The 64,695-nt window shown below is 64.3% G+C and overlaps 9 protein-coding genes across 11 annotated transcripts; 2 read left to right on the forward strand and 7 right to left on the reverse strand.

Moving 5' to 3' along the window:
• Positions 1-13,601: 13,601 nt before the first annotated feature.
• On the reverse strand, positions 13,602-17,180 carry JRK (Jrk helix-turn-helix protein). The gene is made up of 2 exons (XM_040988571.1): positions 16,773-17,180; positions 13,602-15,849 (listed from the first exon to the last, which is right to left on the reverse strand). Exon 2 carries the CDS (start codon positions 15,727-15,729, stop codon positions 14,104-14,106), a length of 1,626 nt encoding a protein of 541 aa, XP_040844505.1. The 5' UTR covers positions 15,730-15,849; positions 16,773-17,180; the 3' UTR covers positions 13,602-14,103.
• A 2,499-nt stretch (positions 17,181-19,679) lies between these two features.
• PSCA (prostate stem cell antigen) lies at positions 19,680-21,539 on the forward strand. The gene is made up of 3 exons (XM_040988539.1): positions 19,680-19,731; positions 20,634-20,741; positions 20,936-21,539. Exons 1-3 carry the CDS (start codon positions 19,680-19,682, stop codon positions 21,145-21,147), a joined length of 372 nt encoding a protein of 123 aa, XP_040844473.1. The 3' UTR covers positions 21,148-21,539.
• Positions 21,540-24,476: 2,937 nt separating this feature from the next.
• Positions 24,477-27,208, forward strand: THEM6 (thioesterase superfamily member 6). Of its 2 annotated transcripts, none has more exons than XM_040988540.1 (2): positions 24,477-25,070; positions 26,319-27,208. In XM_040988540.1, the coding sequence occupies exons 1-2, from the start codon at positions 24,561-24,563 to the stop codon at positions 26,430-26,432; spliced, it is 624 nt and encodes a 207-aa protein (XP_040844474.1). In that variant the 5' UTR covers positions 24,477-24,560; the 3' UTR covers positions 26,433-27,208. The 2 variants fall into 2 exon arrangements, with proteins under 2 accessions (XP_040844474.1, XP_040844475.1); XM_040988541.1 differs by having other exon boundaries at positions 24,477-24,909; positions 26,317-27,208.
• Positions 27,209-28,182: 974 nt separating this feature from the next.
• SLURP1 (secreted LY6/PLAUR domain containing 1) lies at positions 28,183-28,887 on the reverse strand. The gene is made up of 3 exons (XM_040988576.1): positions 28,830-28,887; positions 28,511-28,630; positions 28,183-28,382 (listed from the first exon to the last, which is right to left on the reverse strand). The coding sequence occupies exons 1-3, from the start codon at positions 28,885-28,887 to the stop codon at positions 28,183-28,185; spliced, it is 378 nt and encodes a 125-aa protein (XP_040844510.1).
• Positions 28,888-33,219: 4,332 nt separating this feature from the next.
• On the reverse strand, positions 33,220-37,365 carry LYPD2 (LY6/PLAUR domain containing 2). Its single transcript, XM_040988542.1, has 3 exons — positions 37,265-37,365; positions 33,752-33,871; positions 33,220-33,519 (listed from the first exon to the last, which is right to left on the reverse strand). Exons 1-3 carry the CDS (start codon positions 37,320-37,322, stop codon positions 33,308-33,310), a joined length of 390 nt encoding a protein of 129 aa, XP_040844476.1. The 5' UTR covers positions 37,323-37,365; the 3' UTR covers positions 33,220-33,307.
• Positions 37,366-40,906: 3,541 nt separating this feature from the next.
• LOC121161892 (secreted Ly-6/uPAR domain-containing protein 2-like) lies at positions 40,907-42,512 on the reverse strand. Of its 2 annotated transcripts, XM_040988544.1 has the most exons (3): positions 42,461-42,512; positions 41,260-41,364; positions 40,907-41,043 (listed from the first exon to the last, which is right to left on the reverse strand). In XM_040988544.1, exons 1-3 carry the CDS (start codon positions 42,510-42,512, stop codon positions 40,907-40,909), a joined length of 294 nt encoding a protein of 97 aa, XP_040844478.1. The 2 variants fall into 2 exon arrangements, with proteins under 2 accessions (XP_040844478.1, XP_040844477.1); XM_040988543.1 differs by lacking the exon at positions 42,461-42,512 and having other exon boundaries at positions 41,260-41,502.
• Positions 42,513-44,947: 2,435 nt separating this feature from the next.
• LYNX1 (Ly6/neurotoxin 1) lies at positions 44,948-45,850 on the reverse strand. The gene is made up of 3 exons (XM_040988577.1): positions 45,808-45,850; positions 45,553-45,654; positions 44,948-45,472 (listed from the first exon to the last, which is right to left on the reverse strand). Exons 1-3 carry the CDS (start codon positions 45,848-45,850, stop codon positions 45,276-45,278), a joined length of 342 nt encoding a protein of 113 aa, XP_040844511.1. The 3' UTR covers positions 44,948-45,275.
• A 4,605-nt stretch (positions 45,851-50,455) lies between these two features.
• Positions 50,456-51,333, reverse strand: LOC121161907 (lymphocyte antigen 6D-like). The gene is made up of 3 exons (XM_040988578.1): positions 51,285-51,333; positions 50,772-50,870; positions 50,456-50,691 (listed from the first exon to the last, which is right to left on the reverse strand). Exons 1-3 carry the CDS (start codon positions 51,331-51,333, stop codon positions 50,456-50,458), a joined length of 384 nt encoding a protein of 127 aa, XP_040844512.1.
• A 5,112-nt stretch (positions 51,334-56,445) lies between these two features.
• Positions 56,446-59,987, reverse strand: LOC121161908 (lymphocyte antigen 6D-like). The gene is made up of 3 exons (XM_040988579.1): positions 59,936-59,987; positions 58,277-58,375; positions 56,446-56,657 (listed from the first exon to the last, which is right to left on the reverse strand). Exons 1-3 carry the CDS (start codon positions 59,985-59,987, stop codon positions 56,446-56,448), a joined length of 363 nt encoding a protein of 120 aa, XP_040844513.1.
• Positions 59,988-64,695: the final 4,708 nt, after the last annotated feature.

Consider the following 64,695-nt stretch of genomic DNA (forward strand, 5'->3'; position numbering starts at 1 on the left):
TGGGGGGGCCAGGGTCCCCGCGGAGCTACAGGAACATTGTCTCCTGGGCCCCTCCTTCCTTCCTTCCTTCCTCTTCCCCCGTCTGGCAGGCTCAGAGCTGCTGTGTGTCCCGGGAACAGACAGCTCTGTTCCGGGGCCCCCACACACCAAGTTCTCTCTCCTCCCCTCCCTCCCTCCTCCTTCCTGCCTCAGCGCCTCCCGTCCAGCCACCAAGGGAAGTTTTGTTGTATTTTTCCAAGAATCCCAGCACCACTGTGCAGGGTCAGGAGGAGCCTGGGTTCTCAGGGAACAGAGTGGAATCGGGGGAGGGGGAGCCCTGGGCCTGTGTCTGTTCCCAGGAACCCAGACACAGCCACACCACCCGGTGAAGCCCCCTGGGCAGCAGGGGCTCCCTGAGAAAGGTGGCAGAGGGAGGAGCCCGCAGGACAGGACAGGCTGCGCTGCTCCCTGATCCCATGGACCTGCAGTTCTAGTGTGGGGACACAGACGGTCCACTGACCACCTGCCCTCCTGAGCTGCCCAGGCTGGGACTCAGCAGGAGGGGCTTGCCCGAGGGCTGTGGGCCCAGTTCTCAGCCAGGGTGAAGGCAGGGGCACCTCCCACCAGGGGCCAGGGAGCAGCCGTCCCCTCTCCCCCTCCCGCCCCAGCTTGGCATCGCGGTCGCACAGAAGGCAGCTGTGCTGCAACCGGCAGGCTGCACCAAATGGGCGCTTCTACAGGATGGCAGAGGAGCCACTGGGCCCTGGCCCCTCACTGGGTGGCAGGCCGGCGAAGCCCGGAGGTGAAGATGCCAAGTGTGGCTTGGCAGGCTACCCCGGTGCCCCCTGGGGCCTCCTGTGAGTGTGCAGAAAGGGGGTGCCCCACTCCCGAGGGCACTGAGGCCAGTGGAGATGAGGGAGGGACAGGGGCAGAGCTGAGTGGGTGGGGACTCGGCTAGCCGCCCCCTCCTCTCTGTCCCTTGCCCACGGCGGGGTGTGCGCCCCTGCTCTCTGCCCCTTGCCCACGGCGGGGTGTGCGCCCCTCAGCTGGGTTGGGGGATGCGGGCGCCTGCGGTTCCATTGCTACCGCGCCAGCATCACTTCCGGCTCCATAAAAGGAGCGAAGCTGAGAATAGCGGGCCGTGACGCGGCAGGAGCTCCCCCGCGCAGGAGGCCGGGCGCCAGCCGCCCACCCGCCCGCCCAGGGCCGCCCGCCGAGGGGACCCCTCCCCGGCCCCCCGGAAACGGATGCCCGGGGCCGCCGGCTGTGTGGGGCCACGGTGTCCTGCCCTGCTCCGCCATCCCCGCCCCCATCGCCCCAGCTGCCTTCCCGGCGCGGTCCTCCCCGGGTGTGCTCCCCGACCGGGGCTCAGCCTGGGGTGGCGGCAAGGGGGCTGGGGGAGCAGCCCCTGCTCCGACGCTGCGTGCGCCTGCCTGTGTGCTGAGACCAGAGCCCTGGATGGAGGGTCCTGGGTAAGCGCCCTACCCGCAGCCTCACCTGCCCTGCCCACCCTGCTCTGCCTCCTGGGCCGGCCACCTGCTGGCGATGCTCCCTGTCTCCCCCTCTGTGTCTCTTGCTGACTCCCTGTCGCCCTCTCCCTGCCTTCCCCTCAACCCCATGTCCAACTCTTTAGGGTTCCTTGGCTCTCGCTAAGCATCCCCGAGCTGCCGTCCCTGGTCTTGCCCGCACTGACTCTGGGGCTGGGCTGGCCTGGTCACGGGGCTCACCGCTGTCCATATCCCTGCATGGGCTGCCCCCCGCTCATGCAGGGACACCCAGAACCTAGACAGGAGGAGCAGGGGGGCAGCAGATGAGGGGCGTACATCCTGCGTTTGGGCCGGTGCTGGGCACTGGACGCTGAACGCCTCAGACGGTCCACCTGCAACCCCTCCCCTTGCCTTGCTGCCCTGCCCACTGAGGCTCTGCCGCCTGGACCAGCCTGTGCCAGCCTGCGTGCGAGGCTCTCCCAGTGTCCTCAGAGGGGCTGCCCAGAGGTCAGAGGCCCTCCCCTTCCCCCAGGCCCCCTGCCGTCCCACCACCCATGCCCCCACCCGAGACGCAGCATCTCAGATGAGAGGTGGGTGGAGCACAGCGTCGCCAAGCCACAGGGCCACCTCAGGCCAGCTGGAGGCTGCTCGGTCAGCACCTGTGCCCCCCCGCCACACAGGGTGGATAAGGCAGTGGGAGGTGAAGCCCTGAGCTGAGCTAGGGGGTGTCCTGAAGGAAGGCCACCAGGGTCACTGCCACTTCTGCCCACCCCATCCTCAGCACCGCCCCCAGCCCCCCTCCAGGGCTCCATCCTCCTGCCACCCCACAGGCCGTGCTAGGTGCCCAGCCCTGCCTGCACCTGCATTACCCACTCCAGGTTGCTCTCTCATGTCTCACAGGTGACAAACCGGGTCCCAGCTCCCCATGGCTGGGAGCCAGGACAGCAAGGGCTGAGCGTGAGGCCCTCTGGGGCTGCGGTCCTCACTGCGACCTGGGACGGAACTGAGCTGAGCTGGTGACCGACGCCCTGCTGCCATGTGCCTAAAACTGACCGGCAGCACTGGCCGCTGCTCTCTGCGAGCTGGTGAGGTGGGTGCTGTCACTGGGCTTGTTGTCCTGTGTCCTGTGTCTCAATGCCTGCCTGACGGGTGTCCCCTCCCAGCCCCCCAGGGGACAGCCTGGATCTGGCTGGGCAGAGTGGGTGTCTTCCTCGTCAGCCAGCACACAACCAGGCAGAGCAGCAGGCTGGTAGGGGGCACCGAGAGGCTCTTCCAGGGAGCTGCTCTGGTGCCGGGTGGCCCCTGGCCACAGGCAACACACCTGCTGGCAGCCGTTTGCTGTTGACCCGAGGCCCGTGGTGAGTGAGGGCATGTAGAACAGCCCCCGGAAGCCTCTCTGCTCTGAACAAGTGGGTGTTGACTGTGCTCCTGCCTCTGTCTGGCAGCTGACCAGTTCAGCCCAACCTCCTGGACAGGCAGCAGCATGGCCGCGTGAGCCCCAGGACCCTGCTCTGTGTCCCTAACAGGAGGGAATGAGTCAGAAGAAATACATTGCCAGGAGCGGCCGAGTGACAGCGCGTCCTGATGAGGGGTCAGCCAAGGATGCTGGTAACTCGTCCTGCCTGGCCCAAGGGGGCACCGGGGGCACCTGCCTCAGCTGTGGAGGCCCTCTGGGTCCCTGTCCCCCTGCAGTGGGCTGCCAAGGTCAAGGTGCCCAGATAGCCAGAGAAGGGGGTCTGCCGGCAGGAGGCCCCAGCTTGGGGTGTGGGCTGATCAGGTCCTCCCTTTGGCCTCAGTGGATGGCAGGGCCCCAGGGTCACCTGCCCCAACCCCCGGGAGATGGCCACAGGTGCCATGGAGGCCAAACAGGTGAGGAAATGGAGGCAGCATGGGTCTTGCTCGAGCCCCTGTCTCCTGGGCAGATGGCAGAGGCGGGAGCTGTGCCACAGGCCCTGAGGAAGACACTGGCCCCTCTTCAGGCCAGGGCTGAGGGGAGGAGAATTCACTCCATCGGCTCATGTCCTCATGCCTGTGGCCACTGTCACCACCCACATCACCACAGAGGACCCCGACTCGCCATCACCCTCAGCCTCCACCAAGGCCAGATGCTACCAGCACATACATCTTCATCACCACTGCCAGTCCTGTTACCTGAGACACCAGCACCAAAACTTTTATCACCATCACCATCATCACCACCATAATCATCACCATCACTATCACAACTGTCACCATCATCACCACCATCACCACCATCACTGTCACCATCACCACCATCACCATCATCACCACCACCACCGTCACCATCACCATCACCACCATCACCATCATCACCACCACCACCGTCACCACAACTGTCACCATCACCACCATAACCATCATCACCATCACCATGATCACCATCATCACCACCATCACCACCATCACCATCATCACCACCATCACCATCATCACATCACCATCACTGTCACCATAACCACCATCATCATCACCACCACAACTGTCACCATCACCATCATCACCACCATCACCATCATCACATCACCATCACTGTCACCACCACCACCATCACCATCATCATCACCACCATCACTGTCACCATCACCATCATCACCATCATCACCACCACCACCATCACCACAACTGTCACCATCACCACCATAACCACCATCACCATCATCATCATCACCACCATCACTGTCACCATCACCATCATCACCACCACCACCGTCACCACAACTGTCACCATCACCACCATAACCATCATCACCATCACCATGATCACCATCATCACCACCATCACCATCATCACCACCATCACCATCATCACATCACCATCACTGTCACCATCACCACCATCACCATCATCATCATTACCACAACTGTCACCATCACCATCATCACCACCATCACCACCATCACTGTCACCATCACTGTCACCATAACCACCATCATCATCATTACCACAACTGTCACCATCACCAACACCAACCTCACGTTGTCCCACTGCTTTTGATATCCTCTCCACATTGCACACTGAGCACTCACACACTGACAGCACCCCTCTCACCCTCACCGCTCCCACGACCACCCTCACCCTCTGCAGCCTGGTAGTCATCACTGGTGCCTCGACTTTCACCACTGCCTGCACACAGCAACTCCAGCATGGCTGCACTCGGCACGGCGCCGTTCCCCCTGCCTCTGTCCCCTTACCCGGGCTTCTCGCAGACCTTGCAGTTCCCCCACGAAGAGCCCTCTCCCAGGGCTGCTCTGGCACCCTTGGAGCAGGACGGCCACTGTCCCAGGTCAGGCTCCAGGTAGATTCCTGGGGGAAGGACTGGGCTAATTGGGATCCCCTAGGTTTGTGTCTGTGGTCCCTGTGCCTGGACCCCTTTGGGCAGCAGGCCGGCTGTGTACTTATGGCATTAGCGCTCCCCTTTGGCAGTCATGCCCATAGCAGCTCTTGGTGGACAGTGCATAGCCCATGGGGTGCCAAGGGGCAGCTCAGCCACCAGGCCCTGGACACACTCCCAGGCCACAGGGGTCAGCAGCCGGGAGGTACAGCTCAGGGTCTCTCTGAGAACCGTGTGCTTGGAAGCTGGTCCAGATGGGCAGGGCAGAAGGGTGGGGAGGCAGAAGGGGCAGGCAGTGGCCATGCCTGTCCCCGACACTGTGTCCTCCACTCTGAGTAGGCACCCAGCTCAACCCTGCTGAGTGCTGCCCCATCCTGAGGAGGACCCCTGGGAGTGGGACCCCCAAGCCAGCACAGAAAGCAGGGGCCACAGTACAGGGGGACCAGTAGTGTGCCACCGGTTGCCAGGCTCCTTGGGCTTCAGACCTTCTGCTGATGTGCTGCATGTAGGACATGGAACCTCTGAGCCCAGCTGTCTGGCTCAGCCAGGGCCCGGCCCCTCCTGGGCCTTGATCTCTCTGCATGGGGAGATGGGCAGGGAAGGCCTGGCACCACCATCCTGGTTCTATCGGGTTCCACATGGTGGGGGTTCGGCACCTCCTTTCCTGTATCCTTGCCACCATCCAGGTCAGGACCAGGTGCTGTGAGCTGTCTCTGGAAGAAGCTGGGGTGGGGTGCTGGGTCAGCCCAGGACAGCACCTGTGGGACTGGGACCAGGTCGTGCCTCTGTGTCACATGTGCTCACAGGTCCACATGAAACCCCCGTCCGTCTGACACGGCTCTGACACCTGCAGCCTGCCCCTCGCCCCTCAAACCAGGCGCAGGCTGCAAGCTGCGCTTGGCACCTTAGAGAGGGCAGCACTCAGGAGGAGGGGGTGCCCGGGCTGCATGTCCTGGAGGGGCAACAGCCTAACGTCATTTCCCTCAGCACCGTGACCGCAGGGCCACACCTGGCACCCACACCCAGGGCCGTCACCCACCACGTTTCAGCACAATCCCTGACCCGGCCCCACGGCAAGGAGGCCCTGGGAGGTGGCAGGGAGAAGCCAGAGCCCAGAGCTGGGAGTGAGGGCTGGGGCGCTCTGCTGGGGCCACCTGACAGGTGGGAGGAGTGAGCGTGCATGAGTCAGTCCCACAGCCCCACCACCTCCGGAGTGCTGACTAGCGCCTGCCTTGGGCTGGGGGCTTGCAGCATATGCAGCTGAGGCAGATAGAGGGTGGGTGGTCAGGGAGCACGCTGGCTGAGTCAGAAGCGGGAGGAAGGGTCCTGTCTCCTCTGGATTCAGAGTAGAACACATGAGGTCCCCAGGGAGCCAGAGGTCAGGGGCAGAGGCTGGGAACAGGAGAGCTCAGTGGGAGAGCAGGTGACAGCCCAGTGCACACCTGTGGTCAGGGTCAGCCAGGGACCAGGTGTCAGCCCAGCGCACACCTATGGTCATTGTGTCCGGGGATGGGTAATACTGGTGGCAGGCTGTGGGTGCTGTGGCCAATGTCAGTAGCTCCTGTCCGTGTGTTCTGCTGGTCTTTGGGTAACTGTGTCCTCTGTTGCTGTGGGACCTCAGGTGAGTGCCAGCTGCACTTTCTCAGGCGTCCAGCAGAGGGCACAGTGGGTTCCAGCAGAAGGACAGTTTGCTTTGGGTTGGGGTTTTATGCCACCCCACAGCACGAAGGTGCTCCTGGGCCCAGGAGTGACAGCCCCATGTGGGGAACGAGGCGACTCTAGTGACACCCCGACCCCAGCAGGCAGTGAGTGGCCACTCTCCCCTTGATGGCTGCGGCCCCCGCCTCCTGGCTGTCCTGGCAGCCTGGGTCAGTGCTGTGCGGGGAGTGGTCCAGGCTATTGATGGGGCTGCAGTGGTGCCACAGTGTGCCCAAGGCAGGAGGAAAGGAGCAGGGAGGAGGGGGTGCGGGAGAGAAGGAGGGAAGCTGGTTCCGGCCCTGCCTCCACTCCTTGGCACCTTCCACTGGTCCCCTCGCACCCCCTGCAGTGCTGTGACGCAGGCGCTCCTGTCTCCCCTCACTGGCTGACTCACCTCCCAGGTACCAGCCGCCCCCTCAGCAGAGCCCTGCACGTGAGCAGCTGCGTTTCTGACGCAGCGCCAGCGGGAGGTGCTTCCCAAGATCCCGGGGCCCTGCACCTGAGCCCCTGTGGCAGTCAGGCTGACCTGTGGGCCATGGGGCAGCAGACCCTGCCAGGCCATCTCTGAAAGACAGCGGGCCTGCTGGGACTGGACCCCATTAAGGCGGCAAAGAGCCAGTGCTAAGCTACGCACCAGAGGGGCAGGCAAAGGCCACAGTTCCAACCCGTGACAGTTGTGGCTCCCTCCACAGCTGGCCAGCCCTGAGTGCTAGGCCCACAGGGGATCCCTGCCCACAGCAGACCCAAAGGCCTGGACACCCAGGGAGGTGACCCCAGGGCAAGGGCAGTAAAGTGCAGGTCGAGCCAGTGGGTGTCCCGGGTTGTGCCATATCACGTGGGTGCTGACCAGAGATGCCAGGATCTACTCTGAACACACCCACAGTGGGCAGGCTGGTAGGAGCCTGGGCAGCAGCCGCAGAGGTGACCAGCAGGGTCCTCAGGCTGTAACCCTTGCATCTGCCAAAGGCTCAGAGTGGCTTCTGGCTCTGAGGCCAGCATAGTGGGACCAAGCTCCACTCCTGGGGCCACTCCCTGGGACATTCAGCAGGTCCCACCCACTCAGCCCCCAAGGATGTGTGTTCTTCTCCCTGGGTGGACAAGGTGGGCGTAGGCCTGGTGACGCCCGTCTTCACCTCACTCCTGCTGGGAACAGAAGCCCAAGACGACTGATCGGCAGCCTCTGTGGGGCATGGCATAGGCTGAGCATCGCTCTCTGCCCGCCCCACCCAAGAGCTGCCCCGCACAGGCACAGGCCAGCAGGGCTGGCTGGCGAGGGCAGAGGGTCAGGGGAGGGCAGACAGGAGGCCTGAGCCACACTGAGTGTAGTTAGCAGGAACATGCCGAGAGTGAACGCGGCCCCCATCACTGAGCCCACCCGTACCCTGGGGCCACATGGCACCGCGTCCCGGACCCAGGCCAGGCCTGACTCGCAGTGACTGCTGAATCCATGTCTGAGCGGCCTCGGGACAGAAGCACCTCGCAAAGGAGAGGTCAGAGCCCTGTGCAGCCATGGGGGCTGCGTCCAGCTCTGTGCTCTGCACTCAGCAGATGGCCGCTTGCCCAGGCCATGGGGGACCAGAGAGGCTGAGAGGCAGGCTGGCACAGAGCCCAGGGCAGTGGAGCAGCTGGCAACGACTTGTCCTTAACGTGAGTGATAGTCCCTAAGGGCCACCACTGCCATGTCCTCCAGCCTTGCCCCTGCAGGGTGCCTTGGGCCCACTCCCCCAGATGCACTTGAATGGAGTTTGGCTGGCATGGGTCCATCCCCAGCCCCAGGACTCTCATGCAACAGGCCACACCCCCTGTGCCCAAGCTGCCCCAGAGGTTGCTGCCAGGCAGGGACATGCTGCCGAATCCAGATGCCATGGTGGCCACAGCCCTGGGAAGCACAGACGGCTTGTCTGGAGCTGCCAGGTGGGAAAGCTGTGCCACCCACAGCAGAGTGGCCCTGGGGAGGAGAGTGGTCTGTGGCAGAGGCTGGACAGCATGGTCACCGGCGTGTCCCACGTCCTTTCCTCCACGACTCTCCAGGACGTGCCAGGAGCTCCCGGGAGGTGGACAGATGGCTGTGAGGAAGGATAGACGGGAGTCCCGGCAGGGGGTCAAGCAAGTGGGCGGATGGGAAGACAAGCAGATGTGCCATGCAGATGCTGCTGCTTAGGGGTTCTTGTCTGAGCTCGGACATGAGACAAGCCGAGGGTGCCAGAGGCCAGCTGCAGCCGAGTTCGGACCTGAAGGGTGCGTGCGTGGAGTAGGTGCAGAGAGAAAAGAAACGGACCACTACAATTTCAGGATCACAACGGACAATGCAAGGAAGCCGTCGGCTTCACTGATACACAAGCAGCCACAAGCTCTGGCTTTGACCTTTTCCATCAGGGTGCTGCATCCACCCGAACACAGTACAGTTACAAAGTTCTCTTTAGGGGCACTTTGACCCAGCTTCAAGGGGGGCACCATTTACAACCGGTGAGTGAGGAAGATCACGCAGTCCTTGCTTATCTCGGCCTGCTCTCAGGTCTGGGCTCTAACCTTGGCGCCACCTGTGACAACCAGACCCCGACTTTGAATTATCTATGGGTTAGTAAGGCTGGGGCCTTGGTTTATGGGGATTGAGGCCGCTAGTTGGCCATGAGGCCTATGAGATCACACAGTTTGTTAGCTAAGCAAGAAAAACAGAAGTTATAAAAGCAAAAAGAATTGCAGTAAGCAATGGACCATGTTTACTCCATTTTGATTTCAACTCCACAGTGGCCAAGCGGGTGTCTCCAAGGATAAGGCTGCCAATTGTTTCACCTTAAGGCAGGGCATTATCCATTGCAGCCAGGAATTCCTCAGTTGACAGCACATATTTTTAAATAAATTTGTTAATATTTATTTTTATTGCAAAATCAGATATGTAGAGAGGAGGAGAGACAGAAAGAAGATCTTCCGTCTGATGATTCACTCCCCAAGTGACCGCAACACCCGGTGCTGAGCTGATCCAAAGCCAGGAGCCTAGATCCTCTTCCAGGTCTCCCATACATGTGCAGGGTCCCAAGGCTTTGGGCCGTCCTCGGCTGCTTCCCCAGGCCACAAGCAGCGAGCTGGATGGGAAGTGGAGCTGCCAGGATTAGATCTGGCACCCATGTGGGATCCCAGCATGTTCAAGGTGAGGACTTTAACCACTAGGCCACTGTGCTGGACCCAGATAACACATACTAATCAGTAATTCACTCCTATTATAATTCTCATCCTACAACTTATCAGTTAGAGGAGAAAACATACTACAGAAGAAGAAACCTAAAGATTAAGGACAGAAAACCCTAAACATAGATTCCCAACTACGGACTCAGTCACCCTGAGTTAGTGCAGACATCCCCGGCTCTTCCAGCCAAAGGGCCGTAAGGGCACCGAGACAGCACACGCTGGTAAAGGCCGTTCACCCAGACGTCACCTGCAACACTCACTCCCACGCTCAGAGTGCTTGTCAAAGTCGTCTCGCAGGGGCAGACAGCTTCACCTCGGTAGAATTCTTAGCAGGGTGGCTGGGGTCCTTCACAGGGAGGTGGAACTGCGTTCAGGTGGTTGTGGAGACATCTGCCGGGTCCTGCCATGCAGCAGCAAGCTCCCCCAGGCCCCACCAAACAAGGGAGCTTCGCACCTCCGTGTCATCCCCACCCACTGCACGGAGCCCAGCAGGAGAGGCGAGGCTGCAAAGGGGAGACAGTGAGGCGGGCACAGCCGCCAGGCCCTCCGGCACCCGCTGAGCGCAGTCCACACTCGGTGCGGAGCTGGCTTGGACAGGAGTGCGGGTTTCCGCTTCTTTCCTTCTAGGAAACTGCGAGATGTGGAGCTCGCACACATCATCCCCGGATCTTATGGGACCTAACAGTCTCCTGGCGCAGGCCTGGGACGCTGGGCGCTGCCCCGAGGGAGAGCTGGGCCACCGGCAGGGCTGCTGAGCAGGAGCAGCGATGACATGTCACCACTGCTCTGGGCTCAGGGGTTTGTCCTGTAACCCAGTGCTCCCACGGGGCTGCCCCACGCCCTCTAATGCAAGGCCCACGCCATCACCCCTGCCGGCTGGCTTGGGGGCACCATGCTCCTGCACCCCAGCACTCCTATGGAGCTGCTCCCACCCCGAGCCCACAGACTGCGTGCCCAGAGCAATAGATGCCACGTGTGCCAAAGCCTTGCTGCTCGCCCGTCCTGTTCTTGTTTGCGTAGTGCCCCTGGAGCCTGCACCCAGTTGGTGCTCAGCGAAGGTGACAGAAGGGTCAAGGGTGAAGACCCAGCCTCTGCAGTGAGGACAGCACTGCCCAGCTGTGGTGGCCGGCCTGGGCCCATGGGGCATGTGAGGCTGGCCACATGAGCCGACAGCTTTCCAAGAGCCAGCCTGAAGCTGGAAAGCCGCTCTGAGCTAAGGACTTAGGGAGCTGCGGGAAAGCCCTTGGGAGATGGGGGACCCCTGAGTGCCAGAGCCAGGCAGCAAGGACAGGGAGGGGGCTGTGCTGGGAGTCTTGCTAAGCCACCCCACCAGCACTCATGCCTAAAGCTTGGTTCTAATGCCCAACCAATCCATGAGGACAACCAGGCCTGGACGCTCCAGGCAGAACCACAAACTCAGAACCCAGAGTGGAGCAGGCTGAGGCCCAGCAGGCTATGGCAGGAGTGCTGGGCCTGGGCTGGGCTCCAGGATCCAGGAGGCTGTCCAGGCCAGGCTGGCCTCTACCCACAGCTTCCCTTCAGTCCCCTTCACCAAGCACCAGACTGCCAGGTTTCCTGTAGCGCTGGAGCCAGCTGAGGTGTGAGAGGTCCTTTTGCTTCCACGACACAGAGCCCAACAGGACCTGGCTACCCACCATGTCAGGAACTGGTAACCAACCTTGAGCCACGGCTGGGCCTGGTGACAGAATGTCAAGGTGGCAAGTACCTGGGACTGGTGGGCCCATTGCCCAGCAGCTGCAGTGTCCACCATGGACAGGCCCAGGCTGTGGAGACCAGAGCAGCCGAGGGCACATCTGTGGGTCAGAGGACCCGGCTGTGGGAGGTGGTTCTGGATTCTAAGATTTGCTACATCATTTCAGTGAAGACAAAGACAAGGGTGGCTGGGGCACTCCCAGACCAGAGGAGACCAATGCTGGGATGCTGCGGGAACACAGTGAGGTGGTCGGAAAGCAGGGGAGGCTTACTCCTGAGGCTGGGGGCAGTGGGCCTTGTCCTCCAAGAGGCTTGGCACACACAGGGTGCATCACAGGGGGGGCCTCACACACACGGTGTGTCACATGTGGGCCTCATACACGGTGTGTCACACGGGGGGCTCACACAGGGTGCCTCACTTCACATCCACACAGGTACCCTATCACGCGTGTGCAACACACACTTGTGCACACATCCTGGCGCCCAGAGGCAGTTCTTCATGGACATGTGCGTGACCTCAGCCTGTGGCTTTCTCCTCAACCCACAGGCAAGGATGTCCTTGCTGGCCCATCCTCAAAGCAGAGGGGTCCCCCCACTTCTGCTGGTTGCAGGGTGGGGCCTGGCAGCATTTCCACCTGGCAGCCTCAGAATTGCCCCTTCTCTGTCTCCCCTTGGCCCTGGCCCTTACTGAGTTCTCTTGCTGGGGCACAGGGCCCTGCAGCTGAGCCTCCTACAGCCTCTGAACCCAGTTCTGCCCAACGAGCCCCCTCCACTTGGGCTCCTGGAGCCATCTTTGGGTCCCTTGACAGGGCAGGCGGCTCTGCGCTCAACTGCCCTGAATCCCACAGTGGAGTCTCTCGGCTGCACACAAGGCGAGTGTGTGTTGTTACATGCTGGTCCCGTTCTTGAACTGTGCATCTCTGCACTGAATTTGTCTCCAGGTGAAGACAAAAATCTGGGGTACATCCAATCGGGGCATCCCTCACATACACACTCACTCCCATGTCCACACTTATTCATGTCTTCTCTGGGACAGCTCCTCCCCCAACACCCATGCCTGGCGTCACATGCACGGCCCCTCCTGCTCCATGCCCTTCCTCTGCCCATCCGGACCGCCCCTGAATCCCCCACCTTCGGGAAGACCACAGAAGTCGCGTGGCAAGAGCTCTGAACAGGTTTCCAACCTCTGGCCACTCACCTGCCCAGGTGGTGTGAGAGCCACGGCAGGTGACAGCGGCTGAGACCTGCTGCTCCGGCAGGACCCAGGCCACCTGCCCACCCTGGCTGCCCCACCAGCATGCGTGTGAGTTAAGCTGCCCTCTGGCAGAAGCAGCGGTGCCTGTGCTGTGTCTCTGGGCAGAAAGGGACACCCTGCCCATGGCACTTCTTCCTGGCTCCGCCTCCCCCACAGACCAGCTCTCAGCAGCACGTGGGCCTCCCGGGGTGGGGTGCACATCAAACCCTCAGCCAGTGGCCATGACAGTTGGTGGCCTCCGCAGCCCAGGGCCAGTGGGCCGAGGCCACTCCTCCTGCACACACATGAGACAGGGCCAGTCTCGGTCTTCCATGAGGAAGGGCCCGCCCTGATACTGTCTGGTGGGCATGAAGGCCAGGGCCCTACCAGCACCCCAGACTCAGCACTGCTGGGGACAGCAACCGCAGGGACCCCTCAGCTCTGCAGGGGCCAGCTTGTCTGGGCAGTGGGGGTCAGTGCCACATCTCAAAGCCCAGCATCCAGGAATGGCAGAGCTATGCTCATTGGTGGAAACATGAGGGAGGCTGGAGGCCGTGTGGAAGGCACGGCACGGCACCCATACACCTGGTACACCAGGGCCCAGGGGGCTGGCAACCACCATGGCTGTATTCTCTGACCCTAAGGGCCAGTGGGCCTGGCAGCAGCTGAAGACATGATTGGCACCAGGGCCCAAGGCATCCCCAGGAGCCCAGCTCTGCCCGCCCTCTGTGACAGCCACCATGGCCACTGCTCGGGCGTGAAGGTTCTAAGGCCAACTCCTGCCCACTGCACTCGCAAGTGACTGAAGTGTGGAGAGCAAAGCATGCTGGGAGGACACAGGGGCACCAGGAGCCTGTGAGGCTGGACCAGGCAGCCCTCCCTGGGCAAACAGGAGGCCCAATCAGCCAGCACAGCAGAGGGTCCACGGACAGACAGGAGTCCAGCCAGTCTAATAGCATCCGTTTAATCATTGGCCACAACACTGCCACAGCCCGATGGGGACAAACCACGGCAAGGGACCTGGGAGCGCCAGCCAGGGGCTGTGTCCACCAGGGCTGCTCGCTGTGGGGAAGCATTTACTGCAGCCACAGGACCACATGAGCCCACTCCACCACAGAAACAGGGCAACAGGTGCCAGGCCCCCCAGTCAGCAACAGGCCTATAGGGACAGCCTGAACCCAGCACCTCACCTGTGCGTGAGTACCCCATCCTCTCCAGGAGGGAGCTGGTGGCCTTGGGGCAGGCGCCAGGGGCGGCCTGAGAGCTAGCATGACCTCCTGGCACAGGGCATCAGGGTGATGCTAAGCAGGGTCCCATTCCAGGTGAAGGCCGATTCCCGAGAGCTGCTGGGTGCGGGACCAGTCAGGTACAGCCCTACCAAGCAGCAGGACCTGCGAGTCCACGTGGGCCATGCAGGGCCAAGGGCTGACGGACGGAAGTTTGGCGGGCGCCCTCAGTTCTCCGGGGCTGCAGACGGGCAGGGCAAAGGGTAGTGGGCAGGGGCCTTGCAGGAGCCAGACTGCTCCTGCAGGGCCCCGACTTTGATCACGGCCCCAGGCTGCCGCCTCAGCTGCTGCTGCTTCTGGAACACTGCATGCAATGAACGCAGCTGCCCCACCTCGTGTGCAGAGAAGCAGGGCTGCCCCTCGGCAAAGCCCAGGAGCGTGGCGAAGGACGCAGCCGCCTGCTCCCAGGCCCCCTCGGTGTTCTTCCCAGCGTTCCCCTCGCCGGCTGGCTCCACCTTCTCAGCGGCCCACAAGGAATCCCCCTCCTCGGCCACCTCCTGCTCCGCTGAGCCCCAGCCCCGGGCCCCCCTGTCCTGAAGTCCGCTGCCTCTCGTGAGCTGGAGGATGTGGGCAAAGGTCTTGTGAGGCCTGGCTCTGCGCAGCTCCTCCTCCTCCTCGGAGCGCTCTGCCAAGGCAGCCGTAGGCCACAGCCTGCGCCAGGCACGCTGGAACACCTGGCTGGGCACAGCGTTCCAGGCGCAGGCCACATGCAGCATGGCCTCACTGACGCTGGGCGGGGCGGGCGGGCCCAGGAAGTGCCGCAGGAAAGCCCTGCGGATGCCCTGCTCCATGGGCTGCAGCAAGGAGGCCACGCTGGCCGGCAGGAGGATGCTGAAGATGTTCTCGGACACCAGCTCGGACTCCTGCGGGCGGGCCCGGGAGCGCTCCAGCAGGAGGACGGCCTTGCTGTCCGCAGGCAGGCCCAAGGCCCGGAAGTGCTCCCTCACTGAGGGCGCGAAGATGTGGTGGAACCAGTCTGCGAAGACCTCCCGGTCCACCCAGGCGTGGCCCTGGGCCTTGCAGGCGACCGGCAGCTGTTGGAGGCCCCGGGCCACCTGGGGGCTGCTGCATTTGCTGACCGCCAGGGGCTTGATCCTGTGGGAGCCGGTGGCGTTGGCACACACAAGGACGCTCAGCCGGTCCCGGCACGGCCTGGGGCTGGCCACAGCCACGCCCTCCGTCCCAGTGCTTGGCAGGCCGCGCCACAGAAGGCCGGTCTCGTTGGCACTGTACACCTGCTCTGGGGACAGCCCGTGCTCAGCCGCCAGGCTCCTGAAGAACCCACAGAACTGCTCAGTGGCACGGGGGTTGGCAGCCTGCCTCTCGCCGGCCACATCCAACTTCCTGATGCCGTGCCTGGCCTTGAAGCGCCACAGCCAGCCCCCGGAGAAGACGCAGGGCTCTGTGAGCTGCATCTGCGTGTACAGGTCCCTGGCCTTCTCAATGAGCATGGGGCCGGACACAGGCACGCCCTCGGCGCGCTGCCCCAGGAACCACTGGTACAGCACACGGTCCAGGTGCTCCAGCTTGGGGGTGTGCAGCGTGCGCCGCCGCTCCAGCGCCTGGCCACAGTCAGCGCTGGCGACGAAGCGCAGCAGCTGGGCCTTGTGCGCCCTGATGTCATACAGCGTGGACAGGCCCACGTTGTACTCCTGCGTCAGCGCCTTCCGGCTCTCTCCCCGCTCCAGGCGCGTGCAAATCTCCATCTTCTCCCTCAGCGTCAGCACCACGCGCTTCCGCTTGGCTCCCCGGCCCCGGGGAGCCGCCGGCGGGGCGGCCATGGGGGAGGCCATGGGGGAGGGGGTGGCCGGCCCCGCCTGGCTGGAACCTCGGACCTACCCAACCTGGAGACTTTACTGCCTGAGCCGAGGGGTCCAGCTCCAGGGTGTAAGCAGCTCTTACACACCACGCTCCTGGAAGGCACAAGGGAAAGTGAAGGGCAGTCAGCCAGGGCTCCGGACGCTCAAGCGCGCCTGCTTTCTGCCAGATGCCAGGAGCAGGCTGACCCAGGGGTACAGTCTCCTGCCCGAGTCAGCCCCAGATGCACAGAGGCCAGGGTGGGTGGTGTGAAGCAGGGGCTCCTTAAAGGGGACCCTCCCTGAAGGCCCTGCTGGACGCACACGGGGCACCCTCCCAGGGCGCAGGCAGGGCCACCCTCCCAGGGCGCAGGCAGGGCCACCAGGTCCCTCTCTGCTGGACGCACACGGGGCACCCTCCCAGGGCACAGGCAGGGCCTGGCCAGCCCCCACCGGGTCCCTCCCTGAAGTTTCTGTGGAGGCACCAAGGGGGCAGGGCTGGCAGTCTGCAGAACTTGTTTCTCGGAGTGTCCCGGGGCTGCTGATCTCACAGCCCCGTGCCCACAGGGAGGCCGGCTGTGTCCCTCACACATTCCCTCCATCCACCCCCTGTGGCTGTGGGCAACCAGCTACCCTCTTCCTGGTCTCCTGGCCCAGCTTTCCCGAGAGTGACCGGCCCGCAGCCCCAGCAGGTTCCGGGGCGCGCCCTGACCCTGGTCTGTGCTAGATGACAAATCCTCCAACGCCCAGGGCGGGTCCTGCAGGGAGCCCTCCTGGGGCACAGCGGCCGTCCCCACCTGAGGACCGGGTGGACTCTCCTCCGGTTTCCTGGGGGACCAGCGCGCTCTGGGAGGGCGTGACCTCAAGTCCCGGGACTCGGGAGAAGCCGGGACGGAGGCTGGGTGCGGAGTGCAGGATGCGGGGTGCGGGGTCAGCCCCAAAGGGTGGGCGCTGCGGCCCCCGCCCGCGCCCCGCGAACGCCGAGCGAGGCAGCCCGCCCGCCCGCCCCCACCCCCGATCGCCCCGTGGACCCCACTCACCCCGCAGACCCCGGAGCAGCCGCCACCGGCCGGAAGTGTCCTCCGCTCGGCGCTCCGCCGGTCCTCCCGTCGCGCTTCCCTGGAGTCCTTTCCGGGACGCTCTAGGCCAGCTGGAGGACTGCGTCTCGGTGGGGCCAGGCCGGGCGCGCTGCGCGGGTGCTGCGGGGTGGCCGGGTGGACACAGAGCGGGGCTGGGCCGGGCCTGGCCCAAGCGGAGGGGCCGGCTGTCTCCTCCCAAGGATGGGGAGCACCTCGCAGAGGAGGAGGCGCAGAAAGAAAAGGGGTGCCCCGAAGCCTCCAGGGCCTGCCAGGGACGCCCCCCTCCCGCAGCCAGGCCAGACTGGAGCTTAGCCGCAGCCTACCCCACCTCCTGCCCTTGAGTTGCAAATTGCCCACTCGGATTGCGCGAGCTGGCCTCTCCTGGGCCCGTGGCCACTGCCCCGGGTGTCTGCATGGTGACGGCCTGGCTGCACATAGGAGAGGCAGGGTGCTCCGGGGTCCCAGGAGGGGCCAGCGCAGCTCGGGGGAGAGGCCCAAGCCACCTGGGCCTGGTGGGACTGGGGGCTGTCAACATACACGGGCAGGTGTTGGGCAGGGCAGCACTGGCCTGCCCCGAGAGGGCCCACTGAGTGCCTCATCTGCAGCCACACTGTGCTGAACAGCCTCCCTGTCCCCATGGAAGCTGAGGTCACGGCCTTATCTCCTGGTGCAGACGCCGCCGACACCCACTGCCCCACCTGCTGCCCCACCACCCACGTGTCACCGTCTCCACCTCGTCCCTGCCCTGCGCCCCGTCTGTGGAAGTGAGCCCTGCCCCTTCCTCTCTGTCTCTCAAGTGTGTCCAGGCGCCTCCCAACCTAACTGTGCGTACAACTTCTCCCCACACACACGTGACCACAAACACACTCCTGCCACAAGCAGTTACACACCCACACAGCCAGCACACACATGACCCAACGACACACACATGCCTATACAGTTATACAGCCAGCACACACAGCCAAGCATGGCCCCGTGACTAAGTCCTGCTTTGGGCTGGCCAGGCCTGGCTGCTGCGTGCATACAGGGAGTGAAATGGCAGCTGGCACACCTCATGTCTGTTCTCTACCTCTTAAAGTCAGCAGTGCCTGAACTGGGAAAGCTCAGGGAAGTGCTGTGTGGCAGGAGCCAGCCCAGCACTTGGGTTGCAGAGAACGGGCAGGATCCCGGTTCGCCCAGCTGGTTTGGGCCCGTCGTGGGTGGAGGGCCGGGAGGACAGGAAAAGCAGGTGGCCCCAGGCAGGTGGGGTGACAACCTGCGGAGGAAGGGGAGGGCTGGGGTGAGCCATGCCCGCTGCCTGGACACCACCTGGTCTTGCCCTGCTGAGCGTGGGACCCCAGAGGATGCAGGCAGGACGCACACCGCACTGCCAACACAGGCCAGGGCTCAGAGTGTGGGACCAGCACCAGGACAGGGGGCTGGCGGCCAGGGTCGAGACTCGCCCTGGCACTCCTAGCCAAGGGCAGGCACAAGGCTGCCCCTGGCCTGGACCCACAAGGTGCCAGAAGCACCCGAGTTGGGACAACCCAAGTATTGGGGTGGGGACAGAACGGTCACGCTTGGGGAGCACGGCCATAATCTCCTCATGTCTGCCCAGGTCTGCAAACACACACGCCTGCAAATATTTGAGCAATGAGTGTTCCAACCTGGGGCTGGCTGCTGGCTGCCTCCCACACCAATGTGATAACAGAGGGCCCGGGCCAGGGCTGGGGTACGGGCACATGAGGCAGTGTGTAGGCGCTCACGCAAACCCTGGAGTCATCCGTGTGCTGTCGGAGACGCCCATCAGGGAGCCCAGTGGGCTCAGGGCAGGGAGAGGCCACAGTTAGCCTGTGACCCTGTGCAAATTCCTGTCCAGGCCATGAGCCAGGGCCTGACTGGCCAGGACACCAGAGGGGTACACATGGGAGACTCTGGGTGGCCTGGAGGCTGGGCTGAGGCCCCTAATGGAGGGAGGCCTGGTCACGCGATCCCTGTGGTCCTGTCCCCGAGACCCTGTGCGGGGTGCACAATCTAAGAACGGTGAGGGGCCAGGGACACAGCTACCACCCGCACGCCTGCCACACATGCAACAAGGGGACAGCCAGAACAATGCCATGCCCAAAGGCCCAAGGAGTCCATGGACAGCAGGGCATCCCAGGGCCTCTGGGCCGAGGTGAAGGAAGGGGGCTGGAGACAGAGCAGCACCAAGACTGGCGGCTGCTGGGCCTCCTGGTGCTGCCTGGAGAGCTGCGTCCTGCCCGTGCTTCTCCTCGGGCTTCCAGGCCCCGGTGCAGGTGGGCCAAAGGCCGAGCGATGCCCAGCCCCTCCGGCTGCTCTCAGGCAGCATTTCCTGGTTGGCGCTCCAGGTGGTGGGCACTAGAGGGTGAAGCCCTAAGGGTCCTGTACACAGCACCCCTGCAGGGGATCCCCTTGGGCTCCAGAACTATGCCACCTCACTACGCCTGCTCTGAAGCCTGCCTTCCTGTGGGCACCCCTGTGGAGTTCTGTCCCCCAGGACACTGGAGGCCTGGGAGCAGCATGGGAGCAGGTTAGGGATAGCATGGGTCTGAGGGGTGGGCCGCACCTTGCAGGATTTGGAGGGGTTGTGGGGTGGGGCTAAGCCGGAAGTCCTGAGGCATTTCCAGCCCTGCCAGGGACCTGAGCTGGGGAGGGGACCCCCGCCCTACAGGCTGTGCCTTCTGCAGCCTGAAAGAAGGACAAAGGGAGAGGGTGGGGCGCTGGGTTGGCGGAGCCCGAGATTGGAACTGCTAAGCTCTCACTGGCTCCAGGGCACCCAATACCGCTGACTGGGTGGGCCACATCCCTCCAGCCGCTGGGGCTATATAAAGCCACCCCAAGGCTGGGTCCCCTACTGCCCTGGTGATCATGAAGGTGTTTCTCCTTGCCCTGCTGGCCACCAGCCTGGCCCTGCAGCCAGGTGAGACCTTGACGTGTGTGTGTGAGAGAGAGAGAAGCAGGGGAACTCAGAGGGGCAGATGGATATGAGGAAGAAGAGGGAGGGGGAGGCAGCCGGGGCATGGTGGGAGCAGGGAGGACTGAGGGGCTCCCGTCCCAGCTATGGTTCTCTCTAGAACAGCCCAGCACATGCGTGTCGGGTTATGACATCCAAGCCTGGGAGGCAAGCTTGGGGGGCAGCAGGGGTCACTGTTGTCCCCATCAAGGGACAGGGCTTGGCCCTTGCGCAGAGCAGGGGCCAGGAGCACCAAGCCCCGATGTTCTCCTGGGTGCATGGGGCGGGAGCCAAGGAGCAGCCTGCAAAGCTGGGCCAGGTGCCCTAGGGGTCCCTGCTCTGGGTTCTGCTCCCTGGCCAGCTGAGGGTTGCACAGGTAAGCCACCTGCCTCTTGAGCTAGAAGATGGGGAGACCAGAATAGCCCCCGAGGCTGCGGGAGGGTGGAGACAAGGGGGGATTTGGGGCCCTGATAATCTCAGACCCTAGCTCTGTGGGCTTTCGGGGGAGGACCAGCCCCAGGGATACAGCCCACTTGGCCAGGAGATCGCGCCTGGTCCCACCTGCCTGGATGACCATGGACAGCACTGGGGACACAGGTGGGCTGAGGGATAGGTGCTTGGTGCATGATGAAGCCAGAGAAAAGTGGCTGCCCACAGTCCCAGACTGATACCCACCTGGGCCTCTGGCTGGCAGGTCAGCCAGTCCCAGCTCCAGGCCCATGGGCACGGTGACCGCAAGTGGACACAGAAGCACTTGGGGGTGGGTGAAGAGCGGGCCAGGATCCAGCAGGCTCCCGGCCCCTCTAGCAAGGATAGAGGGCAGGCAGGCGGCCGAGCCCTGCTAAGCCCAACCCACCCGCTGCATACAGGTGCCGCCCTGCAGTGCTATTCCTGCACGGCTCAGGTGAGCAACCGGGACTGCCTGAATGTGAAGAACTGCACCGCGGGCCAGACCCAGTGCTGGACTGACCGCATCCGTGAGTGTCCGCGGCCCCCAGGCCCTCACTGCCGCTGGGGGCTCAGGAGCCGGGCTCAGCTCTGTCTGTCCTCCCCACCCCCGGCCTGACGCCTTGCTCCAGCTCCCGGCTGCTCCCTGGGCCCTGTACCCTGTGCTGTGGGATGGCGAGGTCCAGGGAGGCGGGCGCTGGGCTCACAGCTGCCACGCCCGCAGGTGCTGCCGGCCTCGTGACGCTCATCAGCAAGGGCTGTAGCTCTGACTGCGTGGACGACGCTGAGAACTATTATGTGGGCAGGAAGAACCTCACCTGTTGCTCCACAGACCTGTGCAACGTCAGCGGGGCCCACAGCCTGCGGTCGGCCACCGCCCAGGGGCTGCTCACGGCGCTGGCCAGCCTGCTGTTCTGGGGCCCCGGCCGGCTCTGAGCCCAGCGTACCTGGCCCAGCCAGGGGCCCTCCTGCCCCCTGCAGGCCTCGAGACCCCGGCCCAGGTCCCCACCCTCCACCACCCCTTGCCCTCCCAGGTTCCTTCTGGGCCGGCTGGCCACCCCCTGCCCAGCTGGGCTTAGGAAGCCTGTAGTGGACCCTTCTGACCCCACATCCACCCCCCGCAGCCAGTGTCCAGGGCCCAGCATCCCCACACCTCACTCAGGCTCCTTTTCCTCCAGGAAGCCTAGCCTGCACTCCTCTGCCGGAGCGGGCCCGGGCAGACGCTGAGGAGGACGCAGCCAAGGCTGAGATGAGCTGGACCAAGTAGAGCTGAGGGCTGGGAGGGCCCGGGAGAGCCACCCCAGCACATGGCGGGCCCTCAATAAACAGTGTCGGTGCAGTGGAAAGAAACCTGTCCTTACGTGTCCCCCTCAGGTTCAAGGTCAGAGGCGCTGGACGCCGGCCAGGTCCCGTGACTGTGGGACCTGCAGTGGCCCTGGCAGGAGGACACATAAGGCACCTGGATGGCTGGGCTTCCCTGAGGAGGGGTCAGCGCCTCGGACGGTCATCTGTGACCCACCCCCGGCTGGGCAGGAAGGGGGTGGGCTCTGGCAGGGCTGAGGGGCTGCACCTCCCACTCCATGTCCTCCCTGGTCTTCCATCGCCCTCATGGCTTCTGGGGCGCCTTCACAGAGCTGATTCCTGGCCCTGCGCAACCCTCCTAGGAGGGTCCTTTGAGAAAGCATCGGCACCTAGGGGACACCTGCTGGGGGTAGACAGAGGACAAAGAGGGAAGGCACGTGCTGGGTGGGCACAGCCCAATGAGGGAAGGGACCTGCTGCCTACTGACACGCTAAGCCAAGCCTAGAGCCCGGCCTAGAACCCAGGGCTGGAGCTGCGGGGGCAGCAGGTCAGGCAGGGGTCACACTGTTGAGGAGCCTGGCCTGAGCCCCCATTTTTAAAAACGATTTGAAAGATAGATGATAGAAAGAAACATAGATAGATAAGATAATGAGATTTTTATCTGCTGGCTCACTCCCCAAATGGACACAACAGCCTGGGCCAGGGTAGGCCGAAGCCAGGACCTGGAACTCCACCCGGGCCTCTCATGTGGGTGCGGGGCCCAGGTACCCGGTCACCCACTGCTGCTTTCCCAGGTGTAGTGGGAGGGCACTGGATGGCAAGCGAAGCAGCCAGGACATATAAACCAGTGTCTACACGGGGTACCAGCACTGCAGCTGGTGGTTTAATCTGTCTGCCCCAGCCCTGGTAACCTCAACCCCACCTCTTCAACACCACCCAGCCTGCCCCTCCTACAACGCCGTGCACCCGCCCTGGCGACCCGAGCACACTCAGCACTCAGGCCCGGCTTGGCTGGCCCCGTTTTCTGGGAGGCACCTGCAGACCTGGGGTCCCCCACAGAACTGTGTACCTGTCAGAGCTCTCCCCAGCAGGCACCCAGCACCGTGCTTCCCTGTCTGCAGAAGCTGCCAGCTGGACCGTCCACCTGCCCGGCAAACATGGAGCGTGGCCTGTGGCCGCACCCGGCGGGGAGAGCCCTCCTCACCAGGGGCCTCAGAGCTCACTGGAGCAGGAGAGGGACCTTTCTCCCTGGGGCAGGCTCCCTGGGGAGCCCGCCCTCCCAGGCAAGGTCTGGAATGGAGCTCACATGGCTATCCACTTCCCAGGGAAGACCAGGGCCACGCTGCCTGGAGCAGTGTGACAGCCGCTGAAGACTTCCTTCCCAGACACCTGCCACTGACAGGGACTTTGGAGAGCTCCAGGGGACAAGCAGTTGAAAGAGGAGTTTGCTTTGGGACAAAAACACTCCCCCACCCCTGCCAATACGCATTCCTAGACTTTCTGAAGACTTGGCATGCATGGTGTTTTTTGCATGAAAATAAGCTTCTAAAAAAGAATCCATTTGTTTGAAAAGCAGAATTACCCAGAGAGAGATTTTCCACCTGCTACTGGTTCCCTCCCCAAACGGCCAGGACCAGATGAAACCAGGAACCAACAGTCCATCTGGCTCTCCCGCGTGAGTGCAGGGACCCAAGGGCTTGGACCAAGCCCAGCTGCTGTCCCAGCTTCTAAGTAGAGAGCTGGATGGGAAGTGGAGCAGCCGGGACTCGAGCCAGTGCCCATACGGGCTGCTCAGCTCCGACAGAGTGCAGAGAGCTGCAGACTGCAAGGAAAGTAGAATTCAAACGAAAGTTCACCGGGATTCATGCTGTGGCACAGAGAGTAAAGCTATTGCCCGCAGTGCCAGCGCCAAGCGGTCTGCCACTGCCGCCCTCTCTGGCTACGAGGAAACAGACGCACTGGCTCTGAGCACAGGCTGCTGACGTTGAAGATGCCTTTTTGAGCATCGAGTACTGGACAGACTCTGGGCAGACCCTCCTGCAGCTGTAATAATCAGAATAACAGCCTGCCAGCAGCCCTCCCAGGGCCTCCCTGGTCCCACTTGGTCTGACACTGCCCCTGCCCTGGCCTCCACATCCCATGCCAGGCGTGTACCCAGCTGCACAGCCCCAGGGACCGTCACGGGGAGGGGGGTAGAATGAGGGGCTACTTTGCACTTGACTGGCCGCCTGAGGATCATGGCAAGCCGCCAGAGAGCTCTTGTGGGCTGGCCAGTAAGGGCCCGGAGGGCGACCTCTGCAGCGGCACTGCGGGGTTCCTGCTCCCCGACCCGGCCCCAGGGACAAACTGCACCGACACTGGGTTCCGAAGCTGCCGCCAGGTCGGGTCCTCCCCTGCCCTTCATTGCCCTCCACCTCACAGGACACCCAGGCCGGCGCTATCGCCGCTGGCACCCAGCTCCACCCCGCCCCGTTCGGCCTTTATTGCTGCGATTCAAAACGCAGCAAAGGGCTCAGGCTGCTGGGAAATGGGCTTGGGGACAATTGTCGGGCCCGTAGGAGGTGCGGATCACGCACGGGTCCCCAGTCTGCGGCTAGGAGTCCCAGCAGCTCGGCCCAGCCCCGCCTGGGCCCCAGGTTCCGGCCAGAACCCCGGAGCCCTGAGGCCTCTGGGGTCAGGCGCCCGCGCCGGCCGCACCTCGGCCCGGGTAGACGCCCGGAGGACGGCTCGGGTCCTCCCGTGCCTTCAGCGCCCCGCGGCCACGCGCCGAAGGCCCCACCCGGTCCCCGGGGGAAACGCACGGAGCCCCGAGCTCCGGTCTCCAGCGCCAGGAGGCGGGACGGACCACGCGGGGCCCGGGGCGGGGGTGTCCGGGAGCCCTGGGCGGAGCTCCGGGCCGCTGCGCCGGCCGCCTCGGCCGCGCCTCCCCCTGCGTCAGCCTGGCGCGGTGGTTGGCTCCGAGCGCGCCGGTTCCGCGGCGCACGGGAGGGCAGCCGCCCGGGCCGAGCGGAGAAGGGCTGCGCTTGGGTTCCGCCGCCGCTGCCGCGATGCCGTGGCTGTGGGTGGCCTTGCTGGCGGCGCTCGCCTTCTTCGCGTTCCTGGACGGCTGGTACCTGGTGCGCGTGCCGCTGGTCGTGCTGCGCGCGCGCCTGCTGCAGCCGCGCGTCCGCGACTTGCTGGCCGAGCAGCGCACCGTGGGCCGCGTGCTGCCCTCGGACTTGGACCTGCTGCTGCACATGAACAACGCGCGCTACCTGCGCGAGGCCGACGTGGCGCGCGTCGTGCACCTGACCCGCTGCGGGGTGCTGGGCGCGCTGCGAGAGCTGGGAGCGAACACGGTGCTGGCCGCCTCGTGCGCGCGCTACCGCCGCTCGCTGCACCTCTTCGAGCCCTTTGAGATGCGCACCCGCCTCCTGGGCTGGGACGACCGAGCCTTCTACCTGGAGGCCCGCTTCGTCAGCCTGCGCGACGGCTTCGTGTGCGCGCTGCTGCGCTTCCGGCAGCACATAGTGGGCACCTCGCCGGAGCGCATCGTGGAGCACCTGTGCAAGCGCAGAGTGAGCACCCCTCTTCCCAAGGCGGTGCCCACCCTGCCCACTGGCCGCGGGACCCGCCTCACCGCGTCCCCCTGGAGACTGGGGTCTCGCACGCCCCCTTCTTGGCCTGGCGCTTGAGCAAGGAGGCGCGTGTAAGCCCAGGCCAGGCCTTTATGCAGGGCGAGGTGCCGTGTGCGCCCTGTCTGAATGAGAGCCCTCTCGGGACAGGGCCTGTCAGTCAGATGGAATTGCTGGGAACTGTTGCAGCTGGAGAGCCCCCTGGCAATGGAGAGGGGCCAGCGGTTCTCTGGATTTGGGGCTACAGGCCTGAGCTGCCTTCCCCCGGTTTGAGGGAGCGGGCTCCTCCCCAGGGCATGCTGCTCCCATGGTTTCCCGGGAGCCCCAGCTGCCTGGAACCTCCGGGAAGGAGCCAGCCCTGCGCTGGGTACTGCGGTGTCCCTCCTGAGCTCTGACGACGGGCCGGGGGTGGGGGGAGGTGCGGACAGAGAGCTTGGCCTCGGTTACAAGAGTTCAGGGTGGTCCTGCGTGTGCAGGACACCAGCAGGGGTCCCCTGAGAGGGACATCCACGGGGGCGGGCCACGCCGATGACGCGGCTGGGGCAGCAAGGACTGACCACCCTGAGGAGGCGGCAGAGCGGGGCAGCTCCAGGACAGCAGGGTCCTGCTGCGAAGGGCAGTGGCTGAATGTGTGAGCCGAGCCCTGGCTCTGGGCACCTCTTGCTGGGCACCCCCTTGGCGCTGTCCCCTGGGTCCAGTCCAGGGTTTGTTCCCATTGCAGCGTGCTGGTTGCATGTGTGTGGGAGGTGGCTGGTGTAGCCCCCCAGGGAGGGTTGGAAACAGAAGCCAGTGCTGGGAGCACTCAGCAGGGAACAGCTGCCAGTGCCCCTGCCCAGCGCTGCCCTCCCCTCCCACCCTGGCCTCCAGCTCCTTCTCCTGCCAGCCAGCCTCACAGGCCTCTGCCTGGCTTTGAAGATGGATCCTGCGCAGGGTTCAGCTCAGAGACGCAGGAGGCACTGGGGACATCCAGTGTGGGTGTGGGCTCCTGGAAGGCCAGGGGTAGGGGCCCAGCGGGCACTGGGCACAGCTGATGTGGGTGTGGGCTCCTGGAAGGCCAGGGGCAGGGGCCCAGCGGACACTGGGCACAGCTGATGTGGGCAGAGGCCCAGGGGTGGGGAGGCAGTTACCAGGCAGGGAATTCTTCCCCGCACCCCCAGTAACCCCTGCGTCTTCACACCCTGTGCCCTGCAGGTGGAGCCTCCAGAGCAGCCCGAGGACCTGCAGCACTGGATCGCCTACAACGCGGCCAGCAGCCAGCTGCTTCGTGCCGAGAGCGGGCTCAGCTGCACCCCCAAGGACCAGTGACTGCCCTCTGCGACCACTGGGCTGCACTGGACTTGCCCCAGCTGAAGGGGCCTCGAGGCCCACCTTGCCCCTCACCTGCTCAGCTCCTCAGTTCCAGCTCTCTGGGCAGGGGGTGGTGAGGGCATTGTCCCTGGTGCGGGGACTGCAGGAGCCCTGGGCGGAGTCCACAGCCAGGCTGCACTCCTGTGGGCTTGGTGCCCAGTGCCCAGGTCCCTGCAAGAACGGCCTGTACCAGAGCCCGGGGCCAAACTGTGGTCTGGCTAATCCACCTTGACAGCGACCCCTGGGGCAGGTGAGAGCAGCTGGCCCCAGGGAGGTCAGCCAGGGCCCAGGTTAGGTGGGGGCGTAGGTGCTGGCTGGGGCTGTGTAGCGGGGAAGGGTCCTAGAAGAGGCAGGGGGTGGGCCTGAGCCCGTCGCTCAGTGGGCCAGGACCCTTCCCCGGCCTGGGACCCACAAGCCAGGCCAGCTGTGGGGCTCAGCCCGGCCTGGCCCAAGCGTCCCTCTCCTGGCTTCTGGGACTCTGACCTCTGGCAGCCTGGGAGACCCAGGCCAGGTGCCTCTTGGCTGGGGTTGCCCCCTGCCCTCGCTGGCCAAGGGTGCACACAGTGGCCAGGAGCCTGCATCCGTCTCCTCGTTGCCCCTCAGGAATCGCTCCCGCCGGCCCCCTTCCTCCCCTGACCCCCTCCTTCGCGGGATTCCAGTCTGTATGGCATACAGCCCCCAGATTAAAGGTCATGCAGGCTGGCATTGTGCAGCTGCCAGTCTCTGCACCCTGCGTGGCGGCTGTCCAGGCTTGTCAGGCTGCCCTGGACGAGAGGAGCCACGGTCCCCAGCTGGCTGTCCACACCCAGCCCAGTCCCCCCAGGCTCGCTGTGGGGGGTGCGGAGTGGCCCTAGGGAGACGGTGGGGGCCCTGGACACAGAGGGGCTGACCACCTGCTCCTGATAGCCCCCTCAGGTCCGGGGGCACAGAGACAGAGGTGGCCTGTGGGAAGTACCTGCTGTAGGCTGTGGTGCATGGCACCCTTCAGGGCTGGGGCCAAGACATGGGGATCAAGCACAGTGCCAGGCGCCGGCCAGCAGCTTGGGAGACTGGGTGGTTCCAGGCGGGGCGGGGCCCCATGAACCGTTGGACCCCGGACTCTGCGGTCTGGACGTGGGCGCGCAGGCTGCTGGGCGTCCCGAGGCCGCGGCTTCGCCCACCTCCCTGCTGCCCTCTGGCGGCTCGGCCGGGCTTGCTGTCCAGGCGAGCGGCCTGGTGGCACGGGCTCCGGCGCGCCCTCTGCGGGCCACGCGAGCAGCCCTGTCCGTGTGCTCGGCGCCCAGGCTGGGAAATGAGTCAGCACAGGGGTCCGAACATGCCAGAATTCAGCCCAGGCAGCTGGTGGCCGCCTCAGTGGGCTCTCGGGGCCCAGGAAGGACACGGATGTGGCCACCTCAGCTATTTATTTTTTGTATATTAAAAGGCACAGAGAGAGGTCCCCCGTCGCTGATACGGCAGAGGCCAGGCCAGTGGCTCCCAGAGCCAGCTCCTGTTCCCAGGGTGTGCATTGGCAGGGAGCTGGGCTCAGGACTCCCCCGGGCACCCCTCCACGGGAAGCGGGCATCAGGGTCTCCACCCTGCAGCTGGCTTTCTGTGAGCTGGGGGATGAGCAGAGTGCACCCCGGTGAGCTTGTCTCCCTGGGGCCTCTAGGAGAGCTTGAGGCTCAGGTGGTTCTGCTGGAGGTGTCGGCAGGCAGGGCCAGGCCTGTCAGGGCAGGAGGCGTCGCAGGAAGGCAGCCCCAGGCACAGCCAGGGCCCCGGTGCCCAGCCCAGCCACGCCGGCCGAGTTACAGAGATCGCGGAAGCAGCAGAAGACGGGATGGGAAACCCCGATGCTGTCGGGGTCCGTGGCCAGGCAGGAGCTCGAGCAGGAGCGCAGCACCAAGGGGCTCTGGTTGAAGGGGTACTCTGAAAGGGGGAGGGGCGGGGCGGCATCAGCCTGTGCCCCTCACGGGCTCTGCACCCGCTCCATGTCCTGCCCGTGGCACTAGATCCCTGGGGTGGGGGCTGCGGGAGCCGTGGAGGCCCGGCCTCACCTGACTCTACGGCCACCAGCGTGGTCTTGCAGGCTGTGTCCTCCTGCTTGCACAAGGTGACATTCTTGCAGGAAGACATGGTTGAGGGCCGCTCGCAGGAGTAGCAGCGGAAGGCCTCACCTGAGCAGCGGCGGGGCAGCACAAGGGGCCAGAGCGGAGGCCGCAGTGGGCTGGGAGCCTGCCCAGCTGCACCCGGCCCTTAGCCTGCCTCCCCAGACACTGGGTGCCAGGACTCAGCCACACGGCTCCCGGCAGGTCCCCAGCCACATGGCTCCCGGCAGCCCATCCCCTAGGAGCCGGGCAGGCCCAGGCCACTCACCACAGTCCACGCTCCAGGCTACCGCGAGGAGCAGCCGCACGGCCCAGGGAGTGGCCATGGCAGGTACTTGGTCGCTGGGAGACACACTGCCTGCTGTTGGGATTTATACCTGGCTTCTGGGCGGTGGCAAGCCAGCCATGAGTCAGCAGGTGGCACAGGGGCTGGGATGAGGGGGCCAGGCAGGACAGAGAGCGGGGCTTGGGATGAGGGGGCCAGGCAGGACCAAGGGGGGACATGGGAGCCATCATCTGTCCTGGGGAGGACTGGGGAAACCCCAGCTCTGGGGAACTCCCGGATGCCCCACTCATCCTGGGTAGTTCAGACTGGGCTCTCACTTGCCCCTGGCCAGCCTCCATCATGGCCAGAGTGCCACTTGTTCATGTGGTCCCAGTGTTAGGGTACCTGCTGGTGCTCCCTCCCACTGTCTGCCCGGCCTTGGCCCCCCTTCAGCCAGTCAGGGGCCGGACACGAGCACATGGTTCCCCCTTGTACTCGTCCTTTGATGTAGGAACCCACGAGTAGGGGCTGGAGGCCGGAGACTGAGCGGGGACAGGGAGGTGAGTGCTGCTTCAAGTGGGGAAGCCAGGACTGTCAACATCCACGGCCCATCCCCACCAACAGCCTTAATGGCCACCTGAGCCCCGAAGGACGGCCTGAGCCCCGACGGACAGCCACCTGAGCCCCGACGGACAGCCTGAGCCCTGACAACCACCTGAGCCCCGACAGACAGCCACCTGAGCCCCGATGGACAGCCACCTGAGCCCCGATGGACAGCCACCTGAGCCCTGATGGACAGCCACCTGAGCCCCGACAGCCTCTGTCTGCTTGTCTCCTGGTCTGACTTCTGTCTGCCTCCCACCTCCTGCCGCACGCTGCCCCATGCCTTTGGCGTTGCCTGCCCCACTCCTCTCAGTGGGCACATCTGCTCTCGCCTGCTGTGCCTCAGATCTCCCTGTGGGTAAGCCCCATGCAGGTGTCCTTTCTGCAGAACCCTTCCCAATATTCCAGCCTATAGCTTTTCTGCCCACCAAGGTGGATCTAATGGGTAGGTGTGTGGTTGGACAAATGGACATAGATGGACGTCGGAGGAAAGGGTGGATAGTGGATGGATGAATCATGTTTGATCGCTGAGTGACGAATGGATTCCTGACGAATGGAGGACAGGTGGGTGGGTGGATGGATGGGTGATGGGTGCTTGATGGATGGATAGGTAGATGAATGGAGGACAGGTGGGTGGGTGGATGGATGGGTGATGGGTGCTTGATGGATGGATAGGTAGATGAATGGATGGACGTGTGGATGGATGATATTTAGAGAGTGAATGAGTAGAGATAAGACAGGGCGGGTGGGCAAGCTAATGAACAGGACAGATAACTGTAGAAACTGGGCAGGCTGGCTGTGTGGAGGTTTGGGGGTGCACTCTGTGGTGGAATCAGGGTGTCATGGTCTAACCTTGAGGCATAATAGGGGAAGGAACTCAAGGCCATGACCTAGGAGGGCACGGCTCTGGTCTCGGCTTGCTGCTCTCCCTGTGTGGGCTTGGAGTAGCCCCTTGTCCCTGCACACTGGGTCCCCTAATGATTGGCCACCTGGGCAGAAGCAGTCAGGGTGGTGTGACTGAGGGGTGTGTGCCTGAGAACAAAGCTGGGGTGTGTCTGGCCGAAGGAGAGGCGTGGCCTAGCCATCCGCCTCAGGAGCCTGACCCAGATCTGGCCCCCTCTCATCTGTGACGGGTACCAGCTTGCTCAGAGGTGGCTGTCAACTGCAGCCGGTGTTCGGCCGTGGACAGGTCTCCAGGGCGTCAGGGGTCCCTGCCAGTCTGAGCAGGTGGGCGTGCAGCACAAGCTGGGCTCATCTGACCACACCCAGGCCCTGACTTAAGAGACCACCCGTCCTGGCTTGGAAGAGGAGAAGCTGGAGGGCCAGGGTGGCAAGGAGGGGTTGGAGAGGGGTCACAGCCAGGAGGGAGCACACACATACAGGCCTCTTGTGGGCAGGCCAGGCACCCCACTGGCAGGTACAAAGTGCCAGTCCCTGTAGATGCGGGTTCCAGTTAGCTGTCCTCCAGCCTGTGTCTGCCAATCCCCAGCGGCCCCGGCTATGGAACCAAGAGGCCAGATTTGAGCCCTGGTGAGGGTATGTGCCAGCCTGGGGGCCCACTTGCTTCCCCAAAATGGACGGTTGCACAGCGCAGGACTGGATGGGTTCTCTCGACCCCAGTAGGTGCCTGCCTTGCCCATTACTAGTGGAGCAGCTATGGGCAGCCCACTACCCCCTTGGGGGGACCAGCGTCCTGGTGCTTGGAGTTGCCATGCATGAGGCCTGGTAGAAACTGGCAGAGGTTCCTCCTGCTGCTGCAGTCAACAACACATAGCTGGGGACTTGTAGGACTGGGTCACCTGAGACAACTCTGACCCATCACCCAAGATGGAACCAGGACACCCAACCATTCCTCCCACTCTTCCCGGGGATGGCCAGCCTGTCACCACCCCTGAGGGCCTGGCCACACCCTCCACCTGCCATTCAGAGGGACTGGCTACAGATCATCACCCTGGTCCCCAGGCCCACCCCTGGTGTGTCCCTCCTGGCCTGGCCTGCTGCGCTGCCTGCTTTGGCCTGGGGAAGGAGCACTGTCCACTCCTCAGAGAATCCTAACACTGGGTTAGGCTCTGGGCAGCTTTTGCTGGAGGACAGATGGGTGGATGGATGGATGGATGGATGGGTGGGCAACGGATGAATGAGTGGGTGATGGGTGGATAGGTGGAGGGTGTGGGTGATTGAAGTCACAGAACTTGCATCATTGCTGAGGTGGCCCAGGACCAATGTTGTCTGCAGCCCAGACTCCGTCCTGGCCCTCGGGCTGACCTCTGCCAGGACCTGGTGCCCTGTGACCTTGAGGGCCCAGTCAGCACAGGCCGGAACGCTCCGGAGTTGGGCAGCTCACCGTAGCTCCGGCCCTGTTCTCTGGGATAGGGCTTACCACCCTGACTGGCGCTGTGAGCAGCTGCACTCAGCACCATCCCACAGGCGCTCCTGGCCCCTGGCCAGCTTCCTCCAGGGTGGGACTCGGGCACTACAGGATGTCTGCATGGACAGGTCGTGGGCAGAATCCCTCAGCTCTAGGTGGGAGGGGCTGCCAAGGTGACAACACGATGGCTGTGGGACAGGCAACCGCAGGGCGTGAGCGAGCAGAGACCACCGCCCTGGCCTGCACAGCACCACCTCCCTGTCAAGGTGCCCCGACCTCTCCCCTCCAGTGCAGGGGGCAGGCCGTGCTGGCTTAGAGCCACAGGGTGGGTTCCTGGCTCCTGGTGGAGCTTATGTGCAAGTTATCTGTGTTCTGCCTCCGAGTCCCAGACATCCCACCCTGGTGGGGGACGGGGCCGCCCTTTCCTAGCTTGGGTGGAGGCCTACACGAGGGACCGCTTGGTTTGGTTCCTCCCCTTCCTGGTCTGCTCCTGGCTCCTCTTCCAGCCGAAACTTGGGGCCACCGCCTTGTCCCTTCCCTGTCACAGGGCCTCCCACCAGTGAGTCAGGGAGCAGCAACAGGGGTCAAGCAGGGGTTTGGGATTGGGCTGGGCACCCATGTGGCCGACAGCCAGGATTTATGGATCGATGCCCAGTCGGTGGGAGCTCGTGGCCGTGCCTGTGTGACACTGGAGAGAAGCCCCTGCGGCTGCTCTCAGCTGAGGGTGCACGTCTGGCCCGTGGTGCTGCCAGGCCCTGGGACAGCAGCTTCCTGCCTGCCTCAGTGGTGGCACGGGGCCATCGCCCTCCCGCTCCAGGCAGCCCCCACCTGAGCCCTGCCTCCCCATCCAGGAATGGAGATTCCTTTTGAGGCAGGGCTGCGTGGATTCAGGCTTGGCTGTGGATGCAGGCCTAGAGTCGGAGCAGCGGCCTCTCTTGGTCAGGCTGTGGCCGGCTCCTGCCCCATTGCCGTGTGCGTGTCCCCGTGTGAGTTTGTGTCCTTGTGTGTGTGTGTGTCCCCGGGGGAGTGTGTATTCCCATGGGTTTGTGTGTGCCACTGGCCACGCAGCAGCCCAAGGCAAGCAAAGGGCACTGCTGAGAGTACCCTGGGCCCCCAGTGTTTGCCCACCTTGGCAGGGCCCTTCCACCCCTGCCCCCCACAGATCTGGGGCCAGTGGGAAGCTCCATTGAGCCATCTCAGAACCTGGGTCAGCATGGCAACTAAAGAGCGACCCAATGGCCCCTTCCTCCCCCTCTTCCTCCTCGGAGCCCCCTGGCCTCACCAGGGTGGGTGTGGAAGTCCCTTGCCCAGTTCCTAGGGAGCTTAGTGGACAACCCAGGGACAGGAGACAGCCAGCTGGGGGGCCCAGCCCTCCTGGGCAGGCAGGCCAAGACCGCAGAGGAAGGAGCACAGGACGCCGGCTGCAGGCGGGTAGGCACACTTGTTTGAAGCCCATGATGTTGGACTGCACAGAGGCCTGGCGAGGGTGGCACCGGGGTCAGTAGGGCTTCTAGGGATGGGGGCCGAGGAGGGGGATGGGAACAAGCACCAGGGCCCAAGCCAGGGTGTGGGGGCCTCCCAAGGCCACCGCCGCGTCCACGTTGCACAGCTCCGTGTTGCAGCAGGACACGGGTCGGGTTTGGCCGATGCCATCCACGTCAGAGGGCTCACACGTGCTGGCACAGGACTTGGTCACCGTGGAGTCCCCCAGGAAGGGGTACACTGCAGGGGGCGGGAGGGATCCGCCTCAGGCCTGGCTGCAGCCCAGGACCCACCCCGGGGCCACCATCCTGGTTCTTTCAGCATCCTCTGCGTTCTGTCCACTAGTGGGCATGCCAGGGACACAGGGACATCCCCCCCTGGGCCTCCTGCCTGCGTGAGACCCCCAAACACAGCTTACGAGTGCAAAGGGGTGGGGGCGGGGGGAAGGACCCGCGTCCAGCCAGTCACTCACCGATCTCCCGGGAGTACAGCGTAGTCTTACACATGGTTTCATTGGCATGACAGGTGCTGATGGTGATGCAGTGGGACACGTCCGTGGGTTTAGAGCAGGTGTAGCATTTCAAGGCTGCCCCTTGGGGAGAAGTGGCATGGTCTCATGTGGTCACATGGGTCCCTGTGCTTAGCGCTGTCTTGGAGGACCCTGACCCAGGGGACCATGAGACCAGTTTGGGTCCAGCTGAACAGTAGCCAAACTCCAAGGACACAGCAGGAGCTGCATGGGACTGGGCCAGGATGGACTTGGAGGGGCCCCGAGTCCCAGAGGTGGGGGTGTTCCTGTAGTGGGGGCATGGAGGGCAAAGGGACCTCAGTCTGGGCTCTTTGACGTTGGCGGCGCGGGGGCCTCAGCTGCACGGACGGGGGTGGGGCAGGGTGCGCTGAGGCCTTGGCTACAACAGTGACCAGGGAGACGTCCCGAGCCGACTGCTTTGGATCCAAGGTCGGCTGGGCCCCTGTGTTAGGTGAGGGGTGCAGAGAGCTGTGGCCCCAGAAGTCCAGGTGGGTGAGGAAATGGAAAGTACCCTGCAGCCGTGGGAGAAGCCGGGGAAATGGCCAAGGCCTGCCTGTCCCCACCGCCCCCTGCCTGTCCCCACAGCTCCCTGCCTGTCCCCACCATCCCCTGCCTGTCCCCACCACCCCCTGCCTGTCCCCACCACCCCCTGCCTGTCCCCACCGCCCCTTGCCTGTCCCCACCTCCCCCTGCCTGTCCCCACCTCCCCTGCCTGTCCCCACAGCTCCCTGCCCGTGCCACAGCTCCTGGCCTGTCCCCAACGCCCCCTGCCTGTTCCCACTGCCCCCTGCCTGTCCCCACAGCCCCCTGCCTGTCCCCACTGCCCCCTGCCTGTCCCCACCGCCCCCTGCCTGTCCCCACAGCTCCCTGCCTGTCCCTACCTCCCCCTGCCTGTCCCCACCGCCCCCTGCCTGTCCCCACAGCTCCCTGCCTGTCCCCACCACCCCCTGCCTGTCCCCACCACCCCCTGCCTGTCCCCACCTCCTCCTGCCTGTCCCCACCACCCCCTGCCTGTCCCCACTGCCCCCTGCCTGTCCCCACCACCCCCTGCCTGTCCCCACTGCCCCCTGCCTTTCCCCACCTCCTCCTGCCTGTCCCCACAGCCCCCTGCCTGTCCCCACCACCCCCTGCCTGTCCCCACCTCCCCTGCCTGTTCCCACCACCCCCTGCCTGTCCCCACCGCCCCCTGCCTGTCCCCACCTCCCCCTGCCTGTCCCCACAGCTCCCTGCCTGTCCCCACCGCCCCTTGCCTGTCCCCACCGCCTCCTGCCTGTCCCCACCTCCCCCTGCCTGTCCCCATCTCCCCCTGCCTGTCCCCACCTCCCCCTGCCTGTCCCCACAGCTCCCTGCCTTTCCCCACAGCTCCCTGCCTGTCCCCACCGCCCCTTGCCTGTCCCCACCACCCCTGCCTGTCCCCACCTCCCCCTGCCTGTCCCCACAGCTCCCTGCCTTTCCCCTCTGCCCCTGCCTGTCCCCACAGCTCCCTGCCTGTCCCCACTGCCCCTGCCTGTCCCCACCGCCCCCTGCCTGTCCCCACTGCCCCTGCCTGTCCCCACAGCTCCCTGCCTGTCCCCACTGCCCCTTCCTGTCCCCACCACCCCTGCCTGTCCCCACAGCTCCCTGCCTTTCCCCTCTGCCCCTTCCTGTCCCCACTGCCCCTGCCTGTCCCCACAGCTCCCTGCCTGTCCCCACTGCCCCTGCCTGTCCCCACTGCCCCTGCCTGTCCCCACAGCTCCCTGCCTGTCCCCACTGCCCCTGCCTGTCCCCACTGCCCCTGCCTGTCCCCACAGCTCCCTGCCTGTCCCCACTGCCCCTGCCTGTCCCCACTGCCCCTGCCTGTCCCCATAGCCCCCTGCCTGTCCCCACCACCCCCTGCCTGTCCCCACTGCCCCTGCCTGTCCCCACTGCCCCTGCCTGTCCCCACAGCTCCCTGCCTGTCCCCTCTGCCCCTGCCTGTCCCCACAGCTCCTGCCTGTCCCCTCTGCCCCTGCCTGTCCCCACAGCTCCCTGCCTGTCCCCTCTGCCCCTGCCTGTCCCCACTGCCCCTGCCTGTCCCCACTTCCCCTGCCTGTCCCCACAGCTCCCTGCCTGTCCCCACAGCTCCCTGCCTGTCCCCATAGCTCACTGCCCGCACCCCACAGCTCCCTGCCTTTCCCCTCTGCCCCTGCCTGTCCCCACAGCTCCCTGCCTGTCCCCACTGCCCCTGCCTGTCCCCACCACCCCCTGCCTGTCCCCACCTCCCCCTTCCTGTCCCCACCACCCCTGCCTGTCCCCACAGCTCCCTGCCTTTCCCCTCTGCCCCTTCCTGTCCCCACTGCCCCTGCCTGTCCCCACAGCTCCCTGCCTGTCCCCACTGCCCCTGCCTGTCCCCACTGCCCCTGCCTGTCCCCACAGCTCCCTGCCTGTCCCCACTGCCCCTGCCTGTCCCCACTGCCCCTGCCTGTCCCCACAGCTCCCTGCCTGTCCCCACTGCCCCTGCCTGTCCCCACTGCCCCTGCCTGTCCCCATAGCCCCCTGCCTGTCCCCACCACCCCCTGCCTGTCCCCACTGCCCCTGCCTGTCCCCACTGCCCCTGCCTGTCCCCACAGCTCCCTGCCTGTCCCCTCTGCCCCTGCCTGTCCCCACAGCTCCTGCCTGTCCCCTCTGCCCCTGCCTGTCCCCACAGCTCCCTGCCTGTCCCCTCTGCCCCTGCCTGTCCCCACTGCCCCTGCCTGTCCCCACTTCCCCTGCCTGTCCCCACAGCTCCCTGCCTGTCCCCACAGCTCCCTGCCTGTCCCCATAGCTCACTGCCTGCACCCCACAGCTCCCTTCTTGTACCCCACTGGTCTGCAGCTGGACCCAGCCTCCCCACAGAAGTCTGCCCAGTCTGGTGACCGGCTTTGCACCCAGCAAACCCTTTGTCAGGAGAAGTGGTGGAAGTGGAGGGGAGAATCGGGAGCCCAGGACCTGCCCTTCCTAAGCCCCCTGCTATTCTCTGCTAAGCTACTGCCCAGCCTGACTGGGCTCTCTGTGGACTTTGGTAGGATGCTGCTCCCTAGGAGTGGCGGGCACTGTCTCAGATTCACTGTGATGGCTCCCTGGCCCATTGCCATTGTCCCCCAGCCCAGCCCAGCCCGTCCCTTCCTCTCCCACAGCCTTCTCCATCCGCTCTGTGGCCGCGATGGGTCCTCTCTGGCTTGCCTCGCTTCTCTCGGAATTGGGTGGACGTGGCTGCCCAGGCTCACTGACTGTACTCCCTGGCTGGCTGTGGGGTCTGCAGGTCTGGCTCAGGGTTCCCATTTTCTGAGTTCAGCGGTCACCGCACAGGTGTCGGCCTCCTCCCTGTGAGTGCCCTGCCTTCCCCTCCCGACTCACCTGCCTGAGTGCCCCCTCCACCTCTCCCACCTGCGCCAACACACAGGGACCCCTCCTCCCTCCGGGGGGCCAGGTCCCTCTGCCCGCCCCCTTGCCCCTCACCGAGCTCCCCGCAAGTGGCCAGCACCAGCACCCAGAGGGTCAGCTGCATCCCCGGCATGGTCCCGCCGCTGCCCCTGTTGCCTTGCCCGCAGGCTGTCCACCCAGACAGCGGATGCGGTACAGCCCTGGGGTGATCCAACCGGTTGGCTTAGCAGATTAACAGGGTCGGGTTTCTAGGTGTGGAGACCCCGCCCCAGGCCAGGGCCCCTCCCGCCACTCCCACCCTGCCTGTTGGGCTTCCCCTGGTGATCTGAGGCCCTCCCCTGTTTTCCTGGGAGGCTCTGCCTGGGGACTCTTGCTATGCTCGGGCGCCCCCACACCCACGGGGTAGCTAGCTGGCTCCCCTGCAAGCCTCCAGGCGCCCCCGCCCCCACAGTCGGGTCCCCACACCTGTGGGGTCCAGGGCTGGGATCCTCCCAGGAGGACCTGGCCAAGCCGTGCATTGGTTGCCCGGAGACTGACCGCTACCGGTCAACAGGGAGATCCTGACTGGCCCGGGGGCGGACACTACCCTGCTGTCCCGGGAGGCCAGGTAGGCCCACCTGCTCAGCCACCATCCCCTTGGTCGCAGAGAGCAGAGGGAGCCTGCTGGTGAGGACAACCCCTCTGATTTCTACTTAATTCCTCTCCTGCTGGACTTGGGCCCGTCCTTGCCTCTGCTGGTCAGCCCAGGGTTGGCCTTCTTGGGGGGACCTGGCCCCCACTCCCGCCTTGCTCCCTGGGCAGCCCCAAATGTGCCGAACAGCAGGGCTGGGGGTTGAGGGAGAGCCTGCATCCCACAGCCTCCAGCACTCAGGAAAGCTGGATTTCCAGCCCCTGTGCTGGAGGTCCATGGTTGAGCAGAGGACCCGTGGCTTGGCGCTGCTTGGCGCTGCTTGGCGAGGGCAGGGTCAGCCCAGGCGGCGAGCCTGTCAGAGCCTGCTCTCTGCACGCAGTTAACTGGATTACACACCCCACCCCGCATATCCTGGGCTACTCCTCGGATCTAACCCAGTTCCCAGTCTCAGCTAGCTGCGGCGGGGGAGGTGCCCCCATGCCTGGCCCCCTGTGACCCTGCTGTACCTGGACCAGACACTGCTCCCATCCCCACTCCCAGAGCTGGGCTGGGGGCACCTCTGCTGGGTGGAGGGGAGGGGCTGTCCCTCCCGGGGCCTGGAGCAACTTCTGCTGACTGAAGGTCGGTGTGAAAAGGCCACGCAGGGCAGCCTGGGCCACAGCAGGGGTGGGAGTTGTTTCCCTTTGGGGCTTGATGTCTATGAGCCATACACAAAGGCACACCTCGTTGGCTGCCCACAGTGGACTGGTCCCATCTACGGATGCCGTAGCCAGCCAGACGAGATGGCATTGTATGGCCACTCATGCCTGTGTTGCTCGGCCCCTGGGTTACGGCCAAGCTGGGCAGCAAGGATCTGGTGGCTCAACCAGGTTGGGATCCTGCTGCAGCCCCACCCCACTCACTGTGTGTGTGTGTGTCCGGTCACCTGCTGCCCACTGGCCGAGAGCCGGCCTCTGCAGCCCACTGTACGCCCCTGAGCTGTACTCGCTCCCAGAAGGGAAGAGGTGCCCCTGGCCTTGAGGCTTCACCCAGCACACGCAGCAGCTCAGTGCCTGCAGGTGGTGTGGGCCTGACTGCACTCTGCTTGGGGCTTCCTGGGTGCCAGGACGAAGGGGGTGCCTGGCAGGCCCTGGAGGGAGGGGGCTCCTCCACCCCAGCCCCAGAGCTTCCCCTGCCCGCAGCCTCGGAGCGCAGCACCTCTGCCTTCCTCCTCTCGCACCCTCCCAGCCTGCTTCTGGTCCCTTGAGGAAGCAGCTCTGAGCACTCAGCCAGCCCTGTTCACAGATGGCCTTGACCCCTGCAGGGTCTACATCTGTCCTGCCCTCCCCACTGACCCCACAAGGCTGGACGTGCCCTCTGCAGCAGGGCATCAGGCAGAGAGGACCCAGGCTCTGTCATGTTAGTCGTGCATCTCAGCTGCCCAAGGCAGAGGTCAGACCTGGGGCTGCTTCCGGGCCTCGTTTAGTGAGACACACGTGGCAGTGAGCCCCTGCACCCTGAGTGCCACGGCGCGTGTGGGCTCTGTGCACACTGCAGGAGGGGTGGCCGACGGCCCAGGACTTGACCCCTGGCCACCCACAGAGGGAGTCCTGAGGGTAGTCAAGCTTCCTGGTTCCCACCTGGCCCAACCCTGGCTGTTGTGGGCATTTGGAGGGGAACCGCAGGATGCAAGGTACCCTTCACCGCACCCCACTTGCTTTTTGAATAAAATCAATGAAAAAGCGTTTCTTAATAACTCATGGAAAACAGCGTCATTCAAAGGGAAGTTTATTTGGGTGTGAGGCTCGGTAATCTGAAGTGTAGGAGGAACTTTGTGGAACCTATTTAGATGGGAAAGTGGTGGGTGGGTTGGTAAGGTCCATGGTGGTGGGCACAAGGGGAACTTCCACCTGCATTTTGCGTGGACATTTTGGGACCCTCCTACCTTCCCTCAGGGCCCGCCTAGAGCCACCACTGACACCTGTGTGTCCTAACCTGTGGCCATACCCCAAAACGTGTTCTTGGGGTCCCCCCTCAGAGAACCTCAAAGCCTGGTCTTGGGACCAGGCTCCCAAGTCCCCGGGGCACTGGGAAGGTTGAAGGCCCTCTGTCCTGGGGCCCAGTGACCTCTGGGCAGCCAGCAGAGTGCAGGACATTTGGGGTTCCCTCGGTTTGTCCTGCTGTGTGGCTGAGCTGCCTGGTCGGTTGGCTGGCTCTACTCAGCACCTGTACCCCCGTATGCCAGGGCGTGTGTGTGGCATTGGCAGTGGCAGAGGTCAGCGTCGGAGCATGTTGCCTGAGCTACCTCGTGGCCCTGCCTCTGCTTTGTTTTTAAGCCTTGCCTGAACAGAACGGTGGTTGTGGTGAAGCAAGTGGTGTCCAGCTGCTGCAGCTGCCCGAGGGGCCAACCCAGGCTGTCCCATGCCGCATGTGTCCTGTGCCAACTCCTGCCCGGCGAGGCTGCTGGCTCCCACTCCGGGGACCACGAGGTGAGGAGTTATGGGGTGTGCTCCTCCCTCCCTCCCCCTGAGAGATCTGGAGGTCAGGTGGGTTCCGCCAACCCCAGCACGGCTCTGGGCCCCTCGCCCCGGCAGACCCCCAAGGCTCCCCTTCCCAGGAGCTATGTGTCCTCATCCCAGGGGAGACACAGGGGAGACCCCCAGGCCAAGGATGCCCTAGGTTTCTTGTGAGCAGCAGCACTGGGGGGAGTTGCTTCCCTGAGCCCCCATGTCCTATGAGTTTCTGGGGCTCCTGGGGGAGCCCCTGTCTGCACCTCTCATCTGTCTTGTTCTGCAAGGCCTCCTAGCCCCCTGCTGTGCATTGAGGCGCTCAAGGGGTCTCCCCAGTTGGCCCACACAATAGTGTCTGCTTGGGGCCCCATGCTGTCTGTGAGGTGTCTGCACCCTTGGGTCCCCAATACCTGTTGAGCCAGAGGGGAGGTGAGGGGGCTGTGAGAACAGAGATGGCCTTGGGAGTGGGGCTCACTCTGCACCCAGCGTGGTGCCCCACCCCCAGACAGACAGCTGAGCATGCTGGCTGGCCACACTTTATTTGGGGCTGGGAGCGGTGGGGGGCCTGGGCGGGCCTCGGGGCTCAGGCCCAGAGGGTCAGTCGTGGTTGCAGAGGTTGGACTGGCAGCAGGCGATGGACACATGCGGGCCCAGGTCCAGGCTCCTCACGTCCGGGCAGCCGCTGTAGCACTTCTTGGTGACGAGGGGCAGGTCCTCAAAACTGATGGGGGCTCCTAGGGGGCAGGAGAGAAGCCATGGGACTCCCTGAGGCTCTGGGCTGCCTGTCCCACCCTCACCCCTCCTGCTCTGGGGCCCCCCACCCCATCTGGCAGGTAGGTGTGGTCCCTAGGGGCAGGTGCAGGCCCGCTTGGACAGGGCTCCGGCTGACCAACCAGCTGCCCATTCTCCCCCAACCCAGGGCCCAGGCCATCTTGCCCCTCCCCACTCACGCGTGGCGATGACGACGCAGTGGGTCATGCCCCGGGGGCACTGGGCCGCATGGGAGCACCCACCGAAGCCCTTGCACTGGTGACACCACATGCCCTGGGCTGCAGCTGTGGACAGACGGGCAGACGGCCAGGCCGCCACTCGCAAGGAAGCCACATTGCCCGCCAACGCCATTGGGGTAAGGCAAGGAGCGGACATGGGCACTCCCGGTCAAGGCGTGAGCTCAGGCTCCTGCTGGGCTGTCCCCTGGCCACAGAGATCAAAGCCAGCGAGTGTCCCTTACCCAGGGTGCCCAGCCAGGGAAGCAGCCAGGACGGTGAGAACCTTGGGGAGCGGTGATCTGAGGCTGGGCTCTCAGGGAGCTGGGAGGATTGGGGTGCAAGATGGAGAGGGTTCTCTGAATCTGTTCCCCACCCTTGAGGCCCGTGGGGCTGGCTGAGGTGGCACAGGGACCATGGACAGGACACAAAGGAGGCAGGCAGGGCCGCGGTTCATTCCTGTGTTTGTTTCCTGTTGTCCCTGCCTGGCCCTCCCCGCGTCCGGCGGGGGTCTCCCTGTCCTAGCCTTCCCGGCTTCACACCTGGGACTCGGACTTGCACAAAGTCCCTGGTCAGCACAGGCCGAGGCCTCTGGCTGCAGTCGCTGAGCTGGCCACATGGTCTCTTCTGGGCCCCCCAGCTCTGCTCTGGCCACAGCTGTGCCCAGGGTTGGTTGTGAGTCCTTGGCACCCCCAGGGCAGTACCCAGTCAGCAGGCTGTACTGGTCCATCAGCCTCACAGAGCAGGCCGAAGCCCTGCCGGCACCTGCAGCCTTGTCCTCGGTCCTGGGGCTGTCACGCGAGCACTCAGAAACAAGCTGAGCCAGCCCAGGAACTGAGACGCCGCCCGTGGGAGTGTGGGGTTTTGGGGAGCAGAGAGGGGGCCAGGCCCTTGCTGCCTCAGTCTAAGCACTTGAGGGCCTGGAGGACAGGAGGTGGGGGCTGAGACCTGCAGCAGGGCGGAAGTACTGAGGGGGAGACCTCTGGGTCCTGGCCAGGGCCAGAGGGAGACGGGCACTGGAGGGGGTAGTCCTGGGATGAGGTGGGACAGTGGGGGTTACCCCTGTGCGGGAGGGACCCCAGCAGAGGGCACCGGGGCTGAACACCGGAAGCCAACGGGAAGGATGGGACAGGGTAAGGAGGACGGGAGGACATGGTGGACTCACCCAGCTGCAGGCTCACGGTGGCGGCCAGCAGGAGCCCAGTGAGGAACTGCATGTTCGGGAGGAGGGCAGCCAGAGGCACCCAACCATCCCTTATACTGGGTGGCCTCCACCCACCTCCTGTGCCTGAGTCACCTGCCCTTGCCCAGGAGCTGGGCTGTGGCCAAAGCTTGCCAATCGGGTACCCTGCAGCTGCCAGCTTGGGCCACAGCCAGTTCACAGCATGCTTGCCCGGCCCAGCGGGTGCCCCATGCAGGCTGCTCCCAGCAGGAGGCCTGGGGTGTTGGCCTGGAGGCCCTTCCAAGATCCATGTAAGCTCAATGTGGGGGCAGCCAGAGGCCGTTCTCCGCGCCCCACCCCAAGTCAGCGGGTCTCGTGCTGGCCCTCAGGGCTGGTGGGCGTCCTGTCAGACCTGTACTGGCGGTCCTGGTGGCGGCTGAGGATGGGCTGGTGGGCTGGTGATGACGGCAGCAGAGGGCTACAGAACCCCCAGGGCTTGGACCCAGACACGGAATAAGGCCCCAAAGGGATGAGCTGGGAAGCAGACGGGAGGAGGCAGGTGAGTTACCCGGGAGGCTGGGGTCCTCCTGTGAACTCCCCCGGGGGCTGTCGGAGTGCCCGCACCCTGACCTCAGCCAACGCAAGGAGGGGATGGGAGCTTCCCGGCTGGCCTCCTGGCACCAGGGCCTGGTCCCGCCTTCAGGTGGCTGCACCTGGCAGGCAGCGGGGTGGGGCCAGGCCACGGCGGGGGCTGCCGGGACGGTGGTTCCCTCTTTGTTCGGGCAGTCTCCACTCAAGATGTCTGTGTGAGCCTGCTCTCTCTCGTTTTACCTGCCCACCCACGACAACTCCACTCGGCACCTCGGGCGGGAGCAGGACTGTTGGAGTCCACGGCCCCTATCAGAGCTCGCGGCCCCGACACTTGCTCTAGCCATCTGCAGGGGTCCCTTAGGGCTGCAGAGGAGGGGGAGTGGAAGGAGGGGGCCTAAACCTGGGGTCACAGGACAGCGAGTAGGAGGTTAGGCCAGAGCAGGGCCAGGGACTCCTTCCTCCTTCATATCTGTCCTGTAGCACAGGGCGAGGCCGGTTCTCCGAGCCCAAACGTCCCCAAGCTGGGCTGGCTGAGAGGTCAGGTGGGACTGTGGGGTAGGAAGGAAATGAGGCCTGGACTAGCTGGGCGGGATGGAAGTGTGGGGTCCATAGAAACGGGAGGCCAGCAGAGCCAGACAGAAAAGGGAGGTCTGAGCTGGGGGGTGGGGAGGCTGCAGAGGAGGGCACCCACACATGCTGGCCTGTGTACCACCTCCACCCACCATCTACCAACCCATCAATCTCCTGCCCATCCATCAACGTATCAGGCACCCATCCTCTACCCACTTGCACGCCACACAGCCACCCATGCATCTGTCGTCCATGTAACCAGCTCGCATCCACCCACACCGCCATCTGTCCAGGGAGGGACAGTGAGACAGCCAAGGCCCGGGGCTGTGATTGCCACAGGAGCATGTTTGGGAAGGTGTGTGTGTGACACTCAGGACGGGGCTGCTTTCCAGCAATCCAAGGACGTCAGACACCACAGCGCGGCATACAGGAGCAGGCAAGCAGCCCCGTCCCCAGCATGCTCCGGACGCTGGAGCTCAGCGGCTCTCACTGCTCGGAGACAGGGCTGCTCCGTGTGGACTCCACACAGCGAGCCTCGGGACCTCTGGCTTGCATCGCAGCAGTCCTCAAGGTGGGGGCGCCCAGGTCCTGGCACTATGGTGCCCACTGCCTCTGCCCCCACCCCTGACAGACGACTGGGTGCCGGCTGCAGGCGCACGGCTTCTCCAGCCCGCAGTCTCCCTTCCTCCCTCAAAGCCGTCCGTCCCATCCTGAGGAAGTCCAAGGCCGAGAGGGGTGGCCAGCCCGCCTGGGGACAGCTGCTGCTCCTGACACTTGGTTTCCTGGGGTGACATCTACAATGCTGGACCCTTCTTCAGGAAGATGGCAGGTGAATCACCCCAGGCTGTTTCCCAGGGCCACTGCTGGACAGGGGTCCTATCATTTAGCAGGCCACAGGCCCCCTCTAGTGGCCACCTACGCTCACGGTGCCAGGATGCTGGGAGGGGCAGGAAGCTGAGCTGAGAAGCCGCACCCTTACTCCCAGGGGCCCCTGCTGACAACCCTCCCCAGGGCCCAGGCCTGCTTCCCCTGCACCTGCCCTGCAAGGACTGACCCCACGCCCAAGTGGAGAGCCTGGCCCAGGCCTGGAGGCTCCGGGAGGCCCTTCTGCCAGGCTGAGCCAGGCCGCACAGCCACCTGCCCTGCCCCTCCCATGCTGCCCAGAATAGCCTTGGCAGTGCTCAGCACCCAGGGCCCCACCAAATAAGGAATGGCCTGTCTGGCCTCCACCCTCCCTCCTCCAGCCCAGCTCAGCTTCACCTAGCCCCAGAGGACGGGGGAGGGGCAGCAGCTGTTGTAGGAGGGAGCTGGACCCAGATGGCTGCTGGGGCTCGAGGACAGCCCGTTCACTCCTCCCCTCCCAAGGACTGTGGGATGCAGGGCCATCCCATGCCTGCCCTGGGCAGGTCTGAGGCTGGAGGCTGGGGTAGCACAGGGGTGGCGCCTGGGTCAGGACCGTCCCCCTACCCACGTGCACCTGCAGTTGGGCCCCAAAGGAATGCCCTCCCCAAGCTCAGCCCAAGCCACATGCCTGTGGCTGGGGGAGGGGCTCAGCTGGACAGGCAGGGTGGGGTGGGGGCCTTCCTGTGGACAGTTGTGGGCACCGGGTGTGGCCAGGGCACGAAGGTGACTGGGGGTCTTGTAGCTGGAGCCAGGCCTAGAACAGAGCCCAGAGGACGGCCAGCAGGGCGGCCAGCAGGCTCAGCGCACCGGGCACGGCAAGGCCCGCCGTGTTGCACAGGTCGTACTGGCAGCAGGAGGTGGTGGAGGCGTGCTTGGAGTAGCCATCATACACAGTCTCGAAGCAGCTGGGCACGCACGACTTGCTCACCTTCATCTTGGTGGGGGTGTAGTCTGCAGGGGCAGCGGGTGGTCGTGGTTACTTCCGCCCCGCCCCGCCCCCCGCCTCAGCCCTGGGAGGCCCCCAGACTCACAGGTGCGAGTGGTCATGCAGTATTTGACCATGTCTGGGCAACGCATGGGGTTGAAGCAGTTGTCTCCGTGGTAGGCGCACACGTGACAGTCCAGAGCCTGGGCTGGGGTCAGGGGCAAGGCCACACAGCACCCATCGGACCCCAGCCCAGCACCTCCCCAGGGTGCACACAGGAGCTCATGACAGGAGACAGGCCCTGGGGGGTTCCGGCTCCCCGCGCCCCCCCACCCCCCGGCAGCCCCCTCCTCCAGCTTACCCAGAGGGAGGCCCAGCAGGGCAGCCAGCAGCAGGAGGGCCATGGCAGCTGTTCCTGGAGCGCAGGGGGGCTGCAGCGGGGCAGGGTGCGGGGTGGGCAGTCAGTGCAGTGCGGGGCGGCGTGTGAGCGGTAGGGGAGGCTCCCTGGGGAGCGGGCGCTGAGCGGGACGCTGGCCAGAAGCCTGGCATGCGGCAGCGCCTGGAGAAGGTGGAGGGGGCCCGGTGCGCAGGCCGCGCGGCGGGGACCGTGAGCCTCGGCCTTACTCAGGGCGCCCAGGCGCAGCCCTGCAGCAGGCACCCGCTCCACTTGGGGCTTCTACAGAGCCCGGTTTGGGGTCTGGGGCCTGGGGTCTGCCCTCCCTCCGCACCCCCGGACCAACCCGGGGTTATCCCGGGACCAACGGCGGCCAGGGGAGAGTGGGGCCCGAGCCAGGCCAGGCCTGGGCACCCCGCCCCGAAGGCTGCGGCAAACGCGACCTCCTCCGCGACCTTCACCATCCTAAGCCCCTGCAGAGCCCGGAACTCACGCGCAGCCGCTCGCCGGCCTCCGCCTCGGGTGGGACGCGCGCCGGGCCCGGTTTGCCGCAGCGCCCACACCGCAAGACCGGTCCTGCGAGTTCTGGGGCGGCGAGCCGGGGGCGGAGCGCGAGGTCGCGGAAAACCCCGCCCCAGACCCACCCCCGGCTGCCATCCCCCGCCCGCGGTCTCCGGAGGCCCCGCCCCGTCCCCGCCCTTTCTCCTCCCCCAGCCCGCGTGCCTCAGCCGCAGATCCCAGCCCGACCCCGCCCCCTCCCCGCCCCCAGGCCGCTGGCCCCAGCGCTTCCTGCAAGGCCCCGCCCCGGCCCCGCCCCTCTTTCCAGCGCGTCTCCCGCGCGCGGAGGCCGCGGTTCCTCTCGTAGTGTCCGGGCGCGCCAGCACGCACACAGCCCGGGGCACCGAGGGCGCGACCCCGCTGGCGCAGCTTGGGGGCTTCCCGTGCGGCGTGGGGCAGGCTAGGGGAGCCCTGCCCCGCGATCCTGCCGGGGTTCCAGCTCTTCAGATACTTTGCTTTTCAGGCAAAATGTGTGAGGAGGCCGAGGCGTCCTTCCACCTTCTCACGGGACTCCCTCCCCGCCACCCTGCTCCCCGCGCTCAGGGAGAGGAGTGGGGTCCGTCAGGGGTCGGGCCTCTCCTGGGCGCTGCAGAACCACAGGACTGGACTGGGGGAGGGAGAGGGAGCTGGTTAGCTTCAAGTGGCCTGGCAGGTGTGCGCCACACCTGTGTATGTATGTGAACATGGGTGAACATGCATGTGGCATGCAAGCAAGTGTGTTTGTGTGTGTGGAGTCCTGGGAGGGAGGAAGGGGAAGTGGTGGCCAAGACAGTCGCAGGTTTGGCCAACTGCAAGTGCAAGTCTGAGGAGTGGCAGAAAAGAGACAGCCTGGTTCCCTCTGCGCCCGCTTCGCATCCTCAAAGCCACCCAGCGAGCTGGCACTGCCTCCCTGGCATGGGAGCCTGCTACGATGCCCAAGAGAAGGCTGGGAGCTGTGGGGCCCAGAGCAGACGAGTCCTACCATTGTAGGACAGGCAGCTAGCTCAGCTTGGAAGCCACTCCTCCCTGCCACCTAGGTGCTCCCCCGGCCCACCTGTCACCACCTGGAACCTGAGAGGGGGTGGTGTTGCATTGTCGTGTAACCCCCCCCCCCCCCCCCCCGCAAGGCCCTATAAGGACCCCCCATAGGGAGGGGCTCGCTCTGGCCCTCGACTCTTGGCCAGGACAGACCCCGAGGACAGGTGTTCCCTGAGGATGGCCCTGTATTCCTCACCCGGTAAGGGCAGCAACACTAAGGTGCTCTGTATTTCCAGAGTCCCCGGCGAGGCGAGGCCGGCAGTGATGGAATGTGGGCGGAGAAGCCAGGGAGAGGGGAACTCTGCAGCTTTGCAAGTGTGCCCAGGTTGTCGGCTGCATGTTTCTTGCATTGCTGGGGAAGCTGGGACACAGGTCTTCAGTTTAATAGACTGGTTCCATGGTCATGACCGTTCGATTCAGACTGGATTGCCGCATGAACCTGCCTTTGCCTAATTTCCAGTGGGCACTGCCGTCATTGAGTTTGCTTCACAAGGATTCCTAGTACGTCCCGGGCTTGTTTGGCTTGACCTCGCTCACACCTGACAACCCTACGAAGTGAGCGAAGGTAGAACTCGTTAACGGAAAGGGCCTGGTGGTAACATCGGAAAGCGCCGCGCTGAGACATCCACTGCGCCTGCCAGCCGGCCTGTCCACGGGCTGCACCAAAGGCCTGAGGACCAGAGGGCTGATGACCCTGGGGTCAGCCTGGGAGGAGGGAGGGCCGTGCCTGCTCCTCAGCTCCGTGTCTGTCCCTGAGGGCTCTGGCCTCCACTTGGGCTCAGGAAGTCGGGGCAGGGTGTGCCCTGGACTGGGGCCTTGAACTTCACTGGACTGGCAGGTTCAGCCCTCGCCCAGATCCTGCCAAGCCCACACCGAGAGCACCTTCCCGGAGTCTCCCCAGCCAGGACCGGTGCAGCCTGGGGCCTGTGTCCTGTAGTCAGTGCTGTGCCCATCTCTCCATTTTAGCCCTTTCCTGTCTGCTCCGGCCCATGTGTTCTTTTTGGGAGGCCCTTGTTAGTCCCAGGAAACCCACTGGTTATTTGGGGGATCTCCTTGGCTGTTGCATGGGGAGGCGGGCAGTCTGTCGCTGGCCTGGGTTCTGCTGTGACCTCATGGGAGCCGAGGCTCCCTGCCACACGCCGCTGCCTGCTCCTCTCACCCGTATCCTGACTCCCACATTCCTCCTGCAGGCCCCCTCGCATGCCCTCCTGGCCCCGCCACAGGGGCGTGGGTACTGCTGTCTGCCTCCTGACCCAGGGCAAGGAGCCATGTGCTTTGGTTTCTGGCGGGGCACGTCACAGCCTCCTGTGAACAAACGTCCTCCCGTCCACTCAGGAGAAGGAGGAGTGCCATGGGAGGACTTCCCGGGTGCCACGGAAGCCGGACTGAAGAGCAGGTGCTCCCAGACAACCACAATGATGTTCCCCCTCTGGCAGGCGGGTCCCTCTCCCTCTGTGACGCTCAGTCCTCCCCCCTGCCCGGTGCCCTGGGCTCCTGGTCCCCACAACTTTCTCATTGAGGATCCCTTGCCCCTCCTTGACTTCCCATCAGCCCTGGGGTTTGCGATTACTACAGCTGCAAGCTGCTTATGTGAGCCGGTCACAGCCACTCGGTCACAGCCACTCGGGCACAGCCACGCAGTCACAGCCACTCAGGCACAGCCACGTGGTTACAGCCACTCGGGCACAGCCACTCGGGCACAGCCATGTGGTTACAGCCACGCAGTCACAGCCACTTGGGCACAGCCACGTGGTTACAGCCACTCGGGCACAGCCACTCAGGCACAGCCACTCGGGCACAGCCACGTGGTTACAGCCACTCGGGCACAGCCACTCGGGCACAGCCACTCGGCCACAGCCACATGGTTACAGCCACTCGGGCACAGCCACTCAGGCACAGCCACTCGGCCACAGCCACGCAGTCATAGCCACTCGGGCACAGCCACTCGGGCACAGCCATGCGGGCACAGCCACTCGCCAGCAGCTTCCCGCGTGACATTTGGTACTGAAACTGGACCATTTGTTGTCTTCTCCCACTCCCTGCCCCTGGATGCCCGTATGTGCCATGGCATGGAAGACCCGCTGCCCTGCTCCCAGCCTGGACACCCTGCTCTGGGTGCTTTGGTCCCTCTAGTCGCCTGTCTCATGGAGCAGAAAGTGGTGGGTCCTGGGTCAAGTGGCCTTAGCGAGGAAGTGTTCTTGCCTCGCAATGATTGGCTCTCAGTGGCCACCAGGTGCTTCCGTCCGGCCTTCTGAGAGCAGGTTGGGAGTGGCAGCCTTGGGAGGCCCTGGTGGAGGCTGGGGCCGCCCCTCACAAGCCCAGGGGCACCAGTGGGCTCCGGCTGCATGTACAGGACTCCACGCTTCTGGTGAGGCTGGAGCAGCCAGGCCACTGCAGACCAAGGCCAGGGCCGCCTGGGCAGGCTCAGCTGATCTCCATCAAGTCCCACTGCCTGCCCGCAGCTGTCAGGGGCTCTGGGCCCGCTCCAGGATGGAGGGTGGTGGGTATGCTAGTGTCCCAGGGTGAGACTGTGGAGGGTGGGAGAAGCCGTGCCTCTCACCGGGATCCCCCACAAGGCTCCGTGGGGTCTGAGCTCGTGCTGACCAGAGGCTAGAGTTGACCAGCTGTGGACTGAGCTGGGAGCATTGTGTCGAGGGAGGGCTGCTGGCTTGGGTATGTGGCTCCAGGCCCAGGCTGTGCTCTTCTCAGGCCCTCCCTGTCCCTGGGTGCCTGGCTCCACCCCAGGGACTCTGAGTCATGCCCGCCCCTGCAGCTCTGGGGACGGGGTGCTGATAGAAGACAACCCCTCGCACTCCGGAACAACAGCAGTAGGTGCTGGGTTAGAAACATTTATTGCCATGCAGTTTCCAGTAGAAAAATAAACAGGGTGAGGGGATGGGCCCGCGACGACCCCGGGCTGCCGTGGGAGGGGCTGTTCTCCACACCCTGGTGGAGGGCTTTCCCAGCAGAGGGCATCAAGCACCCAGTCCAGCCAGGGAGGGGTTGGGGAAGAGCAGGGCATGAGCCAGGACCCACGGGGTCACAGGCCTGGGGCCCAGGTGCAGGCAAGGAGCCCGGCGGCCAGCATGAGGCCTAGGAGGGTGCCAGCAAGCGGGGCATGGCAGGGTGCAGCGTTGCTGGCTCTCTCGTTGCACAGGTCGCTCTGGCAGCAGTAGGTGGCCGCGGTGCCCTTGCTGACCTGGCCCTGCATGTTCTGGCTGGGGGTACAGTAGTCGGCGCAGGACTTGGTCACCAGGTTCCCCGACAGAGGCTCTACTGCAGAAACAAGGAGCGGTGAGGCCTGGCAGCTGCCTGGGCAGCCCCCACGCACCCCCGGCCAGCCTGCTGGGCCTTACCCGTGTTTGTGGTCATGCAGAAGCGGGAGCTGCTGGGGCAGGCCTCGGGATGCTTGCAGTTAGTGGCACTGCTGCACACGTGGCACTGCAGAGCCCAGGCTGGCAGGAAGCAAAGGAATCTCAGCCAGGGCTGTGCCTCCCACGCAGGGGCCGGACCCTCCTGGAGCCCCAGGCCTCGTGATCAGCCCGGCAACCACCCTGGAGGAGGCGTCCTGACCTGGAATAACTGTGGGTCTTTTGGAGACCTTTCATCTGCTGCCTCGGAGAGCTAGAGGGCCATCGTGCAGCTGACCCCTCGCTGGGGGTGTCCTCCCACCTTACCCCACCTTAGGGCTGACCTCCCATCCCACCGGGGTACCGGGGTGCTCCCCTCCAGTCTCCAGTCCCTGCCCATCCTGAGAGGCCACAGCCCTGCAATTGTACTCAGGAAAGATAGGGGCTCATGGGGGTCTCCTTGCTCACTCCTGCTGAAGCCCAGCGGGCCACCCTGCTCCCGCCCGCCCAGCTCCTCACCGGGCCCCGTGGCCACCGCCAGGGTGACGAGCAGCACTAGTGTCCTCATCTCTGGAGTGCGGGGAGCCGAGGGCCCCTGTTCCGAGGAGGCCCTTATAACAGGCCCAGACCAAGGGTGGGGCCGGTGATGTCAGAGGGGCCACACCCATGGGCCCAGATTGGACTCGGTCTAGCCATGTGGGGGGCTCTGTGTCCCAGCTGCCTCGCAGGAGCCAGCCAGGGCTGGTTGTGGCCAGAGGTCCTGGCCCTGCAGCTGGGTGCTGCTGGGTCTCCGTCCTTTTCCGGGGACCCCGCCATGCTGGAGCTGTTGCTGCGGATGGAGGTGGGACCTGCTGCGACCTGGCTCTACCAGTGCGCTGTTGGGTGGCATGGGCAGCGGGCGGTTAGCTCTGTGGGAGGCCCGGTGTACCTGCCTGCACCCATCAAAATAAGGTGGGCAGGATGGGTCCTGCAGCAGGGAGGGTCACGGGCTCCCCGGGCTTCTTCCTGCCTCATTCTGGGCAAGCCAGCGCCTGTGCCGGGCCAGTCACCCCCCTTCATCAAGTAGGGGAAGTTAAGACGCAGGGCTCTGACTGGGCCAGCATGCGACAGCGCCTTTGGGCGCCCACATGGAGTGTGGGCAGAAGCCCCCAAGAGCAAGGATTGCCTGCAGCCTCAGCCCTAGAAGTGCCTGGCGGGGGTGGGAAGCACGGGCCCCCCCGGGGAGGGTGCTCCTGGACCCCCTGGGAAACAGAGCCCAAGGCATGGTGACAGAGTGGTGACTGCAGATGGTGACTCACTGGGGCGAGCGGCGTGGGAGCCGCTGGAAAAGCGGGTTTGGAATTCCGGCTGGGTGTGCCCAAGGGCTGGGATGCTGGGTAGACAGGGAGCGGAGTCTGGAGTGGGACCACCCGGAGTGGTAGGTGGCTCTTATCTGGCTGTGCCTCCCGCTGATGGGGACCAGCCTTTCTGCAGCATCGGAGGCTGGGGCAGGTGCAGCCTTCTGGTTGGGGCGGTGAGACGGGGAGGACAGGCTGCCCACAGGGACACGAGGCAACGAGCAATGACCCTGACCATACTCTCCATCCAGGCCAAAGTGGGTGACTTTGAGGGCTAGAGTCGCCTAAGCCAGTGGAGAGCTGCTGGAGCAAGGCAGTCATGGGGGCTTCCTGTAGGCAGTAGCCTGGCCGGGGCCCTACGGTTTTGAGGTTTGAGTGGGGAGGGCGCAGTTTAAGTCGGCCCCCCGCCCCCGCCGTGGATGTGGATGGTGTTGCTCCCGACCCTGGCTGGCCAGCAGGTTCGGGCCCTGCCCAGAGCGCAGTCTGGGACAGTTTTCCTGCCCACACTCTCCCTGCCCGTCCTTTATGCTAGACTGAGAGGGAAGGTGATACAGCATGCTGCCCCAGGCCCAGCCTGGGTGGGTGGTGGGCACAGGTGGGCACTCAGCTGCCTGGATGGGAGGTGCTAGCCACCCATTGGAGCATGGGGGGATTCTTCAGTCACAGCTTGCCACGGGCCCCAGCTGTAGCCCGGGACCCCCAAATGTGCCTTGCCACCTTGCCTTGAGGTTCTTGATGTACTCCTCCAACAACACTCTGAATCCACCCCCAGCTCCAAGGGTAGTGGATACCTCTGGGGTGAGAAGATGACAACGGCAGGGCGAGGTGCTGGGGCCACCGGCTGCAGCAGATGAGGGGTGGTCTCAGCTGTGAGGCAGGACAGGGCACCAGGCCAAGGGGCCAGGGCCCGCGGGGCGCTGTGTGTGTCTTTCGTCCCTCATGCATCCCTGTCCCAGCCGGAGCCAGATGAATGCTCGGAGTGTCAGCAGCACTGATGAGCAGGAGCTGCAGTGGGGAGCGCCCGCTGTGGACACGTGGCCTTTGTCTCGCTCGCTGGACTCCCAAAGCATCCCAGGTGTTTCGGTGTGGAGTGTCTAAGGGAGTGCCTGCTGGTGGGGTGCCCCAGGCAGGGGCAGGGCCAGTGTCGCCTTGGCAGTGCAGCCTCCTGCAAGGCTATGGCAGGCCGAGGTTCCCAGATGGTGTGTTGGGAGTGGGGGATGAAACTCCTCTTCCACTGCTGTACCCCACTGCGTCCCTGCGGGCATGCCGCCCCTACCCACGTGCAAAAACACGAACAGACCATTCTCAGAGCTCTGGCTGCTACACCGGCAGCTCCAAGGGCGTGGATGTCAGAATGCAGGCAGAGGAGCCAGGCTGGAGTCCTACTGTATTTATTTGAAAGGCAGAGCTCCAGAGAGAGGCCAAGCTCTTCCAGTGACTGGTCCACTCACCAAATGGCTGCAATGGCCAGGTGTGTGTGAGGTCATGAGCTGGGGTGCAGGACCCCAAGGACTTGGCTCACCCTCTGCTGCTTTCCCAGGCCGTAAGCAGGGCACTGGATCAGGAGTGGCACACGGGAACATGAACTGGTGCCCATGTAGGATGCTGATGCTGCAGGTGGAGGTTCAGTCTTGCCCTGTCACAGCACCAGCCCCCTGGGGACCAGCTTTAAAGGACATAACCTTTAGCCTGTGGGATCTGACACAACCAGACAGGCAGTGCTGCGACTGACCGGAACTAGAGGGTGCTCCGTGGGGCAGCTGCTCCCTGGACAGGGCCCCATCCCCCAGCCCCCGTCCCAGGGAGTCAGAACTGTGCCATAGGCTGTGTGGGGTCTGAGGGTGAGTCTGACCTCCTGCTGTCCTCACCCCAGCCTGGACACGGCTCCACAGAGTGGTAACGGTGTCTCGGCTGCGCCCCGGAGTGTGCAGGCACTCGGGGCCAAGCCAGTCCCATTCCCATGATGAAGTGAACTGCATGCGAAATCCCACCACATGGGAGAGACCACGGAAGCCCGGCCGTCTGGCCATGCACCCCAGCTGGAGCACCGCGGGACCCCCGAGGAGGCAGCCTCCGAGCTGTGTGGGCTTCTAGAATTGGGCACCTCGAGTGCTACGGAGGGAGCTGCTGCCTGCTGGGAAGGCCCCTCAGCCCAGGTGTCCACCCAAAGACAAGAGTTCCTGCTCCAGCCAGTAACGCGGCTCTCCCTGTGCCCTGTCCAGGCCTGAGACCGAGACTGCCAACAGCTGAGCTGTCCGGGGGAATGAACACAGGCCCTGCTTCCTCCCTCCCCTGCCTGCAGGTGCTTCCACAGCCACTCACCTGTCCCTCTCTTCACCCAGCACTTCAGCCAGCCAGCCATTCATCATCTGCTGTCTCCATATCCACTCGTCAGTCACCTGTTTACCTGTCCACCCATCCGGGAATCTGTGATGGGTCTGGAGAGCCTGGGCTGTGTCAGGCACCCTGCAGTCCTATGTGCCAGGCTGAGGGGGTACCGAGGCGCATTCCCAGGAGCTGAAAAGAGCACTGAAAACCCTCCAGGCCAAGTAACTGAATGCAGGGATGTGGTGGTGGGGAGCTGGCTCCAGAGGTTGCCTGGGGTGCGGGCCAGTGGCCCAGGGCCTGCTGGCAACTGGTGGCGGGGAGCTGTGGCTGTGTGCAGCCCTGCCGCACAGGTGGAATGTTCCTGTCCCCTTGCCTCCTGGCCAGGACAGGCCTCTGCTGACTTCACGGGGGCCTGTCCTTACCCCAGGACCCCTGCCCTGTGTCATTGCACAGCAGTTCCCTGGTGAGGGTTCCAGCAGGGCCACAGGTTAGGGGCCTCCCCTGTACCTTGCCCTCCCGCCACCTGCCCCTGACTGAGTCAGCCTGGCCCTGGGCTCGGCCCCTGTGCGTGGGTGTGACTTGCAGCAGCCTTGGAGGCACACCGCTGTCCTCATGCTTGGGAGTTCACACTGGGCAGAAGCAGGTGCTTGGACCTCATGTGTCCGACCACGTGGCCCCGGGATCCGGGTCAGCGCTCAGGGCCGAGCACAGGCTCCATGTTGTGCCCTCTCTTCTGCCAGGGAGCTCCTTAGCTCAGTCCCAGGGGCTTAAGTGATCAAGAGACGTGTCACCCACAATCTTGCCTTACAGAAGAAGTGGAGTGGGTGTGTCCCTGGGGTGGAGGAGCTGCGGGGTGGGGTGGGGAAGAGATAAAATCCCCAGAGCCTTGGGGGAGCTGAGCCCAAGTCGGGTGGGGTCGAACAGGCACAAGGGACCCAGCCTGGCCCTGGGTGCCGAGGGACCCCGCCCATGCAGGCTCTGTGGAAAGATGTGGTTTCACAGTTCCCACCGCAGAAGTGCCCTCTGCCTTGCTCAGGGCCTCTGCCTTTTGTGGCCTGGGGTGGGGTGGACATGGAGGACTCCCGGCCCTGGTGCTGTCTCTAAGGGTTCCAGGAGCTCCGTCCCTGCACAGGGTGGTTGGGTGGCTGCGGCACGGACATCTCTGGGGCAGCATGGACAGGGACCCCTCCGAGGACTCCAGGGAGCCCCAGCTTGGAATCAACAGGCATGAAGCTTCTGCCCACAGGGAGATCAGGAGTGACACAAGGGCCTGACCCACTCCTGAGCAGGCATGGACACAGGGGCGAGGCAAGGGCCTGACCCCTACTCCTAAGCAGGCGTGTGCATACCACAGTCTGCCGGGGAGCAGCCATGTCCCTGGACTGGACGTCCCAGGGAAGGGGAAGTTGGCAAACCGTCTAACTTTATTGTTATAGCAGCTCAAGGATTGACACCACTGGGTGAGGGAGGACGGCGCTGCACCCACGAGATGAACACGCTTTACCCGACCCCTGGTGAGCAGGCCCAGGCCCAGGGGGGCAGCCAGGGTGCATCTGCCCAGACAGGTTGCATTCTTCCATGGCAGGGCTGTGGTCCTGGGTGGTAGAGAGAGCTGCTGTGTGAGGCCTGGGGCAGGGCAGTGTCATCTGTGCTGGCCCGTGGCTGGGACCCAGGGAGTGAGCACAAGATGTTGGGCAACAGGTTTGTGATGGGGACACGGCCTGGCCATGGACATGGGGGTCCAGCCGGGACTAGCCTGGGGGAGCAGGAACCACCAACCCACGCCCCTCAGATGACGGATGAGGGTCAGGGAGCCAGAGGGCTGTTTCTGTACAGAGGGGCTTGGAGCGGGAGGGTCTGTGGAAGGTGCCCAGGGAGGGCTGTGGTCCTGGTCTCCCTTCCGCACAAGTGGTTGGGGTGGGGTCCGGGTGAGGCAGGGAGGAGGAGGGGCAGCCAGGGTTGGGGATGCGGACTCTCTGGGGTGGCAGAGGGCACTGCACCTGCTGGCCGGGCCCTCACCAGGCGGCCTGCAGCAGCACCCACAGCAGGCTGGCAGAGGCGCTGGCCCACAGGGCACCAGGGCTGCCCGCCAGACTGGAGGCGGCACTGCGGTTGCACTGGCTGTCTTGGCAGCAGGAGACAGAGAGAGCGCGGCCATCAGAGGACACGGTGCTGTTGGGGCAGGTCGGGGCACAGGACTTCATGACAAGCATGCCACCCGGGTTGGCTGCGGAGAGAGAGCAGGGTCCCGCGGCTACTCGGGTGCCACACTGCCGTTGACACGTGCCCCACACCTGCCCAGCCAGGGGCCCCTACGTGACATGGCTTGACCTCCCCTGGGGGCAGTCCTTCCCAGGGACCTGAGCAACCTTGGCCGGGTCCAACTCAGCAGATCTACCTCCAGCCCACCCTGTCAGGGGTCACCCTCACCCCTCAGCATGGGAGAGCCTGGCAGTCTATGTCCTATGGGGGAAGTGGAGGCAGGGGGCCCTGGGTGGGGGCTGCTCCACTGCGTCTGTGTGAGACATGGCATCTGGGCCAATACAATGTGGGCTGTAGGGGACCCCAGGAACCCAGGAGCTTTGGGTAACGGTGAGCTGCCATGTCCCTAACCAGGACTTAAGTGAGAATTCAGAACATTTTGGAAGCTGTAATCCCAGACCAAGTGTGGGCAGGGAGAGAGTGAAGACCCCCAGCCTGCCCCGTGACTGTGAGGGGCCAGTGAGCAGTAGACGGCAGAAGGCAGTGGGGCGGGCAGACTCCCTCTGGCTACAATAGAGGGAGTGGAAAAGGCTGTAGGCGTGAGTTGAATCGTCCGCCAAGGATGCACCCTGTTGGCGCTGTGGGACACGGCACCCTGGCACCCCTCCATGGCAGGCATTGTAGCAGGCCCTCCAATCACATAGGAGGCCTGGAAAAGCACCCACACCCTGTTGTTAAGGAGCCTGTTCCACAGTCAGGTGCGGGGGGGAGCATTCTGCTGCCTGCTTCCAGGCCATCTCCAGGCAGGCCGAAGACCGCAAGCAAGCCTGGCCGGAGCTCAGCGGCAACCCTGCTGAGCTGGGACTCTGAGTGCCTGTTTGCTGGCCTGAGAAACGGGTTGGAGAGCTGTGGCTACTGCAGGAGTCATTGAAAAATAGACATTGGAAGGCTAGCCCTGGGCAGGGTCGGCAGCAAGGACCCTGGGCACGGTCGGCAGCAGGGACCCTGGGCAGCACTGTTCCGCTCCGGCTGCACCTGCTCTAGCTGGCTGTCTAGGGGGTGCAGGGCCATGAGGAGGCTGTCTGCTGCTCCCTCCTAGAGACACTGGGCCAGTGAGGAGACAGTCCTGAGATAGGTCCTGGGGCAGCCCCAGCCCCCCTGGGCCCATGTGGGGCCTCACGGGACTTGTAGGTGCCTGAGACGACCCCGGTCCCTGGATGAAATGGCAACACGGGCGCCCTCCTGCCCTGCTGCACCCACGCCTCCTTCCCCTGCAGGGAGCGCTTGGTCCGGGCCCTCCACCCCTCCTGCCCCGTGTTCTGGCCTGTCTTCCACTGGTTGTCCCACGACTGCCACATGCTGGCTTCTCGGCTGTCTCACTCCACCCCAGGATCCTCTGAGCCCCCATCTGGGTCTGATGCCAGCTCTGCTCAGGGTCCCCATCCACATGCACCCTCAGAGGGGCTCTGAGATGCCACAGGGAGGACAAGGCCCAGCAGGGAAGGTGCCGGGCGAGCGGAGCAAGTCCAGGGCCATGGAGCGTCCAGGGTCTGCAAGCAGCCTGCTGGCCCCTTCCCTCCCACTAGTCCGAGTGGCTGCACTGGGGTGGCCTGGGCTGCTGGTGGGGCGCCTCCGGGTACTCACTGGCCCGTGTGATGACGCAGTACTTGTCGGTCGCCGCACACTCCACTAGGGACTCGCAGTTCTCGTGGCCACAGCACACGTGGCAGTGCAGGGCCCGGGCTACGGGGAAGCACAGGCCCGTCAGTGCGGGCTGGGCCTGGGGCTGGGCGCCCGCCTCCCTCCCACCGGTGTGTCCTAGGAGCACAGTCTGCCGCGTGCAGGACGAGGGGTCTGTGCCCCTGGCCCTATGGGCTGGCCAGCTGTCAGCTCAGCTGGGCAGCCGTGTTGGAGCTAGGCCCTGCCTCCCTGGCCCGCAGCGGCCCTGGGGCCTGCAAAGCCAGGAGCTGGATCACAGTGGGAGGCGAGGGCGCTAAAGGGGACTGTGAGGCTGCAAGAGGCCTGAGCTCTGCTTGGCCCTGGCCCCAACCAGAGTGAGGGTGCGTGGCTGGAGGGTGGATGCAGCCCACGGCTCCTGCCCCCTGCAGCTGGGGGTACTCTTGAGCTGTGGGCCTTAGCCTGTGGTGGGAGCATAGGGCTGTTGGTCAGAGGCCAGGAGCGGCCCCTAGGCCATGGTTCCTCTTGCCTGAGCCTGCTACCTGCTCTACCTTGGGGCCCCATGCAGAGCTGAAGCAACTTTCTGTGGCCCCATGCTATGTGCTGAGCCCTGGCCAGTCCCTGGACCAAGCTGCTGCCCACCAGCACCCACAGGCTTCTTAGGAGTAGCTGACCGGCGCAGGGACTGGAGGAGCAAGGGGCCTTCCTGGACCCGCTCCTAGGCCCAAAGTCTACACCTCTGGGCCAGGATTCCAGAAGTTCCAGCTAAGTAGGAATGGCCTGTGTGTTCCAGGGCGGCCCTGGGCCTCCCAGAACTCTCTGCATCTAGTCCCCAGCGCTGGCGACCCCGAGAAAGACTTCTGCTTACCCTGCACAAGGACCTTCCAGCCTCAGGGTCCTCACTGAGCTCCCTGGACACTGGGGTGAGCTCCCCAGTAGCAGATACCTCTCTGGAGGCTCTGTCCAGCGTGCGCCAGAGGACCCCGTCCAGAGGCTCTGTGTACTGTCCCCTCCTTGGCGCAGCCTTCGCAGCCTCGGTCCCTCTCCACTACCTCCCTGCGATCAGAACCATCCCGACTGACCTTGCCCTTTGCTCCATCCCCGGGCCAGCTAGCTCAGGTCCTGGTTTGAGGCAGCCATGCCAGTCTTCCCAGCCCTCCTCAAACTGTTCCGCAAGGGCCCTTCCCTGACCCACACTCAGGGAGGCTAATTGTGGCTCATTATCTGCAAGATGATAATTATTCAGCTGATAATCACAGGCCCCGCTGCTACCCCTGTCCTGGCCCCAAAGCCGGGTCATGGAGGTCAGGACACAGCTGGCCAGAGGGCAGCCACCATACCCTGGCTGGCCCAGGGCGGCGCCAGGCAAGCCCTGGGGTCTGCAGAGGACACCCTCGCTGAGGCCCAGCCAGGAAGCTCAGGCGCCTTGGGACTCTTAGGTGGCATTTTGCTCCCCACGAGAGCCCAGAGGGGTGTTAGACACACCTGTGCCCCAACAAAGGAAGCTTCCGCAAAGGTTTCCTGCACCTCTCCAGGCCAGCCTGCTGCTCCTGGCACCTCAGCCAACCCCCACAGCCTCCAGGCCCCTGGGCCACCAGGCCTCCACAGGGCAGCCAACAGCCTTACCCAGGGCAGCACCCAGGACAGTCAGCAGTAGCAGCGCCAGGAAGGACTTCATCGTGGGACCAGCACCTGCGTCTGGGAACTGCCAGCTTGAGGAAGCTTTTATATGTGGCCCAGGCTCGGTCAGACCCAGTAATTTTGCCAGTAGATAAGCTGGGTCTGCCAAGGCTGGTCTGACTCACGCCCCTAGGCTCCCTCGCTCCTCCTCCAGGGCCCTGGGTTTCTAGGAGGTCCCCTGTGACCTGCACCTAGCCCTCTCCTGAACCTCCCACGGCCCCCGCTATAGTTACCAGGGGCTCCGGCCGGGCCAGGGATCAGGAAGGTGGTCCGGGGTGACCTGGTCAGGGCTTCGCTGGGGACACTGCATGTCCCCTCTGCGTTCACACATGCCCCACGCAGGCTGGGAATGGAGCCCGTTTCATTGGGGTAAGCTGAGGCAGTGCAAATGGAAAGCAGGCTTTTGGCTGGTGCTTTTCAATCTGTGGTGTGCACCTGCAGGCCCAGGGAAGGCTGGTGTAACCTAAAGTCCCAGGGGCCGGGATGAGGAGGGCAGGGTCTGAATGCATATAGCACTTTGGGGGTAATACTACCCCGTGCCCCAGTTCCTGATGAATCCTAAAGCTCTTAGACTCCTAGGCACAGGCTGGTCTCCAGCAGGGGCTCCCTGCCTCTCGGGAGCTCCCTGGGGCTGCCCCCCAACTCCCGCGGGCTCTGAGGGGCTGAAACTCTGCTCAGTTCCCTGGAGGAAGCTCACCTCTGGGTACTTGTGCCATAGGATAAGTGCTGTCACAAGACTGTTCCAGCCACGCCATGCCGAGCTGCCTATGCACTTGGTGGCCTGCTGGCCATGGGCCTTGCCGGGAGCTTCCACCCATCAGCCTGTCCCCAAGCCTGCAGGGGGTTGGTGGCGGCGGCAAGGTTGAACAGCCATGGTAGTGGGAGGGGTGAGGTCCAGGGGGCCCGCTGGGGTGCACAGGCCTGAAGGTGTTCCTGTAGGTTTCTGCCTGGGTCCTTCAGGAGGGACAGGTGTCTGCTGGCTGCACTGGGGACCAGCCCCTCACTCCCTAAACTTGTCCAGCTCCGCAGTCCTCCCTCATGCTAATACCAAGGCACCCAGTACCCAGGTGCCTGCCATGGGGAACCCTCCCTGAATGGCCTGCCTTGGAGCATAGGCAGTGCCGAACGCAGAGAGGCGGCAGCAGGGGACATGGGAGGGGGTGTGCAGGCCTCGGGTCAGGGTTGGGGTGGGGCCTTGTGCGTGCGCGTGTGTGCGTGTGTGCGTGTGTGTGTGTGTGTGTGTGTGTGTGTGTGTGTGAGGGTGGCGGCTGTGGGGTCCATGCTGCTGGAGGAACGTTAGTGAGAGGGGCTTTCAGCACAGGGCCACTTCCTGGAGAAGGTGCCAGGTGGCTGGCATTTGGACAGGGAGCAGGCGGCAGATGAGAGGCGCTGTAAGTTCAGCAGAGGACACATTCGGAGTTGTGGAATGTCCCCCCAGCCCCAGCACGATGGGCAGCGGCCCGATACTATTCTTTCATGGGGGCCGTGTGCCCAGGCCTGGGCCAGGGCATTTTCCTCCAAGTTGGGGTGGGCCGGAGGGGTGGGGGACAGCTGTCTGAGAAATGCTCATGGGCCCAGCTGCTCTCCTGGGATGGGAAGTAGGAAGGTGGGGACCCTCCCCATGGCACAGGAGCCCAGGTGGGGGTGGTGGGAGGAATGCAGCCTGGGCAGGCTGGGGAAGGGACTCTCCCCCGTAGGTCATTAAGTTAATCAGGCATCAGCACCCACTTTTACAAGCTAGGTGTCCCCAATTACAGCCCAGCCTGTCTCCCTGGGTCATAATTAACTCCTGGCCTCCCCCGCCTGGCTCCACTGCCAGAGCAGCAAGTAGGGATGAAGGCACCCAGTCCCAGGAATGAGGGAACAGGGCTGGGGTTTGGACAGCTGGGAGGCCCTCCAGAGTCAGCCTAGAGGAGCTGGGAACCTCAGTTAGGGACCCTCAAGACTTTATAGTGACCCGGAAGTCAAGCCTCCTGTGCCCACTGCCTGCTGGCTCACTCTCACCTGTGCTGGGGCCTTGGTCCAGGCAGCCTCGGGGTGACCCGGGTTCTGCTGTCTGTGTGTCCCCCAGCTGCAGGCACCTGTGTCCATCCCTTCTTGTAGCCTGCTGCTGTGCACCTCTGCTACCCCTTCCTGTACCTCATACTCAGGACCTGGCTGTGGCCTCTGCAGTTCTGGACCCCAAGTCCCTTCAGAGCCCTGAGCAAAGAAGGGCCATGGGGGCTCAGGCCACACCTGTTCCTTGCTTGCTTCACACTGGGGACATTGAGTCCCAGCAAGGCTGGGAGAAAGATTCCAACTCTGGCCAGTAAATGCCAGAAGAATTTGTGTTTGGGTCCTCGGGTTCCTGTGTCTTAGGCCTCAGCAGGACCAGCTTGGCAGCCCCAGGGTCTGGGCTGCAGGTGGAGGGGCAGCAGGAGGCACTTCCGGAGAAGCCCCTCCCAGTTCCCTTCCCTTGGGAGCTCTCCAGGATAAGAGCAGGGCTGTTAAAACCTGCTGGAACTCCTTAGGTCACTGGGGTCCAGAAACTGGACACAGACACACAGCCTAAAGGGGGCAGGGGTGTGGGTGGTGGGGCACAGCCATGTTCCCACCCACCTTAACAGGTGCAGGTGGGGCTCTGCACCCTGAGGAGCCACGCGGTAGACTAAGACTTTGTCCCCAACCCCGCTGTCAAGGCCCATGGTCTGGAGCAGCTCAAACCCACCCTCCTTACCCACACCCTTCTGTCCCCCGAGAATAAAGTCTCCTGCTAGGATGGGAAGCTTCGAGCCCTGCAGCCTTATGCACCGAATGTTTTGGTGCTGGAACACTAAGGGAAGGCATGTTCTAGCAACTGGCCAGTCTCCACCTCACTCCCTTACAGTCCTAGGAAGCGGGTCTTCCCTCCAGGGACACATTTCCTGTCTGCTCCTGCAGAAATCTTAGCACGGGTAAACTCCCTGACTGCCTGTGGATACTGGCCTTTCTGGCCCAAGTATGCCTTCCCCATGAAGTGGAGGTTCTAGGAGACACTCATGTCCCCGGTGCTCTATTTGTGGTGCCACCCCCACTGCCTTCACACCAGGGGGAGTAAACCTTCCTAGGGTCTGGTGAGCCTCTGCAGCGATCTGGGGGACCTGGTGGGCCTCTGCAGCGATCTGGGGGACCTGGTGGGCCTCTGCAGTGATCTGGGGGACCTGGTGGGCCTCTGCAGCGATCTGGGGGACCTGGTGGGCCTCTGCAGCGATCTGGGGGACCTGGTGGGCCTCTGCAGCGATCTGGGGGACCTGGTGGGCCTCTGCAGCGATCTGGGGGACCTGGTGGGCCTCTGCAGCGATCTGGGGGACCTGGTGGGCCTCTGCAGCGATCTGGGGGACCTGGTGGGCCTCTGCAGCGATCTGGGGGACCTGGTGGGCCTCTGCAGCGATCTGGGGGACCTGGTGGGCCTCTGCAGCGATCTGGGGGACCTGGTGGGCCTCTGCAGCGACCTGGGGGACCTGGTGGGCCTCTGCAGCGATCTGGGGGACCTGGTGGGCCTCTGCAGCGATCTGGGGGACCTGGTGGGCCTCTGCAGCGATCTGGGGGACCTGGTGAGCCTCTGCAGTGATCTGGGGATCTGGTGGGCCTCTGCAGTGATCTGGGGACCTGGTGGGCCTCTGCAGCGATCTGGGGGACCTGGTGAGCCTCTGCAGTGATCTGGGGGACCTGGTGGGCCTCTGCAGTGATCTGGGGGATCTGGTGGGCCTCTGCAGTGATCTGGGGACCTGGTGAGCCTCTGCAGTGATCTGGGGGACCTGGTGGGCCTCTGAGATGCAGCTGACTGCCAGGCTTTCACACTGTGACCCCCCAGAACAGCTGTGTCTGTTGACAGCACACTGGTAGGACCAGGCAGACTCTAGACTGAATGTTCTCCCTTGAGACACAGGGTCCACAACTCCTTGCTAAAGTCACTTCATTTTCAGTGTTTGAATAAACAAAGATAAATAAAAACTGCTTTCATGTTCTCAGATTTTAAAAACTGCCTGAAAGAAACCATGGATGAAAATTCTGTATGTTCTCCCAAAAGATTTGTTTTTCTCTTTTCATAAATTAGCTCTTCTATCTTAACAGACAGCAATGGGTACAAGAGAATGGAGCCAAACGCAGGCCTCTGGACAAGTGCAGGTGACAATTTAGAGAGGGGACACATGGCGAGGGTACAAGTGACACCTTAGAAAGATTCCACGCAACACGGGGGGGTGGGTACCCGGTGGTCTGAAGGGGATTGAGTTGCCTTTGGCATGACTTACATTAGCTACCAGGAATGTGGGAATTCATAGCCCACTGGCTGCTGGCAAACTGTCGTTGCCAGGACTTCTGTATGGGTCTGTTTTTGGTGTTCCTTCTGGCAGGGTGGTTGGGGACACTCCCTCCCCTGCCTCCAGCCCTCTCCCAGGGGCAGTTGAGGGGCATTCTCCCCTGCCTGTGCCTGTGTCGGCTGGGAAGTGCTCTACAGAAGGGGAAGAAGGGCCACCAGGAGCTGTGTAGAGGCTGGGGCTCCTGGTGCCCCAACAAAGCATAGGCTGGATTCCAGGGGAAGCTGGGAATCGCCAAACGCTTCATCTGCTAGCATGGCTTACAGCCTGGCAGCTTCTCCAGCTTGGCTGCCCATTTACTGCTGTGCCGTATGTGGGCCCCAGGACCTGCACGCAGGAGCTCCCACAGCCCCCTGGAAGGCAGGGTAG

The sequence above is a fragment of the Ochotona curzoniae genome, unplaced genomic scaffold, assembly GCF_017591425.1.
Source record: "Ochotona curzoniae isolate NIBS_2020 unplaced genomic scaffold, NIBS_Ocur_1.0 contig_4917, whole genome shotgun sequence".
In the NCBI taxonomy this organism is placed as follows: Eukaryota; Metazoa; Chordata; class Mammalia; order Lagomorpha; family Ochotonidae; genus Ochotona; species Ochotona curzoniae.

Bases quoted from the DNA above. Each gene is read 5' to 3' on its own strand.
- PSCA (XM_040988539.1), top strand. From the start codon at position 19,680: ATGAAGGTGTTTCTCCTTGCCCTGCTGGCCACCAGCCTGGCCCTGCAG. The intron at 19,732-20,633 runs GTGAGACCTTGA...CGCTGCATACAG, and splicing joins CAGCCTGGCCCTGCAGCCAG to GTGCCGCCCTGCAGTGCTAT. The intron at 20,742-20,935 runs GTGAGTGTCCGC...CCACGCCCGCAG, and splicing joins GTGCTGGACTGACCGCATCC to GTGCTGCCGGCCTCGTGACG.
- LYPD2 (XM_040988542.1), bottom strand. From the start codon at position 37,322: ATGCCGGGGATGCAGCTGACCCTCTGGGTGCTGGTGCTGGCCACTTGC. The intron at 33,872-37,264 runs GTGAGGGGCAAG...CTTCTCCCCAAG, and splicing joins GGCCACTTGCGGGGAGCTCG to GGGCAGCCTTGAAATGCTAC. The intron at 33,520-33,751 runs GTGAGTGACTGG...CGCCCCCTGCAG, and splicing joins GCTGTACTCCCGGGAGATCG to TGTACCCCTTCCTGGGGGAC.
- LOC121161892 (XM_040988543.1), bottom strand. From the start codon at position 41,455: ATGTCCGCTCCTTGCCTTACCCCAATGGCGTTGGCGGGCAATGTGGCT. The intron at 41,044-41,259 runs GTGAGTGGGGAG...CCTGCCCCCTAG, and splicing joins CTGCGTCGTCATCGCCACGC to GAGCCCCCATCAGTTTTGAG.
- LYNX1 (XM_040988577.1), bottom strand. From the start codon at position 45,850: ATGGCCCTCCTGCTGCTGGCTGCCCTGCTGGGCCTCCCTCTGG. The intron at 45,655-45,807 runs GTAAGCTGGAGG...CCCTGACCCCAG, and splicing joins CCTGCTGGGCCTCCCTCTGG to CCCAGGCTCTGGACTGTCAC. The intron at 45,473-45,552 runs GTGAGTCTGGGG...CTGCCCCTGCAG, and splicing joins CTGCATGACCACTCGCACCT to ACTACACCCCCACCAAGATG.
- THEM6 (XM_040988540.1), top strand. From the start codon at position 24,561: ATGCCGTGGCTGTGGGTGGCCTTGCTGGCGGCGCTCGCCTTCTTCGCG. The intron at 25,071-26,318 runs GTGAGCACCCCT...TGTGCCCTGCAG, and splicing joins AGCACCTGTGCAAGCGCAGA to GTGGAGCCTCCAGAGCAGCC.
- LOC121161908 (XM_040988579.1), bottom strand. From the start codon at position 59,987: ATGAAGTCCTTCCTGGCGCTGCTACTGCTGACTGTCCTGGGTGCTGCC. The intron at 58,376-59,935 runs GTAAGGCTGTTG...GCTTCCCCGTAG, and splicing joins TGTCCTGGGTGCTGCCCTGG to CCCGGGCCCTGCACTGCCAC. The intron at 56,658-58,276 runs GTGAGTACCCGG...CTCTCTCCGCAG, and splicing joins CTGCGTCATCACACGGGCCA to CCAACCCGGGTGGCATGCTT.
- SLURP1 (XM_040988576.1), bottom strand. From the start codon at position 28,887: ATGGCCACTCCCTGGGCCGTGCGGCTGCTCCTCGCGGTAGCCTGGAGC. The intron at 28,631-28,829 runs GTGAGTGGCCTG...GCCGCTGCTCAG, and splicing joins AGCCTGGAGCGTGGACTGTG to GTGAGGCCTTCCGCTGCTAC. The intron at 28,383-28,510 runs GTGAGGCCGGGC...TCCCCCTTTCAG, and splicing joins GCTGGTGGCCGTAGAGTCAG to AGTACCCCTTCAACCAGAGC.
- LOC121161907 (XM_040988578.1), bottom strand. From the start codon at position 51,333: ATGAGGACACTAGTGCTGCTCGTCACCCTGGCGGTGGCCACGGGGCCC. The intron at 50,871-51,284 runs GTGAGGAGCTGG...GCTTCCTGCCAG, and splicing joins GGCGGTGGCCACGGGGCCCG to CCTGGGCTCTGCAGTGCCAC. The intron at 50,692-50,771 runs GTAAGGCCCAGC...TTGTTTCTGCAG, and splicing joins CTGCATGACCACAAACACGG to TAGAGCCTCTGTCGGGGAAC.
- JRK (XM_040988571.1), bottom strand. From the start codon at position 15,729: ATGGCCTCCCCCATGGCCGCCCCGCCGGCGGCTCCCCGGGGCCGGGGA.